The sequence below is a fragment of the Colias croceus genome, chromosome 10 (genome assembly GCF_905220415.1).
Source record: "Colias croceus chromosome 10, ilColCroc2.1".
Taxonomy (NCBI): domain Eukaryota; kingdom Metazoa; phylum Arthropoda; class Insecta; order Lepidoptera; family Pieridae; genus Colias; species Colias croceus.
Genome location: NC_059546.1, coordinates 6,029,517 through 6,101,605, shown reverse-complemented (window position 1 = coordinate 6,101,605; position 72,089 = coordinate 6,029,517). Strand labels below are relative to the sequence as shown.

General features: G+C 30.7%; 3 protein-coding genes across 3 annotated transcripts; all 3 read left to right on the top strand.

The window, feature by feature from the left end:
• The first annotated feature begins 12,293 nt into the window (after window positions 1-12,293).
• On the top strand, window positions 12,294-15,055 carry LOC123695075 (odorant receptor 94a-like). The gene is made up of 9 exons (XM_045640778.1): window positions 12,294-12,476; window positions 12,567-12,696; window positions 12,855-13,059; window positions 13,256-13,378; window positions 13,545-13,667; window positions 13,741-13,840; window positions 13,948-14,052; window positions 14,536-14,691; window positions 15,002-15,055. Exons 1-9 carry the CDS (start codon window positions 12,294-12,296, stop codon window positions 15,053-15,055), a joined length of 1,179 nt encoding a protein of 392 aa, XP_045496734.1.
• Window positions 15,056-17,895: 2,840 nt separating this feature from the next.
• Window positions 17,896-23,075, top strand: LOC123695063 (trans-Golgi network integral membrane protein 2-like). The gene is made up of 4 exons (XM_045640762.1): window positions 17,896-19,083; window positions 19,521-19,664; window positions 21,114-21,250; window positions 21,872-23,075. Exons 1-4 carry the CDS (start codon window positions 18,123-18,125, stop codon window positions 22,007-22,009), a joined length of 1,380 nt encoding a protein of 459 aa, XP_045496718.1. The 5' UTR covers window positions 17,896-18,122; the 3' UTR covers window positions 22,010-23,075.
• A 14,663-nt stretch (window positions 23,076-37,738) lies between these two features.
• Window positions 37,739-56,007, top strand: LOC123695018 (tachykinin-like peptides receptor 86C). Its single transcript, XM_045640699.1, has 10 exons — window positions 37,739-38,065; window positions 41,805-41,947; window positions 43,137-43,350; window positions 47,289-47,423; window positions 49,130-49,207; window positions 50,425-50,572; window positions 52,346-52,542; window positions 53,363-53,466; window positions 55,207-55,299; window positions 55,712-56,007. The coding sequence occupies exons 1-9, from the start codon at window positions 37,926-37,928 to the stop codon at window positions 55,251-55,253; spliced, it is 1,206 nt and encodes a 401-aa protein (XP_045496655.1). The 5' UTR covers window positions 37,739-37,925; the 3' UTR covers window positions 55,254-55,299; window positions 55,712-56,007.
• The last annotated feature ends 16,082 nt before the right edge of the window (window positions 56,008-72,089 follow it).

Here is a 72,089-nt window from a genome sequence, read left to right as displayed (position 1 = left end):
AAACAGTGTTATTCAAAACAATTCAAATAAATAATGTTCATATCAACAAAAATTAACCTTGAATGAAATACATTTTTGACTTAATTTTTTTTTAATTAAAATTGAGTTTATTTTAACTATAATATGTAATTTAAATTAAAAATCATCACTTACGCTGGATCGTACATTTTACACCAAGATTTAGTTGCCATAGCTCTAAGTGGTGCGGGTGCAGGAAGCCGCAAGCGCTCACACGGCAGCTATGGGTTACATGCACACTTCCATATAATTGAATCCGTGTCAGAGGGTATCGTACAATGTCGGTTCTATTCATTAAATATATCACAGTAATTGGGTGCCAATACAGGCCGTTACGTAATCCAATCCTTACGCCATAAAGAATGGGACATGGGATGCAGTTTAATGCGTCCTAACATATCTTGAAATGCCATGCGTGTAATTGGAATTGGTAGGATCTACATGTGTAGAGTAGAATTAGGTATTATTAATCGAATTGTGTACTCTTACTATTCTATAGTTGATGAAATAATTTGCATTTGAATAGGAAATGTTACAAAATGTTAAAATATCACAAAATTTTCCAAATTCTTTTTAAGTACCTAATAATACATTCATTTTTAAATAGAAAATATTCAAATCAAAGAGCAAACTATAAATTAACTTAATCTCTGTATTTTACTCGGTAATTTCAACATGAAAAACTAGCAAACAAAACAAAAATAGAAAAATAAGTACCAACTTTGTTCGAGTAAAAGGCGTGGGTAATTAAGTAAAGTAGGTACTCCTTTTCAATTCAGTACCAACTAAGCTAAGGCAAAATTCTACCTGTAATGGGAAACAGCTTTTCGTTGTAAATGCGATTAACACGCCTCGGAAATCTGTATACGTTAGTTATATTAATTCATTTATTTATTACCTACGTCATGTTTTATATCGAACTTCGTAATTAACGAGATTGAACATGATGTTATTATAAATAAAATATATCATTTAAATGAATCCCAATAGAATTTATATATTACTACACTTAATAATTCAGAACGAAAATGTTTATCGTGAAAACACGGATGAATATTAAATTCATACAATTTAGTCTTCAACTCTACAATTTACCTGTGTTTTAAGTATCACCTGAATCGACAAACATTGGATTAATCTATGACGGTCTAATGAGCAAAATATTATTTTTATCAGATTAAGATTTAAATTTAATAATGTACTTAATTTTTAATTTTAAAAATCACAAAGGCTTTGACAATTTTCACAAAAGTTATTCATGATCTCTTGAATCTACGAACGAAAGTTTACATATTTTGTAAGTTTATACGCACCTTACATTCCTTCAGTTTTTCTATATAAAATATACGACCATTACGGTATAATATACTACTGTAAAGTATATACCATAGCGGTCAGGGCGGACTGCTAGCACACCCCGGACACTCCATACAAAATTATAGTTTTGACAGTCACACTGTAGAGACTGCAAATGTGTGTGTAAACTCTTTATGGTTGGCACATTTGTGACTAGCGTAAAAAAAAATTCGCGTTTTTCTGATGAAATACATCCGTAAACAGCACAATATCTAACCATTTTCTACGAAAAACGATAATCACAAATCCAAAATAATAAAATTGCTTTAAGTCAATTTGATTAATGTTGTCAATCTTCGTTGCGTTTCGTCTAAAGACGTCGTTGGTATCGTCCTTGCGGGGAAATGGGTACCATAACATGTCTGATCGTGCGGGGTGAGGTAAGTGTTTAATTTTGGCGGGAGGCGGAGAGTGTCCGTTCTGTAGCGTTTAGCTACTATTATGTATTCTGTGCTGCTAGTAAAAGATATATTTTGGAAACGACCTCATTAAATTGGCAAACGATCAGTCCTTACGTTGCCATTTATTTCATAGACACAATTCTTTACAGACCCTTGAAACATCTATTTTTAGTGATTTTTAGTCTTCGATGAAAAAGAAAGATGTCATTAGTTTGTAGTTGTTATTTATTTCTATCTTATAGGGCAGGCACAATAGCGTAGGAGAAAGCAGTTGCTGTGGTGTGAAAAAAAGGTATCTTAATATAAAGGAGTGTGCAATGTGTGGTGAAGGATGTATCATAAATGCATCACGATGAAGTCATAATGATTGACCAAGCTGTGTGTCCGTTGTATCAAAATGGTCAAACGGCTAAACAGAAAGGCATGCTGTTTCAAATTTTATGAAATTCATATAAAGTCATTGAATACATTTTTATAAGAACCACTTATCATCTGTATCTTGAAAGATTCAGTGTGTTCCGATATTAATGTATAAGTTCATTGAATGAACTATACTTAGACTTCGGTCTGCAATTGATTAATATTGCATTGAAACTAGCGATACAATATACAGTGAAGTGCATAACAATATACATTGTTTAATTTCTGAACTGAACTAAAAGCTTCTTGTTCTATAAATGCTACAATTTACTCTTGTATTACAATTATAATTTATTCAACGTTATTAGCAAGTTGTACTTATAGTAAAATTGAAATAGAAGTATTTTATTTCAAATTTTACGTTATGTTATTAATTACAATAATAAAGGAGGTCTGTATGTTTCGTTTTGCTAATTTATCCGATAAGAAATACTAATCAATAACAGTATTAAAATATACTATATTAACAAATGCATGAATGATACCAATTATCACCAATGTTATAACACGTGTTCTTGGACCATGGCCCAACGATCACATTCTAAGGTAATAACAGAACGTTACTTACATTTGACCCAATTAAATAAAAATCACAGTTTATTAAATAGTTACTACGTAAATTAAAGTGAATATGAAAATATATTTGATAATACTTAATTCATAAAAAGCGCTTTCAATGTAAATTAAACGAATATTATTTCATGACATACATTAACAACAAAGCAAGCTTAGTAATGCCTAGACTAAACTTTAAAGGTGTTTTTTACAAAGGATTAATATTATGAAAAAAATATATTGTCATAAACAAACATTTAATATAAAGGTCTAATGAGAGCTCTAATGAGAGAGTGGTTATAAAAAAAAACTTTTAATATGATTAATTTTTATTTTATAATGAAAAGAACATGTTTGTAGTTATATGAGAATTTGTACTTGCAACGTTTTGCGGGCATTTTTATGAGGGGGAGGGATAGGGAAAGGACTGAGAGTGTAGAAAAGTGTGCGGGCCTTCGGCACCGTTTACGAAGGCCTGTTCTTTTGGGAGAGTGGAAACCTTTTCTGAAACGGATGTCAGCTTGGTACAATGCGTGCATAACAAAACTCATAAAAATAAATTTAATTCAACAAGTTAATAATAACTGAAATAACCCTCACCTACAAATAAATTACATTAAAGTACGTTAAGCCCTTTCTTTTGTTTTGACCTTGGGCATTTATAGTACACGAAATATCTCAAAGTCCACGATACGGGGTGAACACAAATATTTGTAGATATCAAAGTTTTCTAACAAGCAACCGAGGTGGACAGCAAAAAAGGGACCCTTACCAGTTATAGAGTATAAATATTATATTCGCAACAAGCTGCCGAATACCCAAAAGTCGACTTTATGGCTTGTGTAAATTGTATACTTTTCTGAGACTCCCACAAAGGTCCCATAACGAAGTGAAATAGCCAAATAAGAAGGTCTTAATGTCGCAGTTAGCTGAGAATTCTCCCTTGTGAATGCTGGGTCATTAGCGCTATGTTATTGCGAATTACTAAAAGTGGACTCTTCTTATTGACTGATATTATTCATTCACTTTATTTACCATATTTTTTCTATGACTTAGAAACAATGAAAGTATTTGAACAAAACATATTTTTTTTCGTTTCGTTTATCATAGGCATGTATGGCATGTATGTATAAATTTTGTAATAAATATTACTGTAAGTACATTTTATCACGTAGAATGTAAAAATAAATTGTTTTATTGAAAAGCTAAAATGAGTTTTTGTTTTGTATAGAATTAGTATTTTGCTTATTTATATTTTGCATAGGTACATTAACACAACAATTTTGCTAGTGTAGTAATTCGTAATCATACCGTAAAAATATTACAATCAAAAGCAATAATTGCAATTGGCTATTAAACAAATAACCAAGAACATTAAAAACTTAAAGCAATTTCATAATTGATTAATGTTTGTGTATCCAGTTAATGTGAGAAGACCACACTGTACCACTTCGTAGGGGTCTCTGGTAGTCACGTTTAATCTAAATTTTCCTTACACAGTAGATACTTTAAGCTGTATGTATGATGTTTTAGTAAATTAAATCTATTTACCTACGTTTGAAATAAAAGGTACCTGAGTATAATAAAAGTCAGAACTGCTACTAATGAGCATTAGATAAGCGCACTTTACATTACCTTAAAATTTAAATGTTGAGATATTGCTGCGAAACTTTAAACAATTCTTGGAAATTATCGTGACTTAGGTATCACGATTTATTATGTTTTCGTTATAATATATTATGTGAATATTCTAGTGCAATTTAACGTCTTTGTAAACTTGTTTCACTACGCCCCGTTCAAATTGGCTTATTATAAAGATGTTTTCAGATACTTTTATATTTTAGCAACAATTCAATCATGTTATTTGTTAAGAAAATATCGCTGAAAAATGTATTTTGCAGTAGATAATTAAAAAAAAATAGATTTACGTCAAGTGATTCTTTTTATTATCTACCTACGCTTTCTTCTGAGTTTATATTTTTAATTAAAACAAAAAACTGAACCTAACTGATTGACAATAGATTTTAGCAAATAGAGACTGGATAACTATCGGTGAAACTGACATAATACTCCTAATATGAACGCACGGTTTCTCTTCAGTAGCTTCACCCAATTATTATCAAATATTCTCTTTGTTCGTCAAAGTTATAATCCGATTTCTGTTAGTCAATACTGTCGATCGATAATTGTATTTGTTTTAAAACAAATCTTTAAATTATTACCTAAAGAATTACCAAAGTTATATATACTGCATAAAAATGTATCAAATTAAATAAAATTCATACAAGAGACAAGAGAGTATATTTAAATGCGCACTTTATTTTTGTAAAGCCTACATTTTAATTTTAAATAAAACGGGTCATTCATTAGCAGTAATCAGTCAAGGGCTAAGCTGGGCGCGTGACAGCGTCCAGGACTTATCTAAATAAGATCTGTGACGTGAACCTGCGTGATGAATCTAGTTACTTGACATTTTGTTAAATTTAAAATCACAGTAAAATAAACCAGTGCATTGCAAATATTATAATTAGGATACACAATAAGTGGTGCAAATAGGGATGCCTTTTATCCCTTTGAATAGGTCAGATTTTGGACATATGCCACTCCGGAAGTTTATTAGTTTTCGTGAGACAGGTTTACTGTAATTGTAGAAAGGTTTCTTCCTGAATTTATCTTCATTTAATTAAATGAAATGAATTCCCTCTCAGCTATCTATTGAATAGTTACATTCGAATTAAAAATTATTAAACTTTATTTAAAACTTAGAGGGTAGGTATTCTTATCGTGTAGTTATAATGTAATGTTCCCATCAAATGTAAATACGATGCATCTTAATAAAACAAGTAAAAGATTCTCGTTTATGAGAAAATACTGGAAACTGATATCAAAAATACATTCACCAGTACATTGTTATAGATACAATATCACTGCTCACTACAATTTTCCACTTCACTCCTCGGGCACAACGAAACGTGACATTCCGTGACAATCTGATTATTTCTCGATTGTTGTCTGAACATTTTATTGAAAATAAATACACTGTGCGGCCAGACGGTCTTATTAATAACTATTTATTTTAATATTAGTAAGGATATGATAGGGAAGGTAAGAAATAATTTGTGAACACACAATAATTACAGAGAATGAAAAATGAAATTTAAGGTTCACAATAAAATTAGCTTTTTAATAATTTCATTTCCTAGAATAATTATTCTCCTTCTTGAAAACGCTTTTATATTCATTTTAATTACATTACCTATTTAATCGATGTGTATCGAACGAATTGCTTTTAGTTTAACGTTAGAAATAATAGTGTTTAAATTTATTATCTAACTAGCTTCCGCCCGCGACTCCGTCCGCGCGGATGTCGGTCTTCGCGTGGATGGTTTATTTCTCCATTTTGAGTAGGTACTGACAATAAAATCTTATAAATATCTATTGGACGAAATTCCCAAATACGGCTAGGCCTATAATAATACGCAACGTGTGTTCGCGGTTCTACGGAACAACGTCTATGGATAAAACTGAAAAATTAAGATTATTTTTTTTCTACGTATTTTTCCAGGATAAAAAGTATCCTATTTTACGTCCAGGATAATAAGGTATAATTATACCAAGTTTCATCGAAATCGAACCGCTAGTTTTCACGTGATGCCTTCACATCCAGACAGACAGACAGACAGACAGACAGACAGACAGACAAAAATTTTTTTAATCACATATTTGGGTTTGGTATCGATCCAGTAACACCCCCTGCTATTTATTTTTTCAATATTTTCAATGTACAGAATTGACCCTTCTACAGATTTATTATATGTATAGATATATATAAATCTCGTGTCACAATGTTTGTCTTCAATTGACTCCTAAACCACATAACCGATTATAATGAAATTCGCACACTATGTGCAGTTCGATCCAACTTGAGAGATAGGATAGTTTAAATTTCAAATCGCTTAAGAGAAAGCGGGCGAAGCCGCGGGCGGTAAGCTAGTAGTTTATAAATTTATAATTATAGGGTGTTAAAATTTGTTGATACAAAGATAAAATATTAATTTAATCTTAGGCCAAAGTCTCTTTAAAAAACACACGACATTTTATTTTTGTATAAAACTTAGAAGTCTTGTAAGTTGTTCTTTAAATGAAGACTAAAGTTTACAGAAGAACTCTGAATATTAAGAAAACTAAGAAAGGCGGTTTCAAAATTTAATTACTCAGAAATGAATTTGCACTAATAATCTTTATATTTCAAAATACGTAAGAAAATATATTAACCATTTAATTCAGAAAAAGTAATTTTATTTGTGTACTTTAATTGATTTTCTTTTTTATACATTATTATTTTGATCATCTTAGTCATAATTAGGAATATGTTGTAAACAAACGGATACGAGTCTATGGACATATTAATAAATAACTGTTTTAACATCCGGTGGAGGCAGAATTTTTAAGAGAATTATAATTTACGCACATAAAAAGCAACATGCGTTGGAACTGGAAGTTTTTTTCGTGACGAAAGGTAAGTTTCAAAGAATTTTTACATTACTGAAAAGGATAAAACTTGCTTTAAGGGTGACATACACCAGCATTTCTAGTATCAGAACCTAGGCCTAATTAGTTTATTATTTGGAGAACTTAGTACCACAGCTTAGTACAGCTTCAACATTATAAGTAATAATATTTATTACCTAAGTACTACGAGTTTTCAATTATCCATATCAATTATCGAATGTGAGCCTTTGTCAGTACCTACATGCTATATACCATAATGACCTTCCAGAACCGATGCATTCGATTGTTATTACCAATTACCTAACTAAAACAGCGTATCACATAAATTAGTATGAAATAATTTGCCTTTCAAAAGCTAATTAGCTTGAAATAAACACAGACAGCACACGTCGGAAACATCTACAGTCTACATAGAGCCATTCAAGCCGTATCGAGTGCTCCGATGTCACCGCATAATATAGACCGTTATTTACTGCTCTCATTTAATCATTCGCAAAATTATTAACCGCGGTCTGCACCCAATTCAGGCCAATTTCGAAATTTGTTTGTGCTAAATCTATGCGTGTTAAGCCACAATTGGAAATTCTCTTCGATTGTTGACCGAATGAAAGCTCCATTATTGCAGTTTTTATCATGTGAGAGGCGAGTTAACAAACCACGGTATACGTTGGTGTTGCAAAAACAAACGTTATTCATACGTTATTTGACTAACAGGTATATTATCTGGTAGAAAAAAGATAAAAATAATAAGTTTATCTATTTAATAAATTCACTAAAATTAGGCATATTCTAAATACTCCCTTAAATTTTAAAATCACTTTATACGTCAAATTTCTAACAATATCTTTGAACCTACACATATATCACTCGCTATTGTAATACAATACTTGTTTGATGCAAATCCTTCATAGAGGGAATGGTGCCATATTGTATGACTTTCACAAATATTGAAAGTCATCCAAGCCTAAGTTGTGGTTATTGATTTTATGAATAAAATACTGCATCTGTGCTTTTATATAGGTATGGTCAATGGACAATTAAATATGTTTTAAATGTTACACAAATTCTCGTAATCCAACTCTATTTTTAGAGTCCGCAATTCCTGGTAATTTTTATTTTCTCTTTTCATCGTCCTCGTACTATTTATGAAGTAAACAGCGGGAGTGAATGTGGGCCGCTCTTACCAACTTTTATTTGCAACTAGTCCCTTTCCGAGGATCATATCAAATAAATAACTAAAATAAAGAAAGGAATAAAGTAAACGACTAGATTTTTTTTAATCTGTTGCGTAAATAGAGCACGGTGAATGTTTGTTTATCTGTGACGGACTGACGTTTGTGGTAACTTCATAAATACCTAGGTAAAAATAATTGATACAGTTACGGATAGATAACGTCGTAACAATCGAATTTTTAAGTATATTTAGACATTTTTTGTAATATTATAAATAAAGTTCCTTTAATTTGAAATAGGTACCTACTGCTTTTAAAAAAAAACTATACCAAAATAAGATTACCTCAACTGTGTAAAGCTTCTTTGTTCGCAATTCACATTAACACGTATTTCTATTTGCCTGTAGCAAAACGTATATTGCGACTGACTTTAATTTGAGGGCAACAAATGACAGGCTCTGCTTTGTTTAGGTACATTTGATCCTTCTGGGATATTCGAGCTGCTTTCATTTCATTATTTTTGTTGCAGTAATGGAAACAAACCTCAATGTAAGCTGAATTATTTTGAATTCCGTTTCAGATGTTGTTTATTTGTGACTGCTCTAAGACGTAGGGTTTAAGCTTCTTATAACGGCATTAACTTTAAAAAAAATATTCAAGTTTGGTATAAATAAATGGAAATTTAATCGACTCGCCCAAAGTTGCTCTTTATATCGTAAAAGCTCAGACCGATATCAAATTTTAATAATCAAGTATCGTGACGTCTTGGATAAAAATTAATTGCACTAATTAATAACCTCATAACATTATTTATTATTATTACTTATACTACACAAAGAAATCGCAATATTTATACCTTAGCTGTCTGAGAGACTTCTCTAATAAGCAGGACCGCATTCACATAACTATCATACCTCTATATGGATTGTATGGAAGGTAAGTATGAAGGAATGGGTCAGGTATTCGTGATATCTTCTCTCACACAAGCACAAGCAAATCACAATAGCATATCTATGCTTTAGTACCTATTAAGCGAGTTAGAGCTTATGCAATCGTAAAAAAAATGTTTTTTGAAAAGATGTTATAAATAACAGAATATTGAATCTCAAAAACACTGCATAATTAAGAAAATGTTTGACACGATAGAAAATACCTTTTAACTAAAGCGAGCCTCCGTTTTCTGAATTCCCTCGAAACAATTAAATAAGCAACTTAATTTCAAAATACAGAACAAATAAACGATAGCCACTTAAGTCCAATGAAAGGAGCTAAAGCATTCTGTAAACATATTTACGTCTGTTAATAATTCTAAAAACATTAAGCAACATTCCTAAATTAAATTCGCCGTTTAAGTAGCGCCGAGCGTTCTACTTACAATTTTCTCAAAAGAATTATGAAGGGGCGGTGTCATCCAGGTAGGCATTCGTCGGAATCTCGTCGGTTTAATTAGCCAGTTTAATGAATGTCGAGGCACGTACGCTGTAAATGCGGCCCATTACCTGCGTAATTCACGCAGCGATCACAATGGTGTTCGCAGAGAATTCCGTGTCATCTACGAAGGTTCAACCTTCACGTATTCTGGTATTCATTCAATGCGTTCTCATAGCGACAGCGTCTAGTCGACTTTAAATAAAATGGAAAAGCTTATTTCAAGAAAGTGTTAAATACCGACGCACAGAATACTTTGGCGTATCGTTGCCATTAGGTATGCTTATTTACCGACTACGCATTACGTAAACTTCGATTCGCATAAATATCAACAGCTATTACAGTTTATGAAACCTAATATTTGCGTAAAATATCTAATATTTATGTTGCAATTAAAATAATTTTTATTGCTAACTGTAATCGCTAAATGATTTATTACTGCATGGACAGCAATAATTAATTTATACTTAATCTAATAAAAATCAAATGAAATCATATAATTACGAGATAATTTAAGTGACAAGAAAACTAACTAAACAATTAAAAAAACAAGATCGCAGTACGGCAATCAAATGGTTTAAAAAATAAAACTAGCCTACATTATTAATTTTTAACTACATAATTATGAATCAGTCAGTTCCCTGCAGTAAGTGAGCTGTAGGTAAATGTTTCTATGAAACATGAGGTTTAAAGTTAAATGAAAATATTATAATATATTGCTTTTCATAGAAAGGAAAAATACATTTTTTCTTTATTTTTAATATAGCAATGTATAGACATTGTTGTTTTATGATAACTAACTTTTGTGCCATCATTTTGTGGAAACAGAGAAAGCTGCCTACGTATTTACCTACTCATGCTATTCATTTCTCTGTAAGTACCTATATCTCGAACCAATTAATATTCATATCAATATGAAACATGAAAATGTCTTGTTGAATAATGTATCATGGTTTTATTATTCAGAATGTAGAACAATTTTTTGGGGATAATATTTCCTCAGCAGATTGATGAAGACTGCTGATTATATGTTATAATGCAACTATTCATTAGAAAAATTGCTAGCCGAATAAGAGATTAAACATAATTATATAAATTATATAAATATGGGTTTATTAGGGGTGGGAATAAAAGATTCTAAAGATTCCCGGATTATTCTGTGAAACACAATAATAAATATTTATAAATAGCCGTTAGCGGTACGACCTTTATTAAGGTAAAGTGTGCCTAGCTCGAAAAGTTCTATCTTTTCATACATATATAGCAAATAGGTTATTATACCTGTACTTACTTTTAATTACTACCTATCATTTTATTCGATGAATAAAACAATTCTAAAATTCATAAATGATTATATAATTAGATATGTACTTAGGCACTTCATTGGTTTTTTTTTTATATTTCCTTAATGCTGCAAATAAATTCAAAAGCAGAAAATTATGTTGAATTCATCGTTTATCATAGTATGCTTAAAAATTCAGACAATTTTGTACATTATTTTTCTTAGAAGCAGTACGTTTATGTTAATTTAAGTCGAGAGCAATAATGTTGAAGAAATATTGCTGCCAAGGACTCTTGTTACCGTAAAATGTTTAAAGTGAACAAGCCCGAACATTCACTGCTGTAATTATTTCACACAGATTTTTCTCTCATAAATAACATTTTATGTGTTTGTAAGAAACATAATGCCTCTTGTAAATTAAACGAATTATATTCTATTTCCTTTAAAAAGCAAGCATGGCGTACAATGAAAAACTTGCAAGTGCTTTTATTTTTATTCTGTGAAATAAGCTAGATTGGTACCTATATGTTATGATCGTGTGTATTTTAAATTTGATGATATTAAATCAGTACTACCACGTATTAAACTTCCAATGGCTTGATATTAATATCATCTTCGTTTATGCTTCACTGTAGCTGCTTTACAAACTTCAGGTACAAATAAACTTGTTAGACTTTATCAAGTAGGTACCTTGTAGCTAATATACCCACACCTACCTACGCATAAAACAAAAAAACTGATTTAGTTACATTAATTTTTTACTCATATTTGATTAAAATACAATACGACGTTTTTTTTAACATAACATCGATTGCAAACCTTCCACAATTTACATATTTAAGTATAATTACACTAATCAGCAAAATAAACAACTGCGAATAATTAGCAAAATTACGTACTTCACTACTCAACCCATATAAAATTCACAATTAAATACTGTTTAATTACTGCGCTTTGCTACATGAGTGACAACAAAATCGTTATGTAAAATTGAGTTAAGTCTCATAGGCACATAATAAAACTACGGCGAAGATAGTTAAGACCTTTAGTTGGCTGTTGAATAAGCGAAATTTAATTTCCTCTCGCTATTGTATCGGCGGTTTCGCATTCTTGTAAAACTTTCGGCATTTGGGAAATTGCTTCTAGACAATGGAAACGAAATTATCATACCACAGTGTTGCGCCACACTTCTTAAATTTGCGCGTAGCCGGCTATTATCAAATCGATATTCAATCTTCGAGAATGAAAAGATTTATTCACAGAATTTACATGGGTTTCGTTTTATCTCTTATGATTATTTATACTATACAACAAGCTTTAAAAGTATACGAGGTAGGTATACATAAGTGCAGACACGTAATTTAGATTCAAGATAAATGTAGGACTTCGAGGGTCCCCTATACATTGTTAATAATGTTGTAGGTGCGAGAGAATTTGGGCCAAGTAATGGGAACGATGTTTTTATTTTTAACACATACAGATGCGATTTATAAACAAATCCTCTTGTGGGTTCAGCAGGGGGAAATTGAGAATCTTATTGCTATAATGAAAGGTAGTATACTAACATGACTATTTAATCATATAGGAATAAAGTAGAAACAGAAGAAGAAGGAATACAAAGTTATAACTCTTTTCAAAGTTAAATATAAAGTTCACTGTTCACCCGATGTATTTAATTTTGTAAACAATGAATTTTTATTTTAACACCAGGACCTCGTTTTAATCAATGCAAGAAAGAACATGAAGGATTTCTTCTTAATACTGCTCGATACGCAAAACTTCTGCTGTATTGCGACAATGGTTTAGCAATATCTACATGCTTTCTTTGGTTTGTGTATCCCATATACTTACATTTAAAAGGAAACCATATTGAATTTGCCATATGGCTTCCTTACGATGAAAATAAGGATCCTAAGTAAGTTATGTAACGTTTTGATTACCTTATAAAGATTTTTGATTACATTGAATATTGTATCATTTAAGAAGTTTACGTTAGATTGCTTATTTTAGTAAAATTTTGCTCTATAGGTATGTAATGTTCGTAATGCTCTGTTTTTTTCGTAAATAAAGTTTTTTGTTATTTTTTATTATTTTTCTATGTAATTTTCTAGTTTCTACATTACGTCTTTATATGTTTGGATAACAACAACTTGGCTTGCATTTAGCAATACGACTATGGATGTGACGATATCGACTTTACTCTCTCAATCTAAAGCTCAATTGTCTATTCTATGGTGGGTATAGTTTTATTTCCTATAAATTAATCAGCGACTACAATAGAAACTACAAAGAAATTTGTTGGAAAAGCAGTGTTAATGATGAATTGCAGATATTCAAAGAAATTTTCTGTAATAAATTAAAACGTACCGTTGAATCTTCGAATGCTTTTTTGACTTGCAGCTATAATCTCTCCACTATTGTAGAGCAAAGTAAAGAAGAAAGTTCTCGCATAAATGAATCACTCAGCACAATTCTACAAAGGCGCTTTAAAGATATTTTACTACATCACATGGAAATCGTAAAGTACTGAAATTAAAATATTAGATTTGCTTTGCTCGAATAAATTAATGATGTAATCATAATATATCTTTTGTAGGTTTACAAAAAGCATTGAGAATATATTCGGAAATGTCTTGGCTTATCAATTCCTTATTGGGGGTTGGATTATCTGCGCGTCAGTCTATAGATTAGTTGATGTATGTTTATTTATATTATACTATATATCCATTAATTTTAATAATAAAATAAGAATTGAAATCATTGTCTTAGTTCGTTATATGTACTATAATATATTTACTTACAGATTGAATTTGGTTCTTTGCAATTTTTTTCCATGCTGACTTACATTACGTGTATTATGTTTGAAATGTTCATTTGTTGTTATTATGGAAGTGAGGTTACTTATGAGGTAAGCCGCTTAGTTTCAAAGGCACAATATAATGAAAGGTAACTGCAATAAACATTAGCAACGTTACGAATTTATTGCCAAGCTAAAATGGCATTTGGATTTGGAATTGTACGAGGAAAGACTAAGGAGGAAATGTTATAGATTGGGGATATCAACCTTCTCACTTATTAGTAGGTACAACTTAAACCTATACTACTGTAAGTGCGTGTTTTCCTCTAGGTACACTGTGAACGTCACCCAATTTGTTACGTAGGTACATAGTCGTACATAATATTGGATATCTACTTCCAAAATCGCCATTATAGTTTTTTATTAATTACAGAGAAGTAGTAATATTCGCAGATATTTCTTAGAACTTCACGTAGCAAGAATTTAAAAAAAAAACTGCGTTAGAAATCTTTTAGAAATATAAAAAACATTTAGCTGAATTAAACATTCTAGTCAGAGCGAGATTAAGTACTAAATTAATTCTCATTTCTTTAGAGCATTAAACTAACAGATGCGGCATATTGTATGGATTGGGTAGATATGCCGGTAGAAATCCGAAAAAGCTTAATTATTTTTATGGAAGGAATCAAACGGCCGATACGCACTATGGCAGGCCACATCATACCACTTTCTAATGACACTTTTATTTCAGTAAGTACCTATAATTGTTATAATAGTAGTAATTACCTGTGTAATGAAATAATTAATTATAATAAAAAAATACGGCAATTTCTTATCGTACATAAAATATTATTATATTCTACTTATATTAATTATTGTCCGCCTTTGCTCTTAAGAAACTATATGTACCTATGCATTATACTTTAATTCTGATGTATGTAAACTCTATAAAAAACTTTTAATGCTAAAGCAGCTAAAATCAATAGTTGCTATTAAGTATTTATTGTTATGTAATTATGTTTATATTATATACTTACTTGAATTAATTATCTATTTACAGGTCGTGAAAAGCTCTTATAGCTTTTATGCTCTCTTGAAAAGCACTAGTGAATAGGTTTCTACTTGATTGATAATTGATTAAGTATTATTCCGGTGCTGTCGTCAAAGCAGATTAATTTATAGTGTAGTAGTTTAAAATCTCAGATTTGTTCTCTATTCGCACGCTAATTCGGCGCAAAAATCCGTTCAATCCGTTGCGTTGCTGTGTACAGAAATATTAAAGTAACATCAGAATATGTATTACAGACTTCAAATACTACAATGCAGTGGTATTAACACGACTGCACATCAATTTAAAATATTACAATTTTACATCAATTAATTTCTTGTCTTTTATTTATCGTAAAAAAGTTTATAAGAGTAACTCAAACATGAAACAATATAGATACACTTTAAGCTGGAAGGAGCTTACACAAGTTTTCAGATACAAAAAAAAGATCAAGAGTTACCTACACTACGAATGTAGGTACAGTTTCATTAATAGGTACCTCACTAGAGACTATCTTTTTCAGAACATCGAATTAAGGAATGTAGGTTCCTACTGATACCCACCACGGCCTCCGGGGAAGAGGCCGTGGGTTATGTCGGATTCCTACCGACCAAAACCATGTAGGTTCCTACCTAACTAAGAGTATAGGTGCACGTAGGTATTCCTCGTAAATATTGACACTAACTGACCCGATTAAATAAGGAAAAAGGAGCCTCGAACTTGCTAGTTGTAGTACCTACCTATAATAAGGTAAGGCTACTATTTAGGTTTAGCATCATATTCGAAAAAAACAAATTATATTTTTAACTATTGAGGGTAGTCGTGAATTTTATTATAAGATTCATAATAAAATTCTAGTGACATTGATATTAGCTCCTGTTTAAGATAGGTGCTTTTCCACCTATAATTTGCGAGGATGAGTAGCAAGGAATGTGTTTGTAAATTATTTAAATATTATTAAAATATTGCGAATTAATAATGAGCGAGGGAAAGGCAAGTCTAGCTGTGCTGTTAAAATGTGTGGGGGTTTCCACCAAAGCTATTCCTCAAAATTATATAACTAATTAAACATTAGACATTAGAGTTTTCCTATCTTAAATTACTATTAAGAAATACATTTTATATCCATTCCCCTCACCAAATACTTATCTCATCCAAGAATCTGATCAATACCTATCTCTTATTTTCGTTTCATTTAAAAAATATTTACGGTGTAGGTAATTTTTTTAAGTAGGTAAAAAAAAGTTATTTATGTTGGTATATACTATATACCAACTTATTTTTATAATGTCGGCAATTTTATGTGTAAATGTTTCTATTGTAATTTAAAGACCAAGTAGTTATCTAAAATATTTAAAGTAAGTAGGTATACAAATAACTTATGAATAAAGTGGCTTCATCAACATCCTATATAGCACAGTATAAAACGCACAGTTAATTGTATTCTAAGCTCCTCCATCAATAAACTATAATGCAAATTGGTTTTCGGTAACTGTAATCGGATGATACGCTTCAAAATTGTTCAGTTTCTATCTCAGAAATTTGAGGTTTCCGCCATCAAACCACTACAAAGCGCTATCATTACTTTAATATCTACAATCTACATAGCTGGTGGCTTTATACGGTCATAGCAAATATTCTAATATATAAAAATCAATGCCACTTTTCGTTGTAATTCCATAACTCGAGAACGGCTGAACCGATTTCGATAATTCTTTTTTTATTATATTCCTTGAAGTACGAGGATGGTTCTTATGTAGAGAAAACGTTAATATGTACCACGGGCGAAGCCGGGGCGGACCGCTAGTTATTTCTAAATTTTCATATAACTAATACCTACTTAAATAAAGATTTTTAGAAACTCTTTGTAACTTTCTTTTAAAAAAAAATATTGTACCTACCTTGTAGGTATGTACTTTTGACTTTAATCACTATAGAGATAGAAGGCGACAAAACTATTAATGATATGTACTTAATAAAACTTCTATTTTGTATTGAAAAAACTTTGATTTTTTTTTTATTTACTTCACGCATATCAGACGATATTTTTATTAATTAATAAAATAAAAGTATGAAAATTAATGACCTATATTAACTGTCTAAAATAGGTACACACTAAGGGTACACACTACACAATTTATTTAGAAAAAACGCATTTACAGATTATTTTTTTTAATAAAAAAAACCGAGTAACTAACTAGGTGTAACTAGGTGGTACCCAAGAAGCTTATATCCTCTATCTTGTGGTACCTCGTCTCGTTGGCCAGTTTTATATGTAATTTTTTTTAATAGCGTGGCTAAATGCTACCTAAATACCAATTTCGCACTTTTCGTAGGTACATACTTACCTAGTTATTCTATTACAATTAATAATAAATTATATTTGTTGGAAAAGCAAATTCTCGGAATAATACGTCATGCGATATCAATTATTTCGCAAAGAGAAGAATAACAATTTTCCATCAGATGGCAATCGCGCGAGTTATGTTGTAATCTATATACAGTTTTTTTTTACAATATGGCCAAGAAGCTTATATCATAAGCTTCTTGAATATGGCATTTATTAAACGAAATAGGTACTTAACTAGAATTTGTATACTTACTATTCGATACAAAAATCTTTTAATATAATTAGATAGTGCGTGTGGTGTCTTTGCTACGCACAAAGTATAAACTTCTTTAAAATTCGATGCAATATGGTGGAACTACGGTAAATCTAATTTATTTTTTAACAATTTGATGAGTGCATATTGCTGTTATTCGTAGGTAAAAGCCAAGAAAAACAATAAAACATCTTTGGCCTTGCCACGTGTAAATACCGAAAATACTAGTATCTCTACACTTTTTTCACTGTCAACAGGCAACAGCTGTCAAATGTCATAAGGTTGGAATTTTGATTTTTGATTCCGGTTTCTGACTTTCTGGGTTGTGATGTGACTTGTGCATGCATGCAATATTTTATACAAAGAGTGTATTATATCAAGAACTAGATTGACTATTCGTTTTCATCTATCAAACGCAACCATTTCTTGATGTAAATTATTTATGTAGGTAACGATACTGGTGTTAAGTGAACTGTACGTTTCGAAGGGTCTTACATTAGGTACAACGGAGTAACAAATTTTACTAAAATATGTCTTCACACGGCATTGTTTTGATTCTGGTAAGTATATTCTATAATGGACTAGGACTTCCTGTGGGTAATACTAACCACACACAAGCTATTTCGGGTATTGAGAATGATGTACTTAATTTGGCGAATAGCTGTGAAAACTTGTTTTTAGTAGAAATGATAAAAAACAAGATGGAAAACTGTAAATTAATAAGTAAAAATTCAACAAAAACAGATTACGAATGTAAAATGTTTTATGATATAAACAATCAGTTATGTACCACATTCGAACGATCGGAAGTAGATCTAAAAGGAAATTTTAATTCTAAAATGAGTATCACTCAGAACATTGAAACAATATGTGAGGATGCGAAAACGTGGAAACCTACAACAGATTACAAACAGGAGTTGGAAAATTTATTCAATAAGTTATCATTATGTTTGCAAGTTTGCAATGTTGATGGCATGGTTAGTGAAGATTCAAACTTCTTCTGTAAGTACTATAAATGGGGTTCAGAGATATTATTAAGCCATGCAAACACTGCAACACTTTCAAGTAGTGCTGTCGCTCCAACAAACGGCGACAGTAAATATGAAGCAAAGCCAGTAGTTTCTGAAACAACAAATAATGCAGTAAGCTCTGAGAATAGCAACATAGAACAACAAGTGAAAGAAATGAAACAGCCTGAGCAATCAACAAAATCAGCTACAGTATTAAAAAGCGATGTACACAATGAACATGTGGCCCCAGAAGTATCAAAGGATATGTCAGCATTACAAAAACCCGAAGTTAGCGAAGACAATAATGATAATTTGGTACCTCCTTCATCTAAGAGTGAATTTCAAAAACCTTTAGAAGAACCTGCCTTGAAATCAGCTCCAGAACAGGAAAATCAACAGAAACCTGTTATAGAAAATCCCAAACCAAATGCACCTCATGATCTTTTGGACGAAGCTGACAATGATATGGAAAATGACTTTGGTAAATACTTTTTAAATAATATTTTTATTGTACAAAGATAGTTTGAGATCTGATAATGGACTTAGGATAGGTTTAATACCAGACATCCCCTGGGAACAGAAACTATGTTGACTTTAATTTGACTGTAGATATATTTAATATCTTAATTACTAGCTTTCCTAGCATACTTCCCGTTCCCGTGGGATTTCCAGGATAAAACCTATCCTATGAGTTAATCCAAGTTACCCTCTTTAAATTTATTTGTGTGAAAGAGTAACAAACATACATATATACACATACATCCATCCTCACAAACATTCACATTTATAATATTAGCAGGATTTGTTTACCTTATATCTAAGTAGCAACTAGTTAAAATGCATTTTCAAAAACTTTAAATTTTAGATAAACTGAGCTTTTAATGTATATGAATGTGTATAATAATTTTTAAATTTCAGGACCTGGTGAACCTTTTTCTGATCAAGAAAACATGGACGAGGAAATGAATGCAGACCCTAAAATTGAAACACAAAAATCAAAAGAAAATGAAAACATTAATAAGCTTCCCCTTACATCATTTAATGTTGATGTCGGACAACGAGGTATGTTCTATCTTGATATTTATTTGAAACCAAATAATATAATATTGGCATGCATATTGTATGGTTCCCCATTATAACGGTCACAAATTTTACAAGTGTCAGTATATCAATATTTTTTCTAGAGAATGAATAGATAGTTAAAAAAAAAACTTGTAACTTGTTGTTGTAGAAAAACTTGTAAAATGTATTATCTTGCGTGTTGAATCCTTCCAAGTTCCAGACTAAAAAGGACACCACATTAATTTTTATTTGCTTCTATCATGTAAAATTTAGTTGTATTCTTTACATATGCCATTTTATCTTCTTTTTAATCTAATCATAATGTTTGTTAATTCATTATTTTACATGAAGATTGTAATCTTGATATTAGTCATCAATAAAATCAAAACAGAATTTATCCAACTTAACAATCTTGATAAATTTTTCTTGCGTAAGTAGAACATAATATAGTTAATACGAAAAAATGCAAATATGGCTGAAACTCAAATAATTAAAATCAATGTTTGAACAAGTGAGATTGTAACCTTGCTTTCAATAACAGTGCAAATATAATAACTATTTTGACCATTTATGATAGTAACAATATTTTTACAGTGTAAAATATTATGTATTCATATATTATTAAGAAGTTATGAAAATATGACTATGACATTTTTTTAGTCTAATAATGTGTAAGTACTATTTGAATATAATCTGAATACAATATTTTTTAATTTATGAACATTTTTTCTTACTGACCTGAACTAGGTACATATTATTCAATTATTTTGTCATTAATTACATTTTATCACTTTCTTACAATGACAATTTTTTTAATTGTACCTGTTTAATAAGATATACTAAAAAAATACGTGTGGCACTCAAGGACTGCTGCGTTAAAGTTATTGCATAGCATCGCATCGCTGTGCCGGTTGGAGGTGTTAGGTTTTTTTCGTTACGGAATTCATACATTCGGTCGCCGCGCTCAAAGTCTGAGATAAAAGCTATGCAAAGCTATACTTACTACTACAGAAAGATAGATAGTAATAGAAATATATTTGGCATTTAAATATTATGTCTAAAAATCATCTAAATAATTAAATAATAAGGTATTATTCAAACTCAAACTCAAACTCAAACATTTATTTATTCAATAAGACTTCTTCAAGAAGCACTTTTGAAACGTCAACATACATATTTTAACATTTACCACCGATTCGGAAAGCAGTATCTATGGAGAAGAATCGGCAAGAAACTCCATAGTTGCTCTTTTAAATCATTTCAGTATTACAATTTAATTTTACAAAATATGTAAGTAACTGTACGTATATATTATCATAATATGCCAAAGAACTGTCCTGTGGTTTTTACGCGACAACCCTCCATGGGTTTTTATCTTCCATATATTCCATATATATTAAAACTAAATATACCAAATAACTATTAAAACGTGTACAAATTTGTTTACAGAAATGGTATTTCCCAACACAATTCAAGACACATTTGTAGAAGAGGACGACCACTTCTTCCCATTCTTCTTGACAACAATTGTTCTTGTCGGCCTCTTGTATGTTTTATACCATAACAAGAGTAAAGTCACAAAAGTGGTGAGTATTTTTTTAGGAAAACTGAAACAAAATAATGTTTTATTTTTCTTTTAGAAATATAATTGGAAGTGTGTAAGGGTGCTTTTCCACCAACACGCACAATAATGTGTGAGGAATATGTTTGTAAAGAACAAATCATATTGCATCATTTAGTTTTAAGTTTGAAGTGTTTAGCGTTTGAAGTGATACTATTGGTTATTTACAACCATATTCCTTGCTACTCATCCTCGCACATTATTAGTGGAAATGCACCCTTATACTAGCTTTACACTCGCGATTTACCCGCGTTGACAACATAACAAATTATATTCTTAAACCTTCCTCTTGGTCTTGCATAACTCTATCTTTAAAAAAAAGGAAAAAAATCCATTGCATACTTTTAAAAGTCTAAGCATAGATAGGGACGGACAGATAGCAGAAAACAAATTGTTTAATAATTTTTATTATATTATAGCTTTCCTCTTACGGCTTCGCCCGCTTTGTCTAAAACCTTCCTGGAGGATCACTATTAAAAAAACTGCATCAATCCGTTGCATAGTTTTTCTTTTTATACTATGAAGTGATTCATTATGTATTGAAGTAGAAAATCAAGTGTATCATAATTTATTTATATTTTTACAGATTTTGGGCTTGATAGTGGAAGGTCGGCAATCAAATCGCAGAAGAAACAGCCGAGGCCACGCCTACAAACGGTTGGATACCCTCGAACAAGCCATGAGCGCCAGCAGCACAGCACCGCCCAGCAAAATTATATACTAAATGTATTCATATTCACAGTCTTACAGCCAGAATCTGGAAATTTAATAATTGTATACTATGCAGTATTCCTTTCTCATACACATTATGAATTAGTAGCATGACTTGGTTACTATTGAGGAGCATACATTAATGATGAGGTGCGTATATTGTCCATACATATTTTGTGATTGTCGGATATTTTTTTTTTACAAATTACAGTTGTGTTTTGACGTAGTAAAGTGACGTGGTTTGTGCTTTCGCAATGGGTTTTTAAACCGTCTAGATATTATATTTATTAAATTGGCCACTGTACTATTATTTATAATTTAGGATTAGGTATATATTGATTATTTATGTGATGAAACAAATTGTATGTCTGTGGAACAGTCTTGTTTGGTATAACGCAACAAATTTTTGAACTGTATCTTTCTAGTCTTATATCCTTTTTACATTACATGTAACTTAATACAGTCCATCTTACGAATTGAAATTTACGATATTATCAACTATCTCTTGACAAAGAATTAGTACGAAACAAAAAAGTACAATATATTATAGTAATGGTTATTAATAAACATTTTCATTTTTATACTTGATATATAACTATTGTTGTGTGATTTTGGTATTTATGAAATTATTATTTTTTTATGATTTTGAACAAAATTTAGGATGATGTAGATCTCTGTAGTTTTCATTTTAATAATAAGTTAAAATTAAAAAAGATATCCCAGTTCTGATATTTCTTTATTAATGTTTGATGTAGCAAATGTTAATGTGGAAATAAACTTCCTTTCTGTAAATTTATTGCTCTAGTATTAGAGTAAATAATATTTACATTTTTAATAGTTCGTTAATTATTTATTAGTAGATGCTGTTCAAAATTATTTTAAAATACAAGTAGCCATAGATATAGGTATAATATTAAGGATTTCTTTGCTTAGTATTTTTTACTTTTAGTGTCCAGTTTAGATTTAGTTCATTTCAAAATTATATTTTTAGTGTAAATTAGAGCTTAAAGCGACATTAAGTATATTATTTTATGTTTCTACCTATTTGTACTTCTATTCACAATAAAGATTCGAATATATTTTGTTTGTTTCTTTATAAATTTATATTAATAATTAAGCTTCAAGACTCATTGTTTTTTCGCAAGTAGAAAAAAAAATCTATTATGTATGTAGGTGTGTTAGTGTGTGTAGAACTCGAAACTTTCTTTTCTTTCGGAATTCTCATAGCCGTTTGTCTCAACGCAGAGGTTGTGTTTATTTTGTACTACCTACCTAACTGCACGATATAGACGACGTCGAACTGCGTTATTAAAAGGAGAATAAATAACATAAGTCACAGATAATATAGTACTGAAACCAAAAAGTCAATCAAAGGTGAGATTATTGATTGCCGCCAAGTGTGCCGCCAAGATTGCCGCAGAAGACAAATCAAGCACAAGCATTACCACAGATAATATAATACTATACTCAGCATTATTGTGGCATTACTAAATGGTTTTAGTACGCTGCATATTTATGACTTGTAAACAATGATATTTTATGTATAGATACGTTATATACTCACAATATATCCAAAAAAATGCTTCATATGCAGTGTCAGGCACACACAAATACAAGTTTCATTTTACTTAATTTATTACATTGACAGACTGTATAAGAGAGATGGCTCTAATAAAATGATATAAACAAAAAAGACAAAGATAGTTTGTCACTTCCGCGCAGGTGTAAGCAAAAGTCATAAGAATTCACCAATTAAATATAAATAAGGGGCCATCCATAAAGTACGTCACACTAATTTCATGAGTTTTTGAGCACCCCCCCGTCCTTGTCACAGGTGGTCACATTTCTAAGACCCCCCCCTCCCTAGTGTGACGTCACATGTTTTGCAATTTAACATCGAAAAATTATTAAATTAAAACAGCAGTTTCAAAATAGTTTTATTTCCATTTAAATTAAGTACTTTTTTATGAAATCAACATAATATCAAATATTTGAAACAATAAAAAAAAAATAAACTAATGAATAAATATACTTAAATTGTCCACAAAACAATTTAAACCGTATTGCCCTAAAGATAGAGTTGGACATATTTTTTAGTTTAATTTATATTTCAAATTACGCGATTAGTACCTCTAGATTTTGAAATGTGATGTCACGAAACTTAGGACCCCTCCCACCCCTTGTCACACCATGTCACACTTTGTCGACCCCCTCCCCCCCTCTTTACGTGTGACGTACTTTATGGATGGCCCCTAAACAAATAGTTGCCATGGCAATTGGCATAGACTAACGACACAGAAGGTTCAATGTTATAGATATTACGTTTCCTGCACACGTAAACAAATGTGACAATTTCATTTACTATTTAATTATTATTATGAAGTTGTATTAAAATGAAAAAAACTTTTTTGGAGATATAACTGTATTAAGCATTTATTACTAGCTGTGGTGTTCGTTTTCGGTCATCATCATTTCACCCGATAAACACCCACTGCTGAGCATAGTCCTCCTTATAGAACTCCATACGGACCGATCTTAAGCTATTCGTTTCAAGGCAGTTCCCGGAACCCGTACAAGGTCATCACTCCAACTTGTAGGATATAATAATAGTGGTGCCTAGATGAAAAAAAAGTATGAAATAAAAGAAAGGATGAAGTATAAGCCTTTTTTATCTAAAACACAAATAAAATGTATGTTCAGTAGCTATTTACAGAAAAGCAAATAGCATTTTTCGTCAGTAGCGATAATCTTTTCTTTAATGTATACGTATATTCAACATCATTTTTGCAAACAAACATTTTTGCCATCACGATTTCATGGTATATAATAAATAGATATATTTGTTAATTACATGCACTGTGTGGATTTAAATATAAAAATAATCAAGTATTTACCCAAATCGAAATAAATAAAATAACCGTTCTATTTTCAATAATCGTATCTACATGATAATCTTTGAACACAGTGTGCGCTAGCTTTGTCACACTAGTGATTGAAGCAATGTTTTATCCCTTTCATTATTTCAATACAAGTGTCAAGCAAGTGTCATTCATAAATAATTGCAAATTGTTATTTTTGCTATAAAATTATACTATTTTAATACATTTACCTGTGATATGATATTCCTCTATCTTTCTTTATTTTACTATCGTAATTTGTGCACTTTCTGAACACACAAGAAGGCATTATTGATAATTTTAACGTTTATATCAGCATGTGCGTTCGCTGTCACAAGTCACAATCTGACTGATTCCACTGGTCCCAATTAGGACCAATTCACGGTTTACGTTTTGGTGCGTTGGTAACGTATCTACCTCTTGTTTCTATATATAATATCATTGCTTGTAAAGCGCGATAAAGTCATCCAAATATATATCCGCAATGGGTTGACGTTTTTGTTTCTATTTGGCGCCCTCTACTCGAGATCTCGCGAACTAGGTCGACGGACACGGGACAATCCTAAATGGTAGGGTGCTTTGGTCTTCGCCTTTGAGTGAATTTATCAAGTGTAAAGTTGAAAGTATTACAGTGAACATTGTTAGCAACTGCTTTAGCGCCCTCTTGTATACAGTAACAAAACATGGAAGAAGTATAGTGATGAGATTTTGTTTCCAACTAGAATACTTAGATGTCACTTGATGATGTATAACCATGTCATACCTAAGCCCTTCAACTTTTTTCTGGTTATCTTATTTTTTATTTACCTACGTTATTAAAAAAAAATGGAATATTGCCATAAACAAATTTGATATTTATTTAGATGTGACTTTGCTACACCATTAATTTAAAATTCGGAAAAAAGTAGAATATAAATTTAATTCAAATGCCGTAGCTAATATTGTTTTAAATTAACTGTGGTCGGTATAAATAAAAAGAACACGTTGTCGTGAGATCTTTCCACAGTCTTTCTTTAGAATACAAAAACATAATTCTGAAAATTATGATAGTAGTTACTTACAAGAAGGTCGAGAATATAAAAATGTGTAGTATAGTAAGGACAGAACCGTATTATTTTATCATAACGGTTGTTTGCTAAACTCTATTCGTCAAAGCAATTTACGTATGGAGTACTAGATGTCACTCAAAGCCAGTGCCTGCGTAAGGGACACCCCGGGCGAAAATATCGTGGCGCCCACTTGAGGGAAGCAATATCAAGTGTTAGTTTTTTGCCGATCCCAAGTAAAATTATATATTAATATAAGAGCGACTCTTACGATATCGTTAGAGTCGCTCCTCAACCACAAACCCTCAAAAAATCCATCTAAAAAAATCTTTATAAAAAAATAATAATATGCATATGCACAGAGCGTAGAGCACAGTTCTGAGGGTTTGCATCAGGAAAGGCAAGAGACTCCAACTTCAGACCTTGGCGCCCTCAAGAATTTGTCGCCCTGGGCCATAGCACCCTCTCGTATTATAATGAAAATATCGGGAGTTTATTTGTGTCATATATAATGCCAAGCAAATTTGAATTTAATTGTAGATGTTATACTGATGTATGTAAGTAGATGTAGTAGTCTGATATTACTTAGTATTTTTATAATATACTGAAACCAATTCGCTCTATGGTCAATAAACATGAGCTTATAGAAATTTATTTCCATCCTTATGAGTTTAAGTACGAATTGTGTGACCCCATTTAGGGCGCCTTAATAAAAATAAATAGTGATGAAATCTTGCTATACACAAAGACCTACCGCGTAAGATGAAAAACAATAGTGACCAAAGGATCAGAACCTTCATAACACTGCGGTCGTAAGGAAAACGGACAAAATTGTTTTTTGGTTCGGCGAACGTCTTTGACGATTTTATCGCCCAGTGGGATTCGCTGTCCTCGGGGACCTAAAATTATTATCTTTTGTTATTTCGGCATTTACACATGGTGCAATAGTTTCCTCATTATTCTGATGGAGGAAATAATATCTTGTGGTATTCGTAATCAACCTTCCTCGAAATAATATCGATTGTATTTAGCACATAATAACATTATCTACTAAATAGTTAACTACTGCGTACCTACTTCAGTCTGAACCATTTAATTACTTAGGTAGGTATGTACTATATAACTACAAAAAACTAAACTTGGTACCCATGCAATGACAACATTTCATTTAATGTGGGGTATAATATTATAATCTACATACCTAATTAATAATACTTATAATACCTATACGAGATTTAAGAAATTATAGGCCCAATACTTAATGTAGGAATTTATTGATTTGGAATCTATTACGTAGGTACATTGGGTAATTGTGTACTAAATCGAATGGAGCCTGATGCGTACGGCGCGGCGTACCGTTATAAATTTTGAACTAACGAAGGACATGGGATTAAGGAGTGTTCAAGTTACATTGATCCCATATAACAAACGATATAATTTATAGACAATTTTAACAGAGTATCGACGAAAACGGGCCGGTCCTCTTTTAAGTAGGGTAAAAGCCGGATAGTTGCGCCAGTGGGATACTTGCCGCAGTGTTGAATACACTATGTTACGGACATTAGTGGCAATAACGCCTTACTATAATTGTAAGTACCCCTCCCACAGACCTCAGTGCCACGTCAATCATTAGTGTAGACGCAAGCGTTTCATCCGTGCAAGCGAAATTGTTCCGCGGTGACACTTCGATAGGCGTTGAAACTATATTGGTAAGTCATTTGTATTGAATATTTTTGTTACTAATTGTGATTTCAATATAGTTTATGTTTCTTTGCGTGCATTAGACCTTAAATTATACTATTAATTACATTTTATTGCAAAATATTGTTGATTTATTTCGCAAATAAAAAGGGCAAGTATCCGTATCAAAAAGGATAGTCGCCTTTGAAACTTGTGCGGATAGTTGCTCTCGGGGCAACTATCCGCAACTATAAATTCTTTCACTAGCAAAGGCAGATATTTTCTGTTTGTGTTGTTTTTACTCATTGTGGCTATAACTTAGCTTGCATAAAATAAGTATTCTGATTATAGGTCCAAGGCTCATCCATGTAAAATCAAATAAATTGTTAACAGTTTTAGGTGAGCAAAATGCCTCGAAAATATGTTGATATTTACGTTGGTAAAACAGGCGTGGTACCACGCCACATAAGCTGGACAGAAGAAAGCTTAGGAAGAATATTTAATATGGATGAAACTGGGATCCAACTCAATAATAAACCTGGTAAAGTATTAGCCAAGAAAGGTGCAAGAGCCGTTAATCAAAAACCCGACACAGATTATATTAAATTGACCAAAGGCTCTTCCTTTGGTCAATTCCCTTTAAGAAAGAGAAGAATACAATATTACAGTTCTGACAGTGAAAATGAAGAAAATATATATGTAAGTCCGAAAGCATTCAAAGGAAAAGCCACTGATGGACTACCAATAAAATCGACAAAATATACTGAAAAGATATTAGAAGTTAAAAATGCTAATTCAAAAATTAAAAATAAAAATGTTTCTGTTTTAATGATTATTGCGTAGAATGTTTTGAGAATTATAATTTAACTAAATCGAAATCAGATTGGATTCAATGTGAAATGTGTCAAATGTGGTTACATGAAACTGGTACAAAATTTGCAAATTATTGCATGCGATGTGGAAAGATGAAATCCTTCGCTTCTGATGATTAACGCCAAAGTTGATTGCCAGATTTGATTATTCTTCTTCTATCTTTAAGATAAATATCAAAAATTTTACTAATATGTGATTATAACTAATTTTGATGCTATTTTTGTTAAATTGTTATAAGTTTTATAGCAAAAAAATGTACAATGTTGATTAGTTCTTAATTAAAAAGCAAAACAAATATGAAATAATAAAGACTAATTAAGTGAATTGATATAAATTTGTTTTTATTTAAAAAAATATTGTGAGGCGTCTATCCCCTCACGAGGCAAGTATCCTCTGAAGTATTATTTACGATAGGCAACTATCCGCTAGGTTAGGCAACTATCCTTCATTTGAGAGGTCAAATAAAACAGGATTTACTCAAAACCTTTAATAATTATGTTTAATAAAATAGGCTAATATGATGGTTCAAAGACCTATGTTTTGATATACATGTTGCATTATTCTTGTTAAGTACATAATTATTCATAATATAGCTTTTTTGAAAAGTGGCGCAACTATCCGGCTTTTACCCTATACAGTATACCTACTTAGTATCTTCCTTTAAACTAGTACCTAGGTAGGTAGTTAGGTATTGTATTATACCTCTAATATCTGTGTTTTAAATATGCAATTACCAAACTATTCTCTCTATAGTAGGTATAATATTTATAGGTAGGTACTATTTCACTATCACTCACATCTAAAAGTAACATATGTTACACTTATATTAAGTAGTATCTAATATTTGTCGTACCTAATCTTCTGAAATTACGAATTTCCCGTATCCATATTCCGTGGTAGAGGTCAACATTTTTAGAAAACCAAGAATTGAATGGTTCGTGTCATTTTCGGCTATAACTTTGAAAGGGAATAAGGATAAGTTATTGATGTTTTTCATTATTAATACTCATATTTACTTACCTAGATCTTTCATGCGTTCAAATTTCTAATTTCACCTGTTTAATAGCATTACCAATAGGATTAATGTTAAATATCAGTCAATTAAAATGGACGTAAATAGGGGTAATTCGATTGAAACAATCAAAGTATTTCTTAAATTTTGCTATGGATTCTGTGTGCTTTAATTTCTTCTGGTTCTCTATCATTTAATTTCTTTCGTTGCGCCTAATTAAATGAGCATTAATTTAGTCTCTGCAGACATATTAGCATACGGTTTAAACTCCCAACCGACCCTCATTAGCGTGTTTGCGATCGTAATTAATGTAGGTAAGATGTTTTTCAAATGGTACGTACCTATGTTATTGTTGCAAATATAGATATAGAAAAAAAATAGATGGGTGAGAAAGTGACCGATGATGATGACGATGATTTATTATAGTAAATCCTGCATTGTGAGTCATGTCCACGCGATGTTTTTACGCTCAGCTTCACCTATTATTTACTTACAACTCTTGGGACTGTAGAAATGCATGTGTGGACAAAATAGTGCTACTACCAGTATTATATGATCTATGGTAAGTATGTACTACAAAACTAGTAAGTTGCCGTGGAAAATAGAAATATACAATTGACAGTTGTTCGTGTCGGGAGTCGCAGGAGAGCTTTCACCATTTACAGAAGAATGCGATGAATCGACTTCATTTATCTTTATCTAAACTCTTTGTTATCGACAGCTAGTTAGTAAGCTAGATTTTCGAGTCAACTGATTTAATATCTACAATCATAAACAACATAGTACGATATCTTAAACTTTACTTGACGTTTGAGTATTTGGTCCTTTTTCTTTTGTAATAGATAGGTATTATTGTAGTAGGCATAAAACCCTATTATTTTTACCCAAGACAAATGCCTCTAGTAGAATTTATTTTGTAAAAATGTTAAAATTATACGAATAGCGATCCGCCAAACGCAGGTTCGTACACATAATCGCTTTGAAGCCTTCCAGTGGTTTTATAAAATGATATTACCTATAATGTTGGCAAAATAATAATGTTCAACTTAATGTGTAGAACAGGTTGAACATTAAAATAATAACTTATTTTACTAATGTTTGTTTCAAAAATCCATACTTTACAAGGTTTACAAATTTTAAATTTTTAACGATTTTATTTTTATTTTTAAATACAAATTTCAAGTAAGTAAGTAGGCAGGTAGGTACTTAGTTACTTAATAAAAATAATGAACTTATACCGATGACGAAATATTTTATCTTGCAATTAATCGAGATACTTTTATAAATAAACAACAACAACAAGAAGTTATTAAATACATACTTACAAATCAAACAATATTTAAAAGGCCTGTCTGAAATCGTAAAAGTTGAGCGCCAAATATTTACTTAAAAGCTTCAATCTATTATTCGTCCTTATTTTTGTTTTTTCGTGGATAAATATTAATTTACGTATTATTGTAAGTTTTTCAATTGGTGCATTTAATACCTAGGTACAATACTTCTCATTTTCAAATAAACATTAGGATTACATATACTTGCCATCAATTAATTATTTTATCCAGACAGAACTTGTCAGAATAAATTAAAACGAAATTAAAATTCATACAATAAATAAACTTGATATTTTTCTGAAGAATAAAAATTTTTGATCACGAGGGGGGATTCGAACCCTTCGCCGTACCGTGGCAACTGGCAAAGCCTAGCTTCTCAGCCACTCGTGATGCTCTATTCTCAAAAAATCATTAATAAGGCATTTGAATTTCAATGGGAAAAGAAGATGCGCATATTTCTTGCATCGAGAACCTACTCTCATCAATTCAATTTGATGTGTCTTTGTTTGATGAGCCTTAATCCATGCTATTTTGTTTTAAAATTTATTTCTGTGAAATTCATTATTTATCATGTTTATAAGTAGATCTCAATAGCTCTTAGTCGTCAAGGAAAATATTTCTAAGAAAAAAAAAAAATTCGCCCGCTCGGAGTACAAAGACCTAGTTACCTATACAAAAGAAAGACTTTTGCCCTACCTTTCTTTCTTTAATTCTTAGGTATGTCGAATGGAGGTATGTCGAATGTCGATACAGACAAAGACTTTGGTAACAAAATCGCATCGAAGCGAAAATAATGGAATTCTGTATACAAACCTATTATTTTATGGTGAACCATCAACGGTATTGTATACTACAGAATAAACATTTATTAATTTATTTATTTATTACACTTTATTGTACAGTACCAGTAATAATGCACAATAGGCGGCCTTATTGCTTAAAGCAATCTCTTCCAGGCAACCATAAAAATAAAGGACATGTACGATGCTGGTTATACATTATTTTAACCAAACTAAAATTCCAAGATTTTTGCTATTCCAGCTATTCTTGGATAGTGCGCTTTTTATATCAGCTTATGGGCGAAATACATTTTAGTCTAGTGTCACAAAGAGGTCTCAGATTCAATAAAGACCTTACTTTGATCACGAAGACACATTGCTAAGAAATAGGTACTATATTATACTATATAATATAGCCGTTGTCCTGCTTTGTTACATTTAATATTGCTTAGAAACTCTACTCTGCGCTTCTAAATATTCAAGTTTTTTAGTTCTTTGGTTATAATAAATTTGATCATTATGATCCCATTTGTATGTTATCGTAAGTACATTTTGATGAACACATCCGTTGTAATTAATGTAATTTAAAAGGTTGATTCTACGAACCCTTACCATTATTTATTCTGACCGCTGAGCGTGTAGATACTGGCATAAAGATACTAAAAAAATTTAGCCCGCTGCGCCTGTGAAAACATTATGTAACTGAGGCGAAAAATATTTTTTTGAGTTGTTTGATGACAATACGATCTTAGGTATCTATATGTATATGTGAGAGCAGTATGTAAGTCGCTAAATATTAAAAAAAATCATGCATTGTAATTATACTCCATTACCTTACATAGAACTGTCTCTATTCTTTATGTTTTTTTTTGGTTCACACTTCTCAACGGAGATCCTGTCGCAAAGTTTTCATCACTGGAGGGTTAAAAAGTGCCACAGTCTAAATATTACTACAATTAAGAAGCTATCTTAAAGCGTTTTATGTTAAGATACTCTAATATAAAACGTTATAGTATCTTAAGGTATCCGGTATCAGCGTTCTGACCATCATTTTTCTTTTGTCATTGCGTACTAAGGACCCCTGTAGAACCGCCATACTGTTACAAATGACCCGAAATTTTGTGGGTCATTTGTAACAGGATGGCGATTCTACAGGGGTCTTAGTACGCAATGACAAAAAGAAAAACGATGGTGGGTCATTTGCAACAGGATGGCGATTCTACAGGGGTCTTAGTACGCAATGACAAAAAGAAAAATGATGGTCAGAACGCTGATACCGGATACCTTAAGATACTATAACGTTTTATATTAGAGTATCATAACATAAAATATTATAGTATCTTCACCGTGTGTGACGCGCTTAAAACTGTCTAAACTTTTACTAACCTACTTAAAATATTTTAGTACTTATTAAAAACGTTACACATTAAATGCATATCATAAATAGTTTTTTATAAAAATATAGAAAGTTTCAAACATCTACAAAAAGCCATGTTGACTAAACTTTGCTTCACATAATATTTTCACGAATTAAGCTTAATAAGAAACCTTAAAGCTTTTTTCATTTTTTTTTATCCTTAATACAATTTATAGCTTAGTCGTAAATCTGTCCAATAATTTAAATAGATAGCGTGGATCATTATGCGGGGTACAACGAAACTTACAGAATAATTTAGAAGCGTATTTTTAATGTCAGTAAGTACAACTTTACATAAATTATTGTAATTTTCACAATACAACTTTTTAATAAATGGTTTTGGTTAGAGCAACAAATTCGTTAGGTAGGTATTCTAGAAGCAATACGGCACAGTAATATTCCTGTTTATAAGGTGTCTGAGTCGAGTTACGAATAATTTAAGACGCAATGGATTGGTAAGTGCCAAGATTTCGTCATAGTCTCATTATTTAATAATAATTTGATGAATATATTGTAGTTCTTGTATCCTGTATGGCTTCTAGGCGATTCTTTGATTGAACCATTGTAGTTACATTAAGATTTATTTTTAAAGTAGGTACATATTTCGATTAAAAAGTTCACGTTTTTTTCAATTAGATTATTATTTTGTCCAAAACGTCTATCTTCTTCTTTTAATATATATAAATCTCGTGTCACAATGTTTGTCTTCAATGGACTCCTAAACCACTTAACCGATTATAATAAAATTCGCACACCATGTGCAGTTCGATCCAACTTGAGAGATAGGATAGTTTAAATCTCAAATCGTTAAAGCGGGCGAAGTCGCGGGCGGTAAGCTAGTATATTATAATTTTTACTCTTTACGTTTACAAAGTGATAGGAGACATATAAGTTGAAATATTAATAAGTATAAGATTATTATTGGATTGTTATACTTGTAGTACATCTGGCATTTTAAATTAATGAATATAGACAATATCATTCCTATGTATTTTTAATTCAATGAGTAATGATGAATCAACTTAAAAAAATTAAATTGAATCCTTTTCGCGTTTTTAATTAATAAACCTACTTAGTACCATGTCTACATAATACATTTGTGAAAAAGTTTTGACTTAACACGAATTTGCTGTAGATGAATCATATATGTATGTACAATTTCCACACATAGTCCGTACAATTCAAACGCTCAAAACTCTAAACAAACTTACAACCACCCGTAAAAGCTTTTAATTCGATGCATACGTGAGGGTTTCGTTATAATATGTTTAATTTGTCTTGTGTTTTAAATCATATTTTTTTTAATTAAATACTAGTATAGTATATATTAAATACTATAAAAAATAAATATTAAATATTTAAATAAATAAATATTTTAATATATACTATAATTTTAATTTTAATAAGGCAATTACGGGTACCTATGTATTAGAAATTATGTCATATCGTTTTATAATGTATGCTTCGGTCTAGGAATATAATAATTAGATTTAACGGGTACTAAAATATTCCTTTACGGCTTTCTATAAATCGTCAGACTTGGTGTTAATTGAGATTTGTATTTATTTATAGTCTTGGTTATTATTTTTTACACAAAGCTTTCAAAGGAAAAGTAACTTTTTAATATGTAGGGACAGTTTATTTCCATCAACGTTCAACGTTGATAACTTTTGACGTTTAGAATACTTAAATGAAGCTTTAAAGATTGAGTCTACACCTCTTAGTCACACTTAATATGAATGGACAGGATGTTTTTAAAAGAATCTCGTGAGGTCTATAATTTTTTGCTCATTCGGTCAATAGCAAGTTAAAATAATCTATAAATACAGTGATAAAATCGACATCTTCTTCCATACACCCAACAAGCTCCGTTCTATAGTGAAGGATATACAAAAATTGATACCTTAAATTGTTGTCATCATCATCTATCATCTATTAATTAAAAATTATTATTCTTTTAATAATAAAAATAACTTTGTAAAAATAATTTTGTATTGTACTCTTAAGAAATAGCTCTGTATAATTGGCGCATGCTGTGTTAACCTCTAATTGTTTGTTACTTTATCGCAAGAACTATATGTTATGTAATAATAATTATATTAAAGAATCATTGTAAACAAATGTTGGTTAACCAAATAAATAAATAAAATAAAAATAAAAGAGGAAAATTTTTAGAACCAAAACGGCGTCACGTCAAAAAATGTCACCATTATCTTACTTCTAGGTTTGTAGGCACATGAAAGCTTTAAAAAAAGAATTATTCACTATAATTAATTGTTTAATGCAATTATATATCTAATGATAAGGATGCTTCCCTTTGAAAAGCTTTGTCAGTCGAACTTAATGCGCCGTTGCGATAGGACGCCACGGGTCCCTATCGGAATTTAGTTTCTCGGTCGGGTCGTGCAAAACTAAATACAGTATGATAAAATGTAGTACTAGTGCAATAGAAAGTGATATAAATATTTAATACTATGGAAACAGTTTGTGAAGTTAATTAAAAGTTTTTAAGTTCACTTTCCGGTATTGTTAATAACGGATATTAAAGCTTACCGCTTCTTAGTGAAGTTGCAATTCCTTGATTTAATGTTTTTAATTCCATGTTGCAATTTAATTATTGTTTAAATTATAGCAAATAAGGCATCTGCATAACGGATACTTTAAAATTATATTTTGATCATATTGCGTGCGTAAGAAATAAAATTATGTAACTTTCCCTTCATATTGTCTTTACTATCCTACCAGAAACCTTAATCCAAATGAAACATAAAAGTTACTATAAGTTTACTCTATAGGTACACACCTATATTACTGTAAATATTTAGGAAAATTTATATAAATTATTTGACTTATATTTTCATCGTTTTTGTCGTCATAAATTAGATAGACAGCGATAAATCCAAATATTCCAAATCAATTATTATACTGATAGATATAATACATAGGTACACCAGTTAGAGTAAAAAAATATAGAGATATTATCCATACTAATATTATAAATGCGAAAGTAACTCTGTCTGTCTGTCTGTTACTCAATCACGCCTAAGCTACTGAACCAATTTTCATGAAATTTGGTATGGAGATATTTTGATACCCGAGAAAGGACATAGGCTACTTTTTATCCCGGGAAAATGACGCAATCCCGGAAATCCCACGGAAACGGGAACTATGCGGATTTTTCTTTGACTGCGCGGGCGGAAACCTACTATTTAAATAAATAAATAAATATAGAGATAAAAGGCTGCAAATAGAATTACGGTTTCATAAGTATATCAAAAATAATTAACTATCCTACCAAAATAATGAACAGATATTATAGATGCTAGCAATAGTTTAGACATATAAAGCATTTCGATTTAACCGGCTCGTGTTATTCGACACTAAAATTGAATATAATAGAATCTTGCGTCATTCACAAAACGTCGTTAGAACCAGAGTAATCCGCAATAGACCTATTAATTATTGTCTCTTTAGAAATTAGAAATAATAGGCACTTAAACAAGATGAAGTGCTCACTGTAAATCATTTTTAGTATTTTTTAATGAACATTAAGGTTATTTTTACTAACTAAAAATCTTTGAAAGTATCTATAAAAACTTCATTACGGAGCTCCATCTCATGATCGAAGTTTTATTATTGTAGGTAACCATAAAATAATTGAAAAGAGAAAAAGTTGGATAATCCAAAAGTGCACGATTCGACATAACGCTAAGAGAAGAGAAGAAAATGATTTTAGTTTTTCGTTAATAACTAGTAAATTACCCTAAACGATATAATCATTTTAAATACCAATCTTCGCATTATAGGTATAAAGCCAACTAAAATAAGATTAAATTAATTAATTTTATCGTGTTTCAAACGAAAAAAAGTGTTGATTGACGGGAATTTTTCTTGTTCTATTAAAAAAAATATTTATTTTAGACAGTATTAATCTCCATTAATTTATTGATATAAAATGGTGCGCAGATTATGGAGATTACGTGGATTGAATCGTGTAATTAATTAAAAGTTGCGGAACCAAGGCAAAATATTTTTTTCGATTATAGAGCACTCTCTAATGCTTCGTATTTTGAGTCGTGCAATATATTACGAACTGCTTAAGTTACCTATTTGTTTTTCAAACAACAGTGATGCCTGTTATTTCTAAGTATTCTCATAGTACCTACATATCTAGATAGTCCACGCCTGGGTCTAATAAATGTTGCCGAAAGTCGAAACAAATCTTTCCGCTCTATGTAAGAGCCTTACTACAAAATAACAAATCCTTAATTGCGTAACTTTAGCACCCTTGTCGGTTTACACGTTGCTTTATATTGTCAAGCAAAGTAACTGTCGTAAATACCTAAATACACCCCAATCCCCCCCTCTCACGTCGTAATAACAACTTACAGTGCTACTGCAATAAACGTTTAATTACCAGCAATGTTAATCAGTTACTGTGTGTAATTTAGAGTAACACTATAAAGGCAATATTGATTATTAAGATGGAAAACAATAATTCATGGAAAATATATATCATAACCTTTTAAAAAGTGATGGTCTATATGAGACGAACGTTTTAAGAAAAATAAGAGAGCTATAAATAACATTTTCGCTATTACATAAAAATCTAAATTAGCCGATTTTACGAGCAAAATTCGCAAACATATCAGTACTAGTTAAACAGTAACAATAAAAGTTATTTTTGTAGGAAGCACGTAGATTAACCGAAAACTGATTCAATTTCCTAACCCTATTCCAAAAAGATTTCATCAAGTCGTAGTGCTACGAGGAATGGAATATATCAAAATAAATTATTTCCCTAATGTAACATGCGAGTCGTGTGTTTTAGTGAATCAAGATAGTTATTGTGTACAATAGTGTCTCTGTTATGTGTGTTATATAGTAGTGTACAATGGATTCAGAAGAGCACATACAAACGTTTTTGAACTGCACGCAGCAGATTCTCGGACGGGATTTGTCATGGGAAAATTTGAACGTGACGCAAATTCTGGATTTGCTGCCCAAACAATTACATGAGGATATTTCCTTAAAGTAAGTATGAGATATATGCCTATATTTTTATATCAATAAATCTAGATAAGTAAGTATCTATACCTATACGATGTATTTAATGAAATAGACCTTAATGATAACAATAGAAGATAAATTGATATACAGTTTGGCAATTGATAGGGTCAAAGTTGCAAAGCTCTGCCGTCCCCGCCTTCTGTCCGTAATATCTTCTTGAAAACATTCTGTATACCATAAAAATATTTTTCCTTATAACACTCATAATTAATTGTCTTTTCTTTCTTTTTCTCTCAAAATAATTGCTTAAATTGTCAGAGGAATATTGTAATAGGTAAGGATATTTCCTACAAGGTAATCAAAATCCCTCTTCAACAGCACGGAGGACCCATTATTCTCTAAAGGAAACGATTATGGTTATTTGAAATAAGCCAGGTTTATTTAAAGTCGTTGGAGTTCAGAATAATGAAAATTGTTCATTTTAATTTGTAATAAATGCTAGAGCGTAAATGTAACTCCTAGGTTTAACTTCTTTCAATATATACCTACAACTTTGTTTCAATTCAGCTTGAATGATGCATTGATATAAACTTTTAATTGTCAAGTTTAAAAATAAAAATTTAATCATAATAATTAGTGTAAACGTGCCATAAATAAACGTTATGGAAGCGACAGCAGACTGACAGACTGAATGTACGTACGTACATTGCAATTAATTTCGTTAATTAATTGGGGTAGAGGATTTCAGTTGTCAATCATGATAAAATGGCGGACCATTTCAAATTTGTTGATAAACAACCTACGTCCATCGCGAATTTTGTTAGACATAGGAATGGCTTCACTATTGAATTTTACTGAAATTAAAATATTAAGAAGAAGAATATTGTTTTTGAAAACATTATAAATATCATAAAATATCATAATCGATTTTAAACAAGCCTTTCTATATTTACACGTATTATTCTGCTTTATGTAAATTGTGCCATCAAAAGTTTGACAGAAACCTTCTAGAGCTTTTATCAGCATTATTCATAAAAGCTATTTATTTTTAACACACGATTATAACTTTTCAGCATTTTCACTTACACTAAAATCTAATGTTTGATGTTTGAATAAATTATAGTTTTTACTATTGATCAAAGAACCTACATAACCGTGAACTTTAAAATTCATAGCTATACAAAATAATAAAGAATAAAATATGAAAGCACTGACTATTGGTCGCGTCAAGTAAAAAGAACGCTGACGGTTAAGCTGCGCATTGGCGATTTATCGGTCTATTTGGTGTTATGAGGTAGTATAAGAATAAAAAATAGGTAGTTGTGAAGCCACGATTCGCGAGCCTAGATCAAAAATAAAATAATCAGCACATAGCTTACGTGCAAAACTCGATCCATGTGCAAACACACCCCATCACTTTCATCCAGCGTTCTTTTTACGTGACGCGTACTGTACATTTAAGTGACGACCAAATCAAGGAAATGCTTCCTCTCAGCATTACTTTATGTTATTACGCAATAAACAATCAGTAGGTAGCTTACATATTTACTGTGATATATTGATATACTGTAACAATATTTTATATTTACTGTGATATCTATATTATGAATGTTATATTTTTCCTAGAAGTAATTGTAATTACAGATGATAAGATAAGATGAAACCGTAATATATTTCACTTAAGAGTTACCGTAGCCTAGTGATAGTTTAAATTGATATTAATACTATTGTTATTATGCTATACAATAAAATGATCCTCTGAAGTGGTTTACCCTCAATACTCAATATACACATTATAACACTACATACAATATACACATTACAAATAGGTACTTATGTACATAAAGTTATTTGGCAGCAAGAATTTTAATTGGATTCCTAATAAGCATGATGTCTGTATCGACGGATAATGTTGGAATTTCGCAATTATATTTTGTGCTAACCTAATAGACCGTACTAAATTAGATAGACGAGAATTTATACACTCAATTTTGTGCTTATATTATGTCATCACTAAATATATCAAAAGCAATGTAGATAATATGTTACTGGCAAGCGATTACAGGCGATATTATGATGACATATGATTGAAATGTGTTTGCATTTACATGCGTATACAAATAAAAAGAAATAACGATATGTTACATAGGTATGATAGATATGTGAACTAGCCAAGTACCTACACGTATGAGAACCTATGAAAGAAGCAATATTCTGGAAGATCTACAATTCAATTTATTTTACTCATATAACTGAAACATTAAACAATAATTCGGTTTTATCGCTTAGGTCAAACATAAATTACTTCCACAGGTCAGGCCTCAAATTCATTCTACACGCAATTAAATGGCTAGGTTACACGCATCGCCTTTCTTAATACATATAAACACATAGAAAATAGAACATTATACCTACCTACGTTGTTTCTAATTCTATTTTATGTTTATTATTTGATATTAACCTTCGCAATCATACGCAATTGCATTATTGAAATGCCTTAGAAATAGTCTAGAATTTTTTTGTATATTTGGGGTCTTAAAGCTTCTCAATTAATGAATTATAGATTATTTATATAAATTTCATATAAATAAGTATCATAAAGATAGTAAGACTAGAGGAAATTCAGTCAAAATATTTTAAACTCTAGCGAGATTTACAAAACGTCTATGTGTCGCCATATCGGATCTAAACTGTTGTTACCCACGAAACAAATGACTTGTAACACTTTTATATCTTGCAGAATTTTATAGTCTCATGCCCAAATAAATTCGTTGCCGGAAACGTTAAAGTTACACAAAGAATCCCCAAGGTCATTTCGAGGGTGCGAAATCCGAATCTCTAAATAGAGGTTTTATTTACTTCACTATGGGGTTTAAAAATTGTGTGGAAATCTTATATTTTATGAGACGTAGTTAACTTCATTTATTTGTTGCAAGCTCTCTAAACGTTCGCGCTCTTTGTAATTTACTGAAACAAATCTGAAACAACCTTTGTTCACAAGGAAAATAGAAAGCCAATGGAAATAAGTGCAAATTTATTGCAAAAGTAATTTTTTTCTGAAAGTTTAAGTACATGTCTTACCTACTTTTGTTGATTGATAAAAGATATGCCTAAAACTTAAGTCATTTATCATTTTTACTAGAACACCTGTGCGCGGGAAATTACTCAGTTATTTATACATTTTATTCTTGACTTTACCTACAACGAGTATTAATTTTTGTTTGTACAAAAGATAGATGACATTTTGTGACACGCTTACGATAAGGGTGGGTACGGCCAAGTTATGTCTGTTCTTTTCTTCGGAAGGAAATAGGCCTAATTAATTTTCTTTGTTTTCCATGGACAGATATAAACGCTGTTTTAACGTTTCGTTTGGATGAATGTGATATTCAATTGTACTTCAATCCCCGATGCAAAAAAGATGAAGTGGTAGATAGTATTATAGACAGTAGATAGTGATGGTAGATAAAATATGTTATGCTTGAGTGTAGGTATATCAGTTGTATGGTAATTGGTAGCATTTAAACCCTTTAGATTCTGTGATCTGTGATTTAAACGGATATATTATTTAAAACGATATCAATATAAATCATACCGTTCTCTATGTGCTCCTTTTATCTAAAAAAATGTCTACTCCCGATTTTTAATTATTCCAACAAAATTAATTACTGAAATTTGAAAATATGGCTGAGCTTTGCAACAACGTAGGATTTTTATTTTAAATTTGTATTAATATGTCTTTGTAATGAACCTCATATTTTAGGGTGACTCTCAGTAATTGTATGGGCTTGGGGAAGAGGCCATACGTCCCGCCGTGGTGGGGGCAATTAGCCTGGTTCGTCGTGTTTGCTGTAATGCTGCTCCTGGCTGTGTTGGGAAATACTCTCGTCATTTGGATTGTACTGGGTGAGTACTTCAGCACATTTAAGCCTATTTATGCCTCAGTACCATTGTGAACTGAAGCACCGTGACAATTACGTTATGTATGGCAATCATAATTAAAATCTTATTATACGTTTTTGGCTGTTTGACAGTTTCTATATGTAAATCTTTTTGACAGTTTCTATATGTAAATCTTTACATGTACATTATTGTAAATGAAATGAAAATATCAAGAAATGCTCTTAGACCTAATGTTATTCTAAGATAAGTGGTAAGGAAGGGAATTGTTTACTGCCAAAGAAAGTATAACATTATGTTAACTTGATAAAAGACAAATACGGAATGCAATAAAATTGACTTTATGAGCTTTGCGTGCCATTGATTAGGAGGAAATGGGATTCACATAGCAAAATGATAATAATACAATTAAAGGGAAGCTACAGTTGAAAATTATAACCGTAATGGTATCTTGGATACGAATTGCGTAATATGAATTATGAAAAACGCATAATATGCTTCTGAATAGGTAGTTGTCTAAATCATTAAATTTTTGGAACAATCAATTAAATAAATGATATGGTAGGTAAGTAGGTACTATACTTAGGTATCAATATTCCATTTATTTACTTTTCCTTATTATGGTATTATAATATTATGTTGTAAAATTAACAATTTTGAGTGTAAAATATCAATTGGTTCAATAAACTCCAACAATGTACAAACAAATAAATTTATAGATTCCCGGAATTCATTTCATTTCTGCTGAATCGCGAATGCGTTTTATCTAATTAATTCTATGTATTTATGAATTGCTAATGCTTGTCGTATTGTTCGAGTGTTCGTATTGAAATATGAAGGTATTTGAACCTCTCGGCAGGTTCAGGAAATCAATTTTCAACCTCAGCAAGTCAGAAAATAATTACGATACAGCGTTTAATTCGCGGAATATTTAGGTATTCATAGTCTTCAATAATCGATTTTACTTGTATTGTTTAAGTACTGAGAGGTACTCATTGTATATAATATGGAGGCATATTTTATTATTTCTTTTAATGCTCAGGACAATAAAAAGACTAGGTCCCAATTATTTTTTAACGTATTTAATTTATATAATAGGTATCATATACAAAAATCTAATCGTATGTGGTTGCTTCTTTATAATTACTTAGTACTAAAAGTTGATACATTCTATGAACATTTAAAATTTTCGTAGCACACCGTCGGATGAGGACAGTTACCAACTGTTTTCTCGTGAACTTGGCTGTAGCAGATCTTCTCATGGCATCACTAAATGGAGCACCAAACTTCGTTTTCCTGGTCACAGCAAATTGGCCGTTTGGATCTGTGACATGCACGGCGAGCAATTTTACTGCAAATCTGACTGTTTCCGCCGGGGTGTTCACTCTCGTCGCAATTACTGTAGACAGGTAAGACAATTAAGATACATTTTTTAAAATATTCACAGTTGAATAACGAATTATTTTTTCATATAACATCGAAATTATACTCTTTTGGTAAGGTTAAATACATCAAAAGTGCTACATAATAATTATACTCTACACTTTACAGATATGTATAAGGTGTAACTAATATGAAAATTGTATGTTTGATGTTGATATTTAAGTTTATTGAAACGTACTTTCAATTAGAATTGAACTGATAAATTGTCTTACGAATAGTAGGTACGACATATTAAGTAACAGTACGACCGCAAAACGATCTTGAAGATTGTTGAACATTCTGCAACAATTCCACTAATTACTACGTCTCGCGGTAATATAGTAATATTACTACGTTCATAGCAACCTACATAACATTTTCTACCTAATGTTTATTATGAGAATACTCTAGCTGTACAACCAATATGATAAGAACATCAAAATGTCAACATTGTTCACAATTTTATGGTGTTGTTTTTGTATGACTTAAATCCTTATAAAATAAGGAAAAAACCCCGGCCTGACCTTCTTCAATTTGATGGTACAGTATTATTTCTAAAAATAGTACAAGTAGGTAATGTTGGGTCTGAAACTCTTGTATAAGTTCTGAAACAAGAGCTTTGGTACTTAAACTACGTCAAATATGGGCAATATAATATGAGAACTAGATTGCTAATGATACTGCTTTCTAGAAAGTATGCATTTATGTTTTATATACACATTTATTATAACTTTCATAGTATCGTATTTTATAGCAGGTATAATGTTAATTTACTACGGATTATAACTTAATACAGAATAATTTCACAATTGAGCGATCAATTTAAGCTTTGAGATTCTGAAATTAATATTATTATAATTTGTTATATCTACCCTTAATCTAATGAAATATTTACTTCAAAATTTTTCTTGTTATTAATACTTGCTGTAGTACTTTAACCACGTTTCAAATAGCAATTAACACGTCATTATAAAACCATTAATTGATGCTATCCCATTAATAAATCATCACCTCTATGCTAAAATATCCATCTCGTACCCTTAATAGAAACTTAGGTTTGATTTCCTCATTATGATTGTTTTATTCGATGTTTTTCAAGAAACCAGATGTTACTAGCGAACAGGTGTGGTTGATTCGCAAATTAACCTCCAAAATAACTGCGTTAAAAACAACCGACTTCAAAAACGGAAAAGTAAGAAATAAAAAAGATTTGATATTATTAATTACTACATATTATATTATTTTTATGTGCTATTTACTAAAAAGGTTTGATGTCGGTGCATGGGCTTAATACTAAGTGCTTAGTGTTTGGCACCGACTTCAAACCTATTTAATAAATAGCACATAAAAATAATATGTAGTAATTAATAATATCAAATCTTTTTTATTTCTTACTTTTCCGTTTTTGAAGTCGGTTGTTTTTAACGCAGTTATTTTTATTTAATACTTTTTAGTGTATTTTTCAACACGAATCAAACGAGCCCAAACTCGATAAAGTTGAGTCAATATATTACTGAGTTCCTATGGCCACCTTCCGATTCCATCATCAGATCAGCTCCATGTCATGATAATGTTTCATCGCTATCCAATTTACATTCGTATACAAAATTTCAGCTGTCGGTTACCGGGAAGTGAATCAAAGTTACTTGCTACATTGAAATTAAGTCATCGAGTACAGACAAAAATGCTCATAAAATAAAAACTACTAGGCCTAGCCGAATAAAATTTTTATGGGACCAATTCGACACCATCCCGCATCGAACAAAAAAAGAATCACGTAAATCGGTTCAGAAACCTCGGAGTAATCGGTGTACATACATAAAAAAAAAAAAAAAAAAAAAAAAATATACCGGCCGAATTGATAACCTCCTCCTTTTTTTTTTGAAGTCGGTTAATTAAGATCACTATTACTTTTTACTGCCCAATTTTACGCGGACATTATTTATTATTTAGAATCTTTTGTTGGTTAATTGATAAAGTTTGCAGTGCATAACAACATGTTATATGTTGGATTAATTTATTTTTTAAATTATAAATTTTTTACAGTTTTATTGGTTTAATTTATAAAAAAGAGAACCACCCAAATGAGCTAATTACTGTAATGTAAAGATGTTTAATTAACATGATTTTAATTCAATTTCCCTCAAGGAAATACGTTTTGTATAAATATTGGTTTTGTACGTGACACTCATAAGGCTCATTTTGAACATTAATTTTGTAATTATCATGTCTTGATTGCCTCTCACTTTACAGGTTATAAATATCTATACATATAATAAATCTGTAGAAGGGTCAATTCTGTACATTGAAAATATTGAAAAAATAACTAGCAGGGGGTGTTACTGGATCGATACCAAACCCAAATATGTGATTAAAAAAATTTTTGTCTGTCTGTCTGTCTGTCTGTCTGTCTGTCTGTATGTGAAGACATCACGTGAAAACTACCGGTTCGATTTCGATAAAACTTGGTATAATTATACCTTATTATCCTGGGCGTAAAATAGGATACTTTTTATCCTGGAAAAATAAGTAGAAAAAAAATTAATCTCAATTTTTCAGTTATCCATAGACGTTGTTCTGTAGTAGGTACCGCGAACACACGTTGCGTATTATTATAGACCTAGCCGTATTTGGGTCCAATAGATATTTATAAGATGTCATTGTCCGAGTTAGTGCTGATTTACACAGGGTCAGTAGACAAGTCAGTCGCGGCGCCGAAAATCGGCGCCGCTACTGACTTTAACTGTTTACATAGACTTCAAGCCTCTGTACTGACTTCAAATCTGTTTACACAGGGTTTTTTTCGGGTCAGCACTGATTTGCCTCGAATTTGTAGTCAGTTACTGACCCTGTGTAAATCAGCACTTACTCAAAATGGAGAAATAAACCATCCACGCAAAGAACGACATCCGCGCGGACGGAGTCGCGGGCGGAAGCTAGTTGATAATATTTGTATGTTTTCAATCGATACAAATATTATCAATATTTGTCGATACAAATCAATCTCAATCAAAGTCAATCGATATTGAAAACATGAAAAATAGACAAAAACAACAATACAATACACTTACTAATTACACCTAGGTACTTAAAGTAGAAGTAGAATTTAGAATATAAAACTAGTTCTTAAAACTATTATTTATTAATGAACTTTTATAAAAATGTTTATTTTTAGAAATAAAAAGTTTCCATATTCTAAAGACCAATTTGCTATACAAAGGAATATTCGTGTAATTTGGTGTAATTTCCCATGGGTAAGCAGTAAAACTAATAGTTATAAGTTAACTTGTGTCAGACGCGTGCAGTTAACACATTAGTATTAAAGTCATACGATTAAGGGCATTTAGCAACTTTGAACCTAATGAATTCACCATTGTACATAATTAGCTGTGTTTATAAATGTAGGTATCTACTTGTAAGTATTTTAAGTGTATTATTCTATATATTAAGAGTTTTTGCAATAATAAAATAAAAAACGAGCATATGTGCCGAGCATATGTGTCAGAATTGAAACTTCTATAGCAAGATTGAAGATTCAAAGATACCAAAATCGTCGCCTTACTCCATGACGCACCTAAAGAAGTTTTGACTTTTGAACTTTTGACCTATGATTTTATTTCTGACTAGATTTCCGCCAGCATCCCGTAAGCCCATATCCCATAGCCGTTTGCAAAGGGAAACCCGCATAGTTCCCGTTCCCGTGGGATTTCCGGGATAAAAACTATCCTATGTGTTAATCCAAGTTACCCTCTATTATATGTGTGCTAAATTTTTATTGTAATCGGTTCAGTAGTTTTTACGTGAAAGAGTAACAAACATCCATACAAACTTTGGCATTTATAATATTAGTAGGATTAGTAGGATATTTTCGAGTGCATTTTTTGCAGCTTTAAAAAGGTTTAATAATTTATTCATTTTTGCCCAGATACGTCGCGATTGTGAAACCTCTGCAGCACAGATTAAGTCGTCGCATGGCTCGCGCGGTGTTGTTAACTGTTTGGTTCGCAAGCGCCTTACTGGCCCTTCCGAGCCTTTTGTATTCTGACACGTATAAGAAAAAGTGAGTATTTTGTAAAGTGAAGTGTATTTAGTTTATTATTTTCATGATATTTAAAGGCGAATATTTATATGAAGTATGAATTTATTGTTTAAATAGTAGAGCAGTAAGAGTTATTTATTGTAGATATTTTACTTGTTTGTATTTTATTTACTTTCATACTGAAGATTCACATTGTATATTACTCAAAATATTTATTCAAAGCTTGTTAGAAAGGCAAATTGTAAAAATAATATAATTAATACATTACAGTTCCCAAGAGCTATGAAAATGTCATAAAATAATTTTATTAACTCACATCTAAATTAATACTATTTTTATATCATTGCACTCAAGGTTATATGGACTTTTTTTGCAATTGGTTGTAAAAAGATTGTATAAAACAAGGAAATGATCCTCGGTTTATGGCATTCCTTCAACTTGGCTTAAACATTACATGAGGAGACTTTTTTTCTATGTTATAAAATGACGTCATCACTTTTGTGGTTTTGAAGCATACACAAGTGATAACTGCGTTAAAAACAACCGACTTCAAACTTGCACTTGCAAAATTTACAAATACCTACAGACAAAAATGCTCATAAAATAAAAACTACTGGGCCTATCCGAATAAAATTTTTATGGGACCAATTCGACACCATCCCGCATCGAACAAAAAAAGAATCACGTAAATCGGTTCAGAAACCTCGGAGTAATCGGTGTACATACATACAAAAAAAAAAAAAATATATATACCGGCCGAATTGATAACCTCCTCCTTTTTTTTGAAGTCGGTTAAAAACTAAAAGATCGCTAAATTCGATGTTGAAAGGAAACCGAGTTTCACAGTATATCTTTCAACATTTTATCGTCTCCAAATCGCTTGTTTAAATATAAGCGCAGTCTTATGTATCTAGTAATAATTTATTTCTTTTTATGATGTAATTCAAAACTAATCTTAAAAAATATTTAACCATTATAAAGTGAATCTTTATAACGAGTAACAAAGAGCCATATAAGGGGCTAGACTTTATTCTGAAATTTTCAATGTTATTACATTATCTTATATTATGTTTCACCTTGCATTGGATTTCTGTAAAATCAGAAGATATTTCCTTAATTAATTTTAAGCATAGAACTGATTATGATTTGAAATTATTTTCCTTATAAGTTATGTTAATCTGATCGTTAACCAAATTCTAACAACCTTTAACACAAAATTTAACAAAATCATTATTACGCTTTATTTTTGACTGATGGGACATTCCAATAAGATTTAAATTTTTAATGAAATATTTTGGCTTGGTTAAAATTTTTACGTAAAATTTGTTAAATATTTTTCAAGGACACCTTTTTATAAAACACCTGACAAACTGCCTAAAAGATGAAAATTTAATTAAGATTTGTTCGTCTTCCACGAAAGTGACATGGATTTAAAAGTCTAACAAACAAATCTTCTTTTTCTTATAAAGCCCTTTCGTGTCAGGGGATTTAGTTAACGAGTTGATATTTGTTAATCTTGTTATATAACTTTTACTTTACTTTTTTAAGATATCAATCAACTTTAATTAATATCTCTTAACACTTATATAAGATTTAATAAAGAACTGCATTATCACTTTCATGTCTGCGTTAGTAATAAGACTAGATATAAATAATTTAAGTATGAATAATATGTTATTTTCTATCATGTATTTTAAAATTTCTAATAAAGGTTTGTTTTTTCTAAGGTACATTAACGGCGAGCGTGAAATATGTTTCATGAAATGGCCGGATGGAAGTTACCCCACATCAAAGACAGACTACTGGTATGATAATATTTATGTTTATGGAGAAAATAATAATACAACCCTTTTAACTATATCAACTTCTCAAATTTTGTATGATAACAGATAAGATTTAGGTAATTTAGTGATTCTTTTCGCAGAAATTCATGCTTAAGAAGTCTAATTGAATAAATAGGTAGGTTGAGTTTGAGAAGGTATTAAATTGCGCGGTTTCATGTAACATTTTTGACGGAAATCGTTAACCGATATCGGAGGCCTCGTGGGCGACTTCCAATCTCTTATAACAGGCTAGCAATAAATTCTCTGGTTCATTTAAAATAAATAAATCTTCAACGCACATTGCCGAATCTCTATGTCCATTTGAGTTTGATTTTTATGACCATTACTAGCGTTCTTTTCAGAAACGTATGCCTCGATTTATTTTCATAGAAAAAGGGTATAATTTGAACTCGACCATAAATAACTCTTGATAACATTGATCCTGCTGGTAATGTAGTAGAATTTTGTTTGCAAAAGCTTATTTATGAACCACTTTATTTTTATTTTTTCATAAATAAATATAAGTATCTACCTACGTTTTTCGCTGAATATTAAGAATACGTATCTGTTAAAATAACATTAGCAGTTATAAATAATAATTAATAGTTTACTCTTTATAGGCAACATTATTAAGGAAAAAAAAAAATACTCAGCAAAAGGAAAACAATTTTTATTGTTATCCTTTATTACATTTCAAAACGGTTGGTCCTTCGAACAAACGTAGTAACATTCACTTTAAATTAAAAGTTCCAACGCTTTCAAATTTAAAGTTACTTCAAACGGGTCTCCTTTGAATACAAAAATGTTTGAATTTGTTTGTACTATATACATACATTTATATTTCTCTCCACTCCTTTCTATGTTTTCAAGCGTACCATAATATTATATTGTATTTATATACAATTGTTTCATTTTCTTTCTTTTTTAAAAATGAACCGAAACACGTATAACTGCAGCTGTGAAGTATTTCAATTTAATTTGCTCCCTTATTTATATTATTTGTAGATAGAGAGTATAGAGTCATTCTTTGAACTTAAGTTTTATATATTTTGGGTATCTATATATTATAATGGACATTGGTAGTTGCTTTAGAATTTTACAAATACGACTCTTTACGTTCACCTCTAAGAATTTACATACGCTATACACTATGGAAGTGTCCATTAAACATTCTTTCTCACTTTTATGGTTACTTCTAGTTACAACTTGGTATTCTTGGGTGTGACGTATGTCCTGCCGATGTCGGTCATGGTGTGGGCATATGCCCGCATGAGCGAGGCGCTACGGGGCAGGACTATAGGAGAGTGTACATATCACCAGATGCAAGTCGTTCGAGCTAAGAGAAAGGTAAACATTTTTATTTTTATATCGACTTAGCTGAGGGATCAAACGAATGATGTTTATTTTGGGTACGTTAAATGTTTATACGTTTTTGTAACTTATTGGTCTATATGGGTATAAGTGAGAAGTTGATATATTTAACTAAATTGGAAGTCATGCATTGCTTTTTCAAAATGTAGTGATACTTATATTCAATGTTTACATTTTTAAATGATAGTACACTAAACATTAACACACAATAATTGTAATAGACAGGCAATCACTATTAATGCAATGAGCTTATCACATAAAGGTTGCTCAGGTATTAACAGTTCTCATAGAAATAGGAGAGTATAATGGCGTCTCGTGGAATTAGTTTAGTTAAAATTAGTCTAACGTGAACAGTATGGAGCATTTATTATTTAATGTGTGTGCTTAAGTAATTTTACCATATTCGTGTATCTGCGATGTCATCTTAAACTTTGATGACGTGCCAAAATACCAAAATGCCAGGAAAATGGGGTATTTTCAATAAAAACGGAGAAAAATATAAAACTCTACATATAGAGTAAAATCACCCTTTTAAAATCAAACTGCTTTAAGAAAGGGCGTTTTAACTAGTCGATAAACAATAGAATAGAAATGAAGCAGTAAAGGGGAGTAGTAGAAAATTTTATTGTAGCTCTTAAGGAAGCTTATGAAACTTATATAGAATTTGCCGAGAGCAACACGTGTATAGAAAGTTTATTTGTTCTTACTTTGCTGATTTATTATGTGAGATATACATATAGCAGGGAAACACTATTAAAGACGATTATTTCATATAAGTTTCACACATTCAGGTAATCACAGGAGATAACTTAAAATCCTACATTCTACTAATATTATAAATGCGAAAGTTTGTGAAGATGGATGTATGTGTATGTATGTTTGTTACTCTTTTACGCAAGTACTACTTAACCGATAACAATGAAATTTAGCACACGTATAGAGGGTAACTTGAATTAACACATAAAATAGGTTTTATACCGGTAATCTCACGGGATCGGGAATTATGCGGGTTTTTCTTTGAAAACGCGGGCGAAGCCGCGGGCGGAAAGCTAGTATTTAAAAATATAATAAATATTATGTAGAGTATAGAGTCAAGGACGTACGTAATAAGATGACACAAGAAGGTAATAAAATCTCACCTTGGTTGTTATTTTACTAGCTAGGTAGGTACTACACAATTTTTTAGGGAACGTTGTGATGTTTTATGATAACATGAGTACATAATATGTTTTTACCTTTATTCAAGTTGATGACGAAGCTAAACATGATATACACTTTTTTTATTAAACAGGTAATTTCTCTATAAGAATTTTATGTAGTATAATAATAGATCTTCACTTTTAAGGTTCTTCACATATAACCTTACTTTTATAGATGAAAAATTCCTTCAAAGTTCATTATGATGGAAACCACTTCCTATTCAAATTTCAAATGCCGAAGAAATTCCTTCCATTCAAAATACACATGCAAATTTTTCCTATCGATAATATACTAAGTACTATTTTGTAACAAAAAAGTATTTCCAGTAAAAAGTAGGTATTTTTTATCATACGTAAATAAACTTTTTATAAAATATTATGCATAATGTTTCTGTATATCTTTTATATAATTGTAACCTCTGTTTTTAACCATGTGCTGATCATCAGCAAAGTGTTATGCTTGAGACGATGAAGATTTCTTTGGTCGAATGTGTACCAAAGGCGACGGCGGGGTGCACATCAGTTTCTAATGTGAAGATACTTCTCTCAGGTGGTACGCATGTTTGTCCTCGTGGTGATGGTATTTGCGCTCTGCTGGCTCCCGTACCACGCGTACTTCGTGCTGGTATACCATCACCAGGCGCTCGCTTCTGCGCCATTCGCACAGCACATATACCTGGCCTTCTACTGGCTGGCCATGGCCAACTCGATGTTCAATCCGCTGATTTATTATTGGATGAGTAATAAGTGAGTATTTATAGAGTTATATACTTCTAAACTATCTATAAATTACTTATTTTGAAAGCTTTTCCATGTTTTGTTCGATGAACGCGCTAATTTTAGAATCTACGGGTCCGATTTGAAAAACTGTTTCAGCGTTATATAGCCCATTGATCTAGGAAATAATACATCATCAGTCATCACTTTTAAAGCAATAGGAGCGGAGCAAAGCGGCTAGTTGAATATAAAATTAATAAAAGCCTATACTGTTTTGTTCCACTATATCTTTTATTAAATTAGCCAATAATGTATTGAAGACTTGGAAGATTGTTTCCAGTTTATTTATTTGTTTTTCATTCAACAACACGTTTAAATAATCTTAGAAACCGAACGGAATCTTGAATACATTTAAATACATACAGAATACTTTGAATACATTTCTGTGGAACATGTTTCGCTACCAACTGATTTGATTTCGGTTTCTTCGTTTATTATTCTTGGCTAATCATTAACATCCCTGTAGGAGCCGATTGGAGTAGGAGAATTCTTTTGCTGAATATAAGAGAATTTGATAATTGTGTTAAGAAATTACATTCTGATAGAATATAATAAAACTTAACCTAATTAGATACAAAATATGTAAATGGTAGATCTTTTTTTATACATTTTGTGTTGTTATTTTTGCAATGCTTTTTACTTTTTTCAGTGTTTGTATCTAATATAATAATAATAAACAGGCATTTTATTATATAACATTAAATTATTAAGAATCGTTTAAAATGAATAGGTATACCTATTATTCTAACTTCCTACTTACTACAGTTTTGCCTTTTATATCTTTCAACAGGTTTCGGATATACTTTCGCTTAGTTCTCTGTTGGTGTCGCTCGGTGAAAACGAACACACCTAATGATTTTAAGAAGCAATTAGAAATGAACAAGTCGTATTCTGGTGAGTAAACAAGTTCTGAGTTCACTCAATTATTTAAAACAAGGAAGCCTATCTATATTAATTGTAATTTCAGTAATGAAAAACTGAATTGCTGAAATATAGCACATATAAATAATCATGTTATTGTGTGTCTTTATATTATCGAATTATAATGTATTGCAAAATTGGAAAATAGTTTCGTTGAAATATGATGGATTGAATAACTTATAGGTAAAGAAGATGTGGGTGTTTATATCAACATTCCTCACTCAAATATGCCAAAAAAAGTTAAAGGATAGCGCAAATACAAACAACAAAGTTTTATTCAAATTCTTTCCTCGTTGAAATTCCCGTTAACACATTTTATGGTTGTGCGGATTTGTGCGGATTGTTATTCAAATACACCTTTCGATGTAAGAATGTGTTTGAGTTTGAGTCATTGAACTGACTTTTAAAGTTCTTGATAGTGCTTTACATTTTCGAGTAAAGATACTTTAAATTTTTTGACATGGATTTTTTAAACAAACACTCATGGTCTTACCACAAAACAATTTAAACACAGTCTAACTTTAAACCAGGGATCTGTTATTTCAATAGTTGTCTATGTGTAATACGACAAAACCAGGTTAAAGAGAACCCGCGCTTAAAGTTAAACACTGTCTAAAGTTTTTTGTGGTAAGACAGTTATGCATTATTTATCAATTGAATGCCTTCCCTCAGTAATGAATTTTTTCTGCAAACAATTTCGTGCCAAAAAATAATTTAATGTTTAAATAACAATATTATTTAGACAAACATTACTAGTGCATTAACCCTATTTGTGCATTGTTTACGATTCAAAGGAAAATTGAATTATGAAATACAAATTGCATAGTAGCATTTTCATTAGCTACTGTTGGAATTGTTGCAGCTGTTATTAGTAACTACACATTAGTACATTGCGATTTTAATTAACGTAAAATACACAAACGTGTTAATTGTATACAGGTTATAAATTTATATGTATACAGGTTTCTATGAATTTAAATATTTCAAATTTATATCGCTATGCTTTTTAAATCATTTATTGATTTTCAAAAGGATTTCAATTTATTTTTGTTTCAAAAGATTTGAAATGGGTACCTATATAGGTATTTAAATAAATGGGTCTCAGTCTCAGTGGTATCATATTTAGTTTAAGTGATTTATTATACTTGAACATGTACTATTGTATTTACGCTGACAATCACATTATCTGAATAGCTCATTCTAATTCAACCACAAAGGAGGCATTGTATATAACGTAGGCTTTATCGCTTAGCAAATGGTTGGCTTGGCTTTACTTTATTTAAACTCGAAACGCTGAACTTACTGAAAGACTAGCTTTATTTATTACCATTAAAGACAAATTTGCGTCTGTTACTACTTTACGCAAAAAACAGCTGATTCGATCTGTATGAAAATTGATATAGACATAGATTATCTATAGTGAAAGATGTTATATTATGCTTTCTTACACTCATAGTACTAACCGCCAGAAGCCGCGGGTTCCACGTAGTAATATATAAATGAGAACGTTACTAAGCCGTATAAATTTTTTTTTATATATAGAAAGGTTTTCAGATATAAAACATTTATAAGGCAAAGAGTTCACCGACACTGACCTTGACTATAAGAAAGACAACGCAAGAAGTCCCGGACTATAGCCAGTAATATATACAGTACACACGACCTGATAAATATAACCTTTTCCCTGGAGACTATAACAATTGTATGTTACAGGAAGCCACAAACATTACCGGGAAGCGTCTTCATTTACAAGGGCTTGACACTCGCGTAAACGGAGCAATATTTCCCGCTCCATGACCCCTAATGGTAAGTTTATTTTGAATGTCACAATCAAGGTTATTTAATACCGATTTAATTTGCCGCTGACATCCCTAAGAAATTGCGTAATGTTGCTCTATTCTTGCTTTTCTGAGAAAATTATTAGCATCTGGGAAAATAATTTGCCGAAATATTAGTATCCAATTTGACAATAATATTTATAGAAAAAAATAACATTCGTGATCATTGTGGGGTTTTAATCTTAATTATTAAAGCAATTCTTCAAAAGATAAAAATAGATGAATACGTTTAGATGTTTCTTTTTACTTGAATATTAAAGCTGTATTTGGAAACAGATTAGTTACTTTTTTGAAGCAACCACTTTGATAATTTGTTAGAATGGCTGTGATATTAAGAATTATAATTTATTATTTTAAACTCGTTCTTATTTTTTTACCAGAATCAAACGCCACATCGGTGTTAACAAATGGGAAAACAATAAAAACGCATCCCGGCGGCGAAGAAGTGGAAAACTACGTGTGTGATGATAGACTCTAATTTTATATATAATTTTTCTAATTCAGCCTTAAATATGACTATTGTATACTTCTCAAAACCTCAACTTTAATATTGTAAAAAAACACTATTTTTATGTGAATATCTACTACATAGATGTATGTACATAATATTTTTATAGAACCGGTTTCTCATTACGACAATACGCATTCTCTACCCTCATTACAGTTAATTGTGTAATTTATTTTATGCAATATATTATGAAAAATTGAATAAAGTGTTAATGTTTGCAATCGTGTTTTATTATTTACGGAAACCCTTTAAAAAATAAATCAGAGTACATTTACGAGAGTCTCATTAATACCATTGATCCAGCTACGAACGTGCTACGAATCCTAATGCTGATAGATATCAAACGGTTTGTGTTGCTCTTTGTTTTTATAATACGCACAAGGTTTTTGCAGCATAATTAAATTCGTGATACGTGTTGTCAAGCAAATTTTATTTGTATACAATATAAACTCAAACTCAAACTCAAACATTTATTTATTCAATTAGACTTCTTCGAGAAGCACTTTTGAAACGTCAATACATATTTTTAACATTTACCACCGATTCGGAAAGCAGTATCTATGGAGAAGAATCGGCAAGAAACTCCATAGTTGCTCTTTTAAATCATTTCAGTATTACAATTTAATTTTACAAAATATGTAAGTAACTGTACGTATATATCATAATATGCCAAAGAACTGTCCTGTGGTTTTTACGCGACAACCCTCCATGGGTTTTTATCTTCCATATATTCCTTAATGCTGTAATAGGCTCTCTGAACTAATACGTTTTTTACATAATTTTTAAATTTAGCACTACTAAACTCTTTAATACTATGAGGAATTCTGTTGTAAAAAAGTATACCTTGGCCCATAAATGAATTTTTAACTTTAGCTAACCGGTAAAATGGCATTTCAATTTTATTTCGGTTCCTTGTGCCATAACGGTGTCTATCTCCTACTCTTGTGTGTAAGTCTGTGTTTTTGTGTACATATAAAATATTATTAAATATATACTGTGATGGTACTGTGAGGATACCAGTATTCTTAAAGAGATCTCTTAGTGAGTCCCTAGCACGTAAATTATATATAGAGCGTATGGCTCTTTTCTGTAATATAAATATAGTTTCTATATCTGCAGCCCTGCCCCATAGCAGAATTCCGTAGGACATAATGCTATGAAAGTAGCTAAAATAAACCAATCTAGCCGTGTCTTCATCGGTGAACATATAGACAAATTTATTATTATTATATACAAATTTATCTTTTCAAATTGGTGGTAAATTTTCATAAATGAAACGAAACCAATTAGTAATCTTTTAACAAAATGATCAACACCTTCTTCACCTTCTCTCTCAATATTTTTGGCTGAATATGATTAGCTATAAAGTAATCGTTTAATTAGAATAATAACATGAAAACGATCATAAGTCGGGTGGAACGTTGAAAATCTCTAACAATCGTCAAATGAAATTGAAATACATTTGGGTTCGGTTTCGTCCAAATTAGGGATTCAGTTAACTTTCAGACATTATATAGGTACATTATTTTAGATACAGAAAGTACTTAGTTTGACAGGTTTTTAATAAAATAATTCAATTTAAACATAGCTAATACATTAAATTGTGATTCTCTAAAACTCTGTAATTCTTTTCCAAATAGTGTCGAAAACGTGTCAGAATGCGTAGGTGGACAAATAGTTTTTGTTAGCTCGAATGTTCCAACAATAGGGATCGACAAATATTTTATTAAGTCACTGGCCTTGTCACCAGAGAAAATAATATGAGGCTTCTATTGTTAATTTAAATATTTTTATAGCACTAATGTTACAACTAGAATATGCCTTTAAGTGGTTTTCAAAACAACTGTAGCTTTGAAACAGAAGACAAACGAAAGTAATGAATTTCATCGGTAGGGTAGACTGGGTACGGTTGAAACAATTTCACTTAAAACGACCATAACTTTGCTGTTTATAAACCGAGCGATGAAAAATATACGTTAAATAAAAGAGCATGTATCTGTCTACTAATAGGCGCTATGATTTTAGTTCCATGTGTATTATTTTTTAAAATAGATCAAATTAAAAAAATAAATCCGATTTGTTTCAACCGTCCCCATACCAGGGACGGTTGAAACAGTGATTGGGGTCAGTTGAAAAATATGCGAATAATACAAAATATAGCATTAAAATATGTTTTATTGATTGTTTATTTTAAATCTAACAATAATTAAGTAACTCTTTTACAATAAGGTCTGCTCTTTAAATATGGTTACATAGAAACAAGACATAAGTAACTACTCCTCATCTTCTTATGATATCTCTTCTTGTATTTTATTTATTTTTTGCTTCTTCGGTGTTACTTTTACATTTTCCTCCATCAAATTTCTTTCTTTTTCCTCTATCCGATCGCTTCTTCACTTGCTTAGCTCTAGTTCGTTTCAATATTAATTCTTGCTTTTTTCTTATCTCTTCCTTATCTTGTGTGTCAGTGTAAATAGTAGATTTCCTAAGTTTTCGCCCTCTATTATTGTACCTTCTATTGTTATATCCTCTATTATATCCCATTTTTTTATTTTCTTGCTCGCCAGAGTCATCTCGCATTCGAATTTACCTTAGAAGCGAATAATTGTGCTTCTCTGCCACTTTTCGCAATGATCTCCGGTTTTCACTTCCTCATATGCGTCTTTGTACTTTGATTAGTCTATTTATCTTCCCGAAATCTCTCTTACACGTACTATCGGCATTTAAAAATACAAAAAATAATTAAAACAATGTTTCAACCGTACCCAAAAAAAATGTTTCAACCGTCCCCAACTCCTACTTTAGGTAAAATACAGTTATAGTAATTGTTACAACAATGATACACAAAAACTAGTCACAATGTCATACAAGATTCACTTCAAACAAAAACGCACACTTAATACTGTCACTAAAATAGAAACGCCAATAATTGGAAAAATCTCAAAGCAAAAATACTTTTGGTCATAAAAACACAATAGGGTCTTATAAAATCAGCTGAAGCGCGCGGAGATCGACGCAACATTGTGGTTCGTGTTTAGAACAGTTGTGCGCTTCATTTTCCCCTTGGACCCCTAACCCCCCCACCAACGGTTTGCGAGATATTCGTGTTGTTTCAACCGTCCTTTGTTTCAATCGTACCCAGTCTACCCTATTCGTTTCATATCACTTTACTCAATATTTTATAGAAACGAACTTATCTTAAAAATGAGATAAGATTATAGGTAACTACGTTTACCAGCACCAGTTTTCTGTAAAAAAAATATAGAAACAATTATTGTTAATCATACCCTTTCTAAACAAAAATGGTATGAAATAAAATAATTTTTATTTAGTCACAATTCATTGAATCTATTGTTTCATTTCCTAATGGATTTATTCTCAAATCATACTGTTGTGACAGCAGCTCATATTTATTCATATTATATTGCCAATAAATTTGATGAACTTCGTAGATATGTAAAAATTGAATTCCTGTGTTAGTCGCTAGTAATATTATGTTATATATTATGAACATTGAACGTTCTAATACTATTAGATGAAAATAAATATGTAAGAATATGGAAAATAAGTATACCTATTCTTTTCGTTCAAATTCATTAATTAATGTACTCAAATGGATCCATCCAGATTCAAGAGTTTTATAGCAAAAATATAAGATGATACGTTTTTGACATAATATTGGATAAGTACCAAGTTTTTGAAATGTTGTTTTAAAGATGAACTTCTATGAATCATTCCGCATATTAAAGTTAACAATACACAAATATAGCTTGGAAAGAGCCAAGAAATTAAAGTCAATTATTTTTAATAGAAATGATTTTACAACAAAAGCATAGTCTATTTAATTTCTCGTACAAACTGGTATGTTATTTCCGGCGTCCTTTTCATGAATAGCATAATTAAATATTATGGCTTTTGTGAAGATATCTAGAGATGTGACATGTTTTTTCAATTGTGTTGTTGGGTTTGGTGCCGTAATAAGAGGTAGAAATATAATGGTAAGAACAGAACAGTGAAAATGCCGCGCTACGATAAAAAATTTGGGAATTCATTAAATATAGTCTTTATTTTTGTCTTAAATATTGATAATATTGTTTAAGAACACGCAATAGGCTATTAGGAAATCCTAATTTCAAGGAAGGTCATACAATATAATATTATACTTACCAACGTTATGTTTAAATTCGCCTCCTGTATTTTTAAAAGTACATTGGAGTATTTCCAATAATTGTTATTTTATTAACCTTTACCTTTTACACTGTTGTTTAGCTGTAAAAACAGCTTCACACTCTATTAATTTTGTAGTTTAGTAGATTTTGTGTTATTATTCTTCCCTTAAGAACTTTTGTTAAAATCTGATATTCCTGAGCCTTTATTTGAAGAATAAATATTTGAAATAATACGTTAATTGTTTTATAATGTAAAGTGTTAACTCTTTAATTTTCGATAAAATTTATGTGATTAAATATAAATACGATACACAAGGTATTTTGTACAAGATTCTCATTTTTATCCTTCTCGTTGCGTCAATGGAGATTGATAAATGGTCTTCGCGATATTCGTTTACTCAAGATAAAACATTTTATCTTCCTGAAAATTTTTATTTTTTTTAATTTTATTCTCAAAAAATTTAATTTGTTTCTTTCCGATGCTTACCATAAATTCATATACCTATTAAATAATATGCTCTGACAATAGTCAGAGACAAAAAGAATATTAATTAAGTTATTTACACATTTTCGTTCGAATTATAAAAGAAAGTATAATATATAATTCAACCTCCGACTCATTTCGTATTGCAATTAATTCTAATTGGAGTTGATTAAAGTTGATTGACATTTCTAGGTTTCTTTCTCATCTCACACACATTTTTGTTTTACCTTGTATTGTGGTTACTTTCCTAAATACTCAATATCTTTTAATCTTTACCTACTACTTTTGAGATTTTACCTTAAACTACGAATCGGGATGGTTCATCGTCGTATAAGTTGCTTTATTAATTTATTATTGAGTCATACGAAATATTTATTTGCCATGTATTTAGCTATTCAAGCTTACATTATCCATACAACTTTTAGTATCCGCTAACTTCTACATAAATACATAATATAATATATGCCAAGAATCCAATAGATATCAAATTCGTAATTAAATTGTTTAGAATTATAGATTTATTACCTACGCTACTCTCTTCAAGAATATGGGCGGAATTTTTAATTATGCCTTCAAATATGAATGAAATTTGAGCAAAACAGGTCTCCCGGGTAAAATAATAACTTTGCTCTGACTATGTCCCTGGGAAAAGCTGGCAGTATATAATTTAAGTTATCGTGTATAACATATTATGAGACACTTAAGTATAACTGAACAATTTTGTCGTAAAAATACCTCCATAAATAATTTTTAAATAAGAAATTAGGAACACGCTTTGTTTTATGTAACAGTAGGTATATTATGTTTAGGAAATATATTTAGAATGGTAAACAAACATTTTTTAATTTTATAATAATTAATGATCTACGTTTTAAAAGTTCATGTAGGTACGTGATGTTTGTATGCACTGTTAAATAAATATTAGTTAGTAAAATTATCACTCATACGGTAAGTATGTAAGGAAAATATAAGTGTGAAGGAGATGGGTTTTGATTTTGATAATAGTTTTTTCAAATATAGCTAAATATTTTACAATTCTATGTGGGCTCATTATTAGTTAGGAATCTTTGTCCGTCTCGTCCCCCTAAGGACCACTTACTGAGGCTCGTTAGATAATCTCCTAGGACATTCTTAGGCTCGATGAACCATAAAATTTAACAAGTTATTAGTCTACCTACATTTGACCGAAATCACACCTCTAGGAAAGTGTGGATGTATTCGATTAATCGCTCTACAGTAACTTAAATCTAATTGGCTCATATTATTGACCTTTGCCTGATTAACCTTTGTTATTTAATACACAATTATTATGTTCTATATTCGTATACTGTTATTAGAATAACCATTCGCCGAATATCAAGCTAACAGTTCGGTATTAACATGATGATTATTTAGAATACAACTAAGTTGATTTGGTAACAATGTCTAATTCAAAGGTAAGAAACACAATCTGTTTTCTACAAAAACATCGATCAGTAACTGAATATTGTACACGTGTTCTTAAATTATATATACATTATACAAAGTTCAAAATCGTATTCCGTTAATCATTATTAACGTGTATATTATAATATACATTAGGTTGAACAACATTTGCTTTAACAAAGCAATTGTTTGGAATATAAAGTAAATGGTACCTACATTCGTGAACCTCACATATAACCAGTCAAGAGTAACTTTGCGTCAATCACAGAAAATCGATAAATAATTCAATTATTCAGTTAAATCATGAGGTTATTTGTATCTGCGATGAACAATTACAAAAAAATATTGGCTTTATTATACAGGTAATTATGATCGCAATATATAAATAAGTATTTTCATACATAGCTTCAACCTGTACCAGAATCCTATTATGTTAAAGTAATTCAGATTTACTAAAGAGATGACTAATACAGGAATTTTTGAATAAGCATTGTGAGCTCGTTCGCATCTTTCATTAAATCTCGAAACAAAGGCTGCCCCACAACACAATGCGGCTGATGTCTGATCTCTTTACTTTACAAGTGAAAACTTTCATGAATTATTAGCTAAACATTTATTATTGTACATTTTATACGGTGCAAATAAGATACAAAAAGTCCCATAATTTAAATTTATATAATAATTCTTGTATTATGTCAGTAAGATGCCTCATCTAGATATTTATGTTACAAAAAAAAAAAAAAACTACTTACAAAATATTTTACATACGAGAATAAAAAGCTTTTTATAGATGACCGACTGACGACCCTCTATGATGCATCATAGAGGGTCGTTGACGGGAAACACTTGTGTTTTATATGCATAAGAATTCGTGTGAATAAAAAAACATTACCTACACTTTTTATTAAACCCAAGATATTTCATTTCTTAGGAATTTTCACTCCAGTCCCTGTTCTATATATAATGCTCAGTTTCCTTTATTTGTTATTTCTCATTTTTGTCTCTGAGTCATTTTTCTTGGTAATGATTAACAAAAGTTCCAGTGTTAAAAGTTTACTTCTTTTAATAGCGCTTTTTAAATTAGTTTTCACTCGCACAACAAATTAAAAAGTTCGGAGTTCCTTTTTCTTCACATCTAATAGGAAAATATAAATAAAATTGAAAGTACCCTTGCACGATTACTGAAAAAATATCAGTAAATTAATTATTTCTAAGCTTTGCTTATTACAAACATGATTTGCTTTCACTTAGTTTAATTTGTATCAGATTCCAAATCACTATTTTACCTAATATATTGTTTGTGTGTTTTCAAGTGAATAACTTCGTATTGTCGAAACATTTCCAACATTGGTATTTTACAAAATAAACAAGATAAAAGGACATATAAATTGCGTATACCTGTAAGTTATGGTGCGCGATTGTTTGCTATAAATTGCAAGCAGTTCATATATTGTTTACAAAATATGTGCGAGAATAAAAGTACATTTCATACATTTTAACTTTCGAAAGTCACTACAAATAAGGTTCAATATTAGTATTAGACTTGACTTACACTAAAAAATTATATTATGAAACGATTTTTACGACGTTCATTTGAATACTCTTTGCTGTCTGCTATGACATGATTTGATCAAAGTAGATAATAATATTATTTGACTACAGGTAGGAATGTTCCAAACTATCCTATATAATATATAATATGACGTTATTGGATTTCTTATATTTTTAGGCTAAAACTCACGACAAACTTAGAAAATAGCTCTTACCTTTAACATACAAACTCCACAAAGTTCATTTAAGGACCGAAAGTTTATGATGTGGATCATAATAAATATTTATGAGAATGAACACCCAACCCGGTCTTCCACAAGAAAAGATTTATTTGCAAAGAATATTGTCTCTTATACTATAGAAAATATTTCCTAATGTCATATAAAATTCCGATTTTTATTTTTATTTGCAAAGAATATTGTCTCTTATACTATAGAAAATATTTCCTAATGTCATATAAAATTCCGATTTTTATTTTTAGGTTAAGTGAAAGCAAACAAGTAGCGTGCTACGTAGCACGCACGTAGCGTGCTACGACGCTACGAATGACAAGCGTACTTACCTATAAGTAAACAGGCTTTTTACACGACGCAAAGGAGAATGCCCATTTTTGGTACTGGTTTTTCTCATGCATCAAGACAACAATATATTAAAAAAAATCTCGGCAATTTAGAGGCCTTCTTACCATCGGAAAATATATTTTGAACAGGGAATGTTTTGTAAAATCTAATAAGACATGTAATTGTTTAGATCCGTTATTATAGATTTAGTGTCCATTACTGTTTACATTTTTTCTACAGGTTTTTTCTCATGCATCAAGATAAAAATACTATTAAAAAAAATCTCGGCAATTTAGAGGCCTTCTTACTATCGGAAAATATATTTTGACCAGGGAATGTTTTGTAAAATCTAATAAGACATGTAATTGTTTAGATCCGTTACCATAGATTTAGTATCCATTACTGGTTACCACGGTAACCAAGCGGTAACTATGACATTTACTATGGTAAATAGCTAATATTATTTTCATTGAATTACAAAAAATCAATTAACATAAAATCACTCTGTAAGGTATTGTTTTAAATACACTGTAGGTTGTTTTAACATAATATATAGTGAAGTAAAATAATATAAATATATATAAGAAAATATTATTATGACATAGCTTGTAAGATAGCTTGGAAGGTAACCAGTTATTTCTTATTTGTTTCTTTCTTCGAATATGTAGTGAAAAAATGATTCAAACAACAACAACAATATGCAAACCGAATAAAAACTCTATTGGCATTTTTTAAATATATATTTAGGTTTTCTTGAAATCCGTCCCGGAAGATTTATAGAAGACACTAGCCGATGAACAGATAGACTTTGTCTGAAAGCATAAGCTCTACGCATAGATTAAATATTATGTTTAACGAAAAATAGCTTTCAGACAATAAAATACTACCTAAATCACACATAAACCTAACTAAATCGGGTTTATTTAAGTTTTGAGGTTAATTCACATTTTTCTCAATAGGGTAAACGCAGCTATCAACGACCCATCGAAAATCTGATGGTATTACCGACCTATAAAAGTAATTCGAAATTTAAACGTTTCCAGAACTATTCTAGCTATAGGTAGGCAAAGTTATATACGAATGTATTACTTGAGCATCGTATACTTTAACGTTAGAGTGAGTAACTGAGCAAAAAAGAGTTAAAATGCGTAAGTTGCTGCGGGGTAGCGTGGAAGCAGGACGTGTCGTACTGTTCCGTTGTTCCTTCGGGTAAGTACTGTGAGTATCTTTTTAAGACATTTACAAACAAATGACATCTATACTTTAATTTATATTACTAAATTTCAATGCATTTAAGTGTCAACTTTTCATTTCTTACAATATTTTATTAATAAAAAGTAATTTGAAACGATAAAACTTAAAATTAAAATGGGACGGTGTTAGCTTCACCAGTTTAAGTCGTGGCAGGTATCAACGACCCGTAAGTCGGCAATGGCAGCAACGTAACTTTTTGTTTTATTTTCTTTTATGTTATTATATCACACTAACACAAGTGGTTATAAGGACCAGTTTAAATCTAAGCTATGAGTCTTCATAAAAATCTATTAGCGACTAAACTTTTTTGTCTAGTGTTGTGTCTTTTAGCGTTGTCAATTTATACAAAGTTATGATATTTTCGAGGATCCCTATCGAATAGTTACAGTAGTAAATCATTGTTTTTTTTTTGTTTAAACAATATGCATTTGTTCATATTTTGTATGACATTAATCAATTATAATCTAATTAATAGTCTGATGGTCAAATGAATTAAAATAACCATTTTTTTAAGGGTCGGTAATACAATTTAGGTTTATACTTACATACTTTAATACCGACCCATGTGGGTCGGCAATAGCAACTATAGGAAGCTATTACCGATCGAATATAGATTGTTTAGTTTCTCATCTACAAATTCAAATTGCTTTATTTGCAGAATGTAGAATAAAGATGTTTGTATATACAGATAATATTGATCCTTAAACATTCTGCTCGTAATTGAGCGTGAAAATATATTTTTATCACTTTTATGACATAATAGGTGCCTATTAAAAATTATATTTTTTTAGGTTAAATTAACATAAAACATATAATTAGGTATATTTTTTCCAGAAATATGGAGCCACGAAAGCGGCGAAAAGTATTCAGTAAAACAAACTCGCCGAAGCAATCAATCAAATAGCATAACGAAATATCCTAGAGTTTGAAATCCTTAATTGAATATATGTACATTAATAGTATTATGTTGACAACAAAAAAATACGAATATATTTGCATTTTTATTTCATTTTATTAAGATCGGTAATCATCATCATCACTAGCTTCTATACATTCCATTGTTGGAAAAAGGCTTCCTCTCACATACGATCGGGAATAGCTGCATAAAAATCGTTAATAGCTTCACAGCCGTTTTTATGGGTCGGTAATAGCAACAATCGACTAAGTCACATTGAGAATTATTTTTTACAAGATAATCCTTTATTAGAATGTATTTGCTTCAATAAATACATTTTTTATACATAACACTAGCATATAAAATGAAATTATAAATCTTTAGAAGAACCAGTATACTTAAAAAATATGGTTGATTTTGAAATTGCCTTAGAGGGGTCGTTAATACCTGCGTTTACCTTATCTTGAAAACCCCTGTTTTTATCACAAAAAAATGTATTGGTAAAAATCTTTTGAATATCGAAGAACCCCCCAAAACCACTCTGGCATTGACGCAACACTATACTGTGGTCCATACTTTCATGGGCATTCTCCTTTCTTGTCTGTTGCATACCTACATTAAAATTGAAACAATAAATAACTAAACAAACGACTTAACAAAACGTAACATTATTGATACAACTTTTGATTTAAGAATTTTCTTGGTGTTTTCATTCCCTTTTCTCTTTCCGCGTGTAAGTTGCTTACAATTAATGAAAGTCGATTATTGCGCCTAAAGTATTGCATTCAGTTATTGCCCTAGAATGTTCAGGAAAATGGTGTCATGTAAATAGGGATTTAACGGAACAATCTAATATATAAAAATCAATGCCACTTTTCGTTGTAATTCCATAACTCGAGAACGGCTGAACCGATTTCGATAATTCTTTTTTTATTATATTCCTTGAAGTACGAGGATGGTTCTTATGTAGAGAAAACGTTAATATGTACCACGGGCGAAGCCGGGGCGGACCGCTAGTATTTTATAAGATTAAGCATCAACTTTATTAACCCATACGTTATCTAACACATATTTGCCTTATAAAGTTTTAAGTGGTTTAAGCAGGTAATTTATATTTAAGTTCAGGTGCTCCGTTGTCACTGATAATAAAGTTTTGAGTGAGTGCGGCCAACCCTTTCAGCAAACATCCTATTATTATTCAATTGTTTGTTTCATACATACCTATTTGCGAATGTATTTATGAAAATATATTTTAGAAAAATAGTGTAGGGATAAGCTTAATCTAGACCATATTGAGTTTGTAGCAAGGCTAAATAACACAATTTTGAAGAGTGGAGGCGACTTTCAGTCTATTTTTTTTTATAGTATTAAATAGCAATTTGAAAGCAAATTACAGGGCTTTAAAATTTGCGAAAGAAAGTTATCGTAATTACCCGACTACGGCAAAGCAAAAGGAGGGTTATGATTTTGACAGGCTATGTATGTATGTATGTATGTATGTTCATCTGTTCCCTCGTAACGTCTAAACTACTTATCAGAATTTGACAAATGACATATCATTAGAAGCGTCTTAATTGTCCGCTGGTTATAGGCTATATGGGGTTTCACAAAATCTAATGTGGCGTCCTCTATCGGACAAAACATACAAAGTAAAAAAATAAAGTTAAGATAAATATCCCGTGTTTGGTATCATTTGAAAGCGCTTTCCTTGTACATTTTGAATATATATATATATATATATATTCAAAATGTACAAGGAAAGCGCAACTTACACGTTGTTGAAGTGCTACGGTAGATAGGTATATTAGGTATGTAACGTGTGACTACGCCTTTCCAAACATGAAAATTTATCTTTACATAGTGGAATATTGCATACTTCAGAATAGTATTGTATGACATTATTGTCAATTTACAACGAAGGCATCTTGGTTGAGTCTACTGTGTCCATTTACTTGCAACTACATTAGCAACTTTGTTCAGTTCAGTATTCTGGAATCTTGTTTTATACTTTTTCAGCGCTGGTTATTGTCGTAGTTGGGTTTTAGTTTTTTAACTTTATATTATTTAGTACAAATTCATCTCAAACGAGTGGAAGAAAGGCAATCAATTTAAAGTAAAAAGAGGGCCATAGTAAAAAAAACGCAAGACAAAAGATCGATCATGAAAACATTATTTGTGAAAAATATTGTTGTTCCATGTGAATGGAATATGATATTCTATTATTGTGGATAAGTTAGGTGAGTAGATATGTTTTGCAGTATTAATTGCACTTTAGAACATCAAATAAAGAAATAAAATCAGACCTGAGTTATTAAGTTGAAAAAGAATGAACACATTTAGATTTTTAAAAAGGGGCAGGGATATATTACCAAATTAGCTTAGAAAACTGTGTAGGTACTAGGTATACAGACGATGCTTAACGTGTCTGTAGCTAAGTGGATATTAAAAGTATTCATCGACCGAAATTCAAGCATAATGCATGAATATAAATTTGAGGCCACCGCTACGGTGACGAAGCGCGTAAACAATGTTCAAAAATAATTCCTTGAACTTAATTCTGCGTAAGCCGCGGTTATTTTCCATACCATGGAATACTGAGACACTTATTTACATTAACTCAGCTATGAAATCTGAATATTCAATGAACTAATGTCGTATAAGTGAATCATGCCTTTATGATAAAATTAAATATTCCCTTAGTGGTTCATATTGCTGTTTGGATGGTTTATATTAAATCGAATTTTAAAATGCTGTACGTTTGTCGGTTGCAGTAAATCTTACTTCGAATATCCAATCTATACTTAGATTAATTTTGGGTCTGTCTAATTTCAATAGATATTATGTATCTATACGAAATGAAGATCTCTACGAACCAGTAATAAACATTATCTACACTACACATTATGAACAGTCAGCAGCTATTCTCTATTGAAACCAAGAAAAATTTTCACACAGTGATCACAATTTAACATGTGCAAAAAATCTTAAAAAATGGTTCCATAAAGAAAGAGGAAAAAAATTGAGTGTAAAGTTAACAATTTATTTATACACAGAATAAATAATTTCCCTAACTGACGTTTATTAACTGGTTTCTCTACAGCACAACATATCTCCGTACAGCAGTGACGCACTATTCATAACAGCATGATACAAGTTTTATAGAAAGCAGCCAAGTAATAAATATAAAAGTCTGGCTTGAACATTATCGCCTCTACAGTCCTTTGTTCTTATTTCTTTTCAACTTAAAACTAAAAGAAAATATTAACTGAAACACGGAGCAAAAAACAAAAGTCATGTGACATAAGTTTAGAAAATAAGACTTTACTAGAGCAGCCTGCAGACCATGAAAATAAGAAAAACTGAATTATGCATTGCACGAAGATTCCTCGAGATCAGAAATCGCTTTCTTCAACTTTTATTAAATCTTTAAAATGAATAGAATATGCTATTGTCCAGTTCTTTCGAATTAAATATCTGGTTTAAATCTTGTTAGAACATATCAATTTAAATTAATTTCAGCTTTGTAAAAAGTGAAATTTAACGTCTTTCGAGTAACTTTTGGAAAAAAGATTTCACATCCGACTCTCTGGTAAACTTTTAGAGTTAAGTGAGTGGCCTCTTACTAGACAAAATCTTTTATTATCCTTATAATGGTCACTGTTATCCATTTCACTAAAACACTTTAATATTTCCAGTTATTCTTTACACTCATACAAAATAAATATGAGACACCCATTACTTATTCCTTGGCACAACTTCTTTATACGTATTGTATATTGCAGCTTATTTCGTTATTTACTGCCTAACGCTGGCTAAGAAACTTTATTCCATTATTCTTTGAGATAAAAGTAAATTAGTTACTGCTTATAACACGAGTCTTACTCGCCAGTAAGAGATTTAGCCAAAACTGTGAGATCATTAAAGATTACCGATTGGAATGAGTGACATAAGAAAATACCTAGACTTATCGATTCCTTTGAATATTCCAACATAGTATAACTGCATTTTAAATTAATTCTATAAATATCGGTAATTTTAGCCTTGTATTTACTTATTCATCGTATACATATGTACAATAAGCTACTCAAAATTAGTTTATATATTAAATTGAAAAATTAACGATTAAGTCCTTAAAGCTCTACTCTCATCGTGACTACGCAATACGTTTAAAGTTTCCATCGTTGCGATCCTACTTTAACTTATGTTTTAGTTATTATTGTAGTTTGAAATCAGTCTTAAGACTTCTTTTATATTAAGAAGAATATTATAGTATATAAATTACTGAATAGAAAGCATTAAATTTCTGGAATTGGAATCGTGTTCAGTGATCATAAAATAATTTGGCATTGAAACTTTGGGTTTTTGAGCAACCGCCAAGAAGACCTTTTTAACATTATTTTTAAAAGCGATACTTTCTACAAAGTTAGCTTAGGGATTAGAATTACGATAGTCGATTACGACTAAACGAACTACGACGAATTATCGTAATGTACTTGAACAATGACAATTGTAGCGAGATGGCAACAGCTAACTATTCATATAACTATTCAGTTATACCAAACTAACAATTAATTAGTTAGCTTCAGTTGCATCGTGAAGAAAATGTTTAACTGGACAGCTGCTTCTAGGAGTTCCTATACTATTGCATTTTAGAGCATTGAAGTTAAAAGTTTTTATTGATATCAGTCAGTTGATTGGTATCTAACTTGCTTGGTTTTAGGTGATTTATTTATTTATTTAAATCCTTTATTTAACACTCATACACAAGAGAATTGGTAAAAAGGTGATTATTTTGATTTAAGTATTAATACATATCCTACATAAAATATTTTTATACCTACGATATATTTTTGTCATTCTTCTAATTGTTGATTGTTGTACTTGATAACAAAAGTAATCGAGACCTAATTGAAAGGAAAATTTTAACAACTGAACGACAACCGAAAGCAGCTATTATAAACACATTTTGAGGATCTAAATATGTATCATTTGGTATAGAATAGTATTAAATCATACTTTAATAAAAAGTTATACTGACATTTAACCCAAGATTATAGTCATAAATAATGCATAGAGTAAATGATCGCCTTTCAATGACCCTCGGAATATTATTCAGACATATGGCATTGGGAACCCTATTTATAGAATGATTGTTATTCGACTACGGATAACAGTAAGTAATATGATTTCCTATTCAATGCATATTTTAGACAATTCGTTTTCACGGTAAGAAAATAAATCTCACAGGTTTTAAAATATGTTTTTGGAAAAATATGAACACGAAATATTACCTACCGATAGGGTTTTTCTATAGTGTTTTTTTTTTCGTTTTGGAAGAAATAAGCTCGCATGACTAAATACTTTTAACAAGACAATTTATCAAATCTAATCGTGGAAAAAAAATTAGAAATCTTTCTATTAAGCTTTTTTTTTCACGACTATCTAATCGCTTATATTACCTTTTAGGGATAAAATATATTCGTATAATCTATATTATGAAATAGCTCCGTATTTGTATAGGGGTTACGCACCAATACGTTTGGGATTTCAGGAAAAGCCGTAGATTTCTTTGTACATTTCATCATCTATTCGTGTAAATAGAAAATCGACCACCTATTTGATCATCCGTTAAATAAAAAGTCCTTTACTTATATGTATTTATGTACGAGGTTTCGAATCACTTTCAATACAGTCTACCTCTTTATTGCTATTTACGGAAAAGGATACTATATAATAGTACTATGTAGTAAAATAACTACTTATATAAAAAAAAACATGCAAGAACGAACTTAATCACGATCATTTTATAGGTCACTAAAAATACGACATTTAAAAATAGTACCTATTCATAAAAATAGCTATATTATTTCATTTACATTAAACTGTAGTCAGATAAATTAACAGTCTTTACT

What these genes read in the sequence shown, in the direction of transcription:
- LOC123695075 (XM_045640778.1), top strand. Translation starts at nt 12,294, where the DNA reads ATGGAAACGAAATTATCATACCACAGTGTTGCGCCACACTTCTTAAAT. An exon ending in TCTTATTGCTATAATGAAAG is followed by an intron (nt 12,697 to 12,854) that starts GTAGTATACTAA and finishes TTTTAACACCAG; the next exon opens with GACCTCGTTTTAATCAATGC. An exon ending in CTAATGACACTTTTATTTCA is followed by an intron (nt 14,692 to 15,001) that starts GTAAGTACCTAT and finishes ATCTATTTACAG; the next exon opens with GTCGTGAAAAGCTCTTATAG.
- LOC123695063 (XM_045640762.1), top strand. Translation starts at nt 18,123, where the DNA reads ATGTCTTCACACGGCATTGTTTTGATTCTGGTAAGTATATTCTATAAT. An exon ending in TGATATGGAAAATGACTTTG is followed by an intron (nt 19,084 to 19,520) that starts GTAAATACTTTT and finishes TTTAAATTTCAG; the next exon opens with GACCTGGTGAACCTTTTTCT. An exon ending in TGTTGATGTCGGACAACGAG is followed by an intron (nt 19,665 to 21,113) that starts GTATGTTCTATC and finishes ATTTGTTTACAG; the next exon opens with AAATGGTATTTCCCAACACA.
- LOC123695018 (XM_045640699.1), top strand. Translation starts at nt 37,926, where the DNA reads ATGGATTCAGAAGAGCACATACAAACGTTTTTGAACTGCACGCAGCAG. An exon ending in GTCGCAATTACTGTAGACAG is followed by an intron (nt 43,351 to 47,288) that starts GTAAGACAATTA and finishes ATTTTTGCCCAG; the next exon opens with ATACGTCGCGATTGTGAAAC. An exon ending in TCGTTCGAGCTAAGAGAAAG is followed by an intron (nt 50,573 to 52,345) that starts GTAAACATTTTT and finishes TACTTCTCTCAG; the next exon opens with GTGGTACGCATGTTTGTCCT.